The sequence below is a fragment of the Anoplopoma fimbria genome, chromosome 16, assembly GCF_027596085.1.
Source record: "Anoplopoma fimbria isolate UVic2021 breed Golden Eagle Sablefish chromosome 16, Afim_UVic_2022, whole genome shotgun sequence".
NCBI classification, from domain to species: Eukaryota; Metazoa; Chordata; class Actinopteri; order Perciformes; family Anoplopomatidae; genus Anoplopoma; species Anoplopoma fimbria.
The window spans coordinates 5710271-5782359 of record NC_072464.1 but is presented as its reverse complement, the minus strand read 5'-3'; the positions used below and the strand labels follow the sequence as shown (position 1 = coordinate 5782359).

General features: G+C 41.5%; 1 protein-coding gene across 1 annotated transcript; it reads right to left on the bottom strand.

Moving 5' to 3' along the window:
• Positions 1-22768: 22768 nt before the first annotated feature.
• Positions 22769-49339, bottom strand: itgb2 (integrin, beta 2). The gene is made up of 16 exons (XM_054615950.1): positions 49257-49339; positions 47154-47202; positions 46375-46472; positions 45303-45504; positions 44833-45003; positions 42151-42392; positions 38397-38555; positions 34893-34988; positions 34699-34788; positions 34413-34550; positions 32325-32515; positions 30972-31204; positions 27751-27970; positions 27389-27603; positions 26347-26513; positions 22769-23412 (listed from the first exon to the last, which is right to left on the bottom strand). The coding sequence occupies exons 2-16, from the start codon at positions 47197-47199 to the stop codon at positions 23347-23349; spliced, it is 2334 nt and encodes a 777-aa protein (XP_054471925.1). The 5' UTR covers positions 47200-47202; positions 49257-49339; the 3' UTR covers positions 22769-23346.
• Between the last annotated feature and the right edge of the window lie 22750 nt (positions 49340-72089).

The window sequence follows — 72089 nt, the reverse complement described above, 5'->3', positions numbered from 1 at the left end:
TTTGAAAAATATCCTCACTTTTGAAAAATATCCTCACTTTTGAAAAATATCCTCACTTTGAAAAAAAAATATCCTCACTTTTGAAAAATATCCTCACTTTTGAAAAATATCCTCACTTTTGAAAAATATCCTCACTTTTGAAAAATATTTCACTTTTGAAAAATATCCTCACTTTTGAAAAATATCCTCACTTTTGAAAAATATCCTCACTTTTGAAAAATATCCTCACTTTTGAAAAATATCCTCACTTTTGAAAAATATCCTCACTTTTGAAAAAAATATCCTCACTTTTGAAAAATATCCTCACTTTTGAAAAATATCCTCACTTTTGAAAAATATCCTCAATTTTGAAAAATATCCTCACTTTTGAAAAAAAATATCCTCACTTTTGAAAAATATCCTCACTTTTGAAAAATATCCTCACTTTTGAAAAATATCCTCACTTTTTGAAAAATATCCTCACTTTTGAAAAATATCCTCACTTTTGAAAAATATCCTCACTTTTGAAAAATATCCTCACTTTTGAAAAATATCCTCACTTTTTTGAAAAATATCCTCACTTTTGAAAAAATCACTTTTGAAAAATATCCTCACTTTTGAAAAATATCCTCACTTTTGAAAAATATCCTCACTTTTTGAAAAAATATCCTCACTTTTGAAAAATATCCTCACTTTTGAAAAATATCCTCACTTTTGAAAAATATCCTCACTTTTGAAAAATATCCTCACTTTTGAAAAATATCCTCACTTTTGAAAAATATCCTCACTTTTGAAAAAATATCCTCTTTTGAAAAATATTTGAAAAATATCCTCACTTTTGAAAAATATCCTCACTTTTGAAAAATATCCTCACTTTTGAAAAATATCCTCACTTTTGAAAAATATCCTCACTTTTGAAAAATATCCTCACTTTTGAAAAATATCCTCACTTTTGAAAAATATCCTCATATTTTGAAAAAATATCTACTTTTGAAAAATATCCTCACTTTTGAAAAATATCCTCACTTTTGAAAAATATCCTCACTTTTGAAAAATATCCTCACTTTTGAAAAAAAATATCCTCACTTTTATAAAAAAATATCCTCACTTTTTGAAAAATATCCTCACTTTTGAAAAAAAATATCACTTTTGAAAAATATCCTCACTTTTGAAAAATATCCTCACTTTTGAAAAATATCCTCACTTTTGAAAAATATCCTCACTTTTGAAAAATATCCTCACTTTTGAAAAATATCCTCACTTTTGAAAAATATCCTCACTTTTGAAAAAAAATATCTCACTTTTGAAAAATATCCTCACTTTTGAAAAATATCCTCACTTTTGAAAAATATCCTCACTTTTGAAAAATATCCTCACTTTTGAAAAATATCCTCACTTTTGAAAAATATCCTCACTTTTGAAAAATATTCACTTTTGAAAAATATCCTCTTTTTGAAAAAATATCCTCACTTTTGAAAAATATCCTCACTTTTGAAAAATATCCACTTTTGAAAAATATTTTGAAAAATATCCTCACTTTTGAAAAATATCCTCACTTTTGAAAAAATATCCTCACTTTTGAAAAATATCACTTTTGAAAAATATCCTCACTTTTGAAAATATCACTTTTGTAAAATTTTGAAAAATATCCTCACTTTTGAAAAATATCCTCACTTTTGAAAAATATCACTTTTGAAAAATATCACTTTTGAAAAATATCCTGACTTTCTAAAAATATCCTGACTTTCTAAAAATATCCTCACTTTTGAAAAATATCCTCACTTTTGAAAAATATCTACACTTTTGAAAAATATCCTCACTTTTGAAAAATATCCTCACTTTTGAAAAATATCCTCACTTTTGAAAAATATCCTCACTTTTGAAAAATATCCTCACTTTTGAAAAATATCCTCACTTTTGAAAAATATCCTCACTTTTTGAAAAATATCACTTTTGAAAAATTTTGAAAAATATCCTCACTTTTGAAAAATATCCTCACTTTTGAAAAATATCCTCACTTTTGAAAAATATCCTCACTTTGAAAAATATCCTCACTTTTGAAAAATATCCTCACTTTTGAAAAATATCCTCACTTTTGAAAAATATCTCACTTTTGAAAAATATCCTCACTTTTGAAAAATATCCTCACTTTTGAAAAATATCCTCACTTTTTTTGAAAAATATCCTCACTTTTGAAAAAATATCCTCACTTTTGAAAAATATCCTCACTTTTGAAAAATATCCTCACTTTTGAAAAAAATATCCTCACTTTTGAAAAATATCCTCACTTTTGAAAAATATCCTCACTTTTGAAAAATATCCTCACTTTTGAAAAATATCCTCACTTTTGAAAAATATCCTCACTTTTGAAAAATATCCTCACTTTTGAAAAATATCCTCACTTTTGAAAAATATCCTCACTTTTGAAAAATATCCTCACTTTTGAAAAATATCCTCACTTTTGAAAAATATCCTCACTTTTGAAAAAAAATATCCTCACTTTTGAAAAATATCCTCACTTTTTTTGAAAAATATCCTCACTTTTGAAAAATATCCTCACTTTTGAAAAATATCCTCACTTTTGAAAAATATCACTTTTGAAAAATCACTTTTGAAAAATATCCTCACTTTTGAAAAATATCCTCACTTTAAAATATCCTCACTTTTGAAAAATATCCTCACTTTTGAAAAATAAAAATATCCTCAACTTTTGAAAAATATCTCACTTTTGAAAAATATCCTCACTTTTGAAAAATATCTCACTTTTGAAAAATATCCTCACTTTTATTAAAATAAGGTTAGTTGTTGAACTGTTCATTGGTGGAATACAAGAAAATAACAAGTCATGAAATCAGTCGATAGACTGGTGTTGACCCACCTGAAGGACATCACAGCTGCCCACTGCTCTTCTCCCTCTACACTAACGACTGTACTTCAGGAGTCTCATCAACGGTCATGGGCCTCATCAGGGACGGTGATGAGTCTGCGTACAGACGGGAGGTTGAACATCTGGCCCTCTGGTGTGCTCAGAACAACCTGGAGGTGAACAAGCTCAAAACTGTGGAGATGAAAGTGGACTGGTCAGGGAGGGCAATTTTGGGTTCAGGTTTCTGGTATCCACAATATCCCAGGACCTAAAGTGGGCCTCCATCATCGCCACCATCCTGAAAAAGACTCAGCAGAAGATGTACCCTGCAGCAGCTCAGGAAGTTCAACATGCCTCAGGAGCTGCTGACGCAGTTCTACTCCACTTCTCCTGCACTTCCATCACTGTCTGCTTTGGATCGGCCACCAAACAGGACAGGAACAGACTGCAACGGACTGTCAGGTCTGCAGAGAAAATCATTGACCCCAGCCTGCCCTCGAACCAGGATTTGTACTTCTCCAGAGTCAGGAAACATCTCTGCAGACCCGTCACACCCTGGACACAACCAGTTCCAACTCCTCCCCTCTGGTAGGCCCCACAGAGCACTGTACACCAAAACTACCAGACACCAGAACAGCTTCTTTCCACTGGCAGTCTCTATGATGAGAACTTAATCAGTCTTACAGTGTCAGATATATAAATACATATTCCACCTACCTCATGCATATAAAGTATCCTTTGACAATCTTTCCATATTTATTCAAGCGTCTTTGCACTCTGCATCATTGCACTATTTTCTCCATTTCATTGTTTTTCTTGTTGTGTTTTATGTTCATATGAATACATTTGTATATATATTTATATTTAATTTATACATAGCTGTTAAAGGTTTATGCTTAACTTTGTTGTTCTTATTGTTCTTGTTTTTTTTTAATCTATTTCTGTGCATTTATGTTGAGAAACCTGAGTGTGCAGGTTGTGTGGGCATACATGGCCAATAAAGCTGATTCTGATTGTAAAAATACTGCAAATCTTTATTTCACAGACAGGCACATAAAGTAGATATAGGCTATTTGGTCCTGATTGTTTGTTTGTTCCCAGGATATCTAAAAAACATCAGACTTTATCAACATTTGTTGAAAAGTTAGACCATGAAGGGAACAAGTGATTTTTGATGTGATAGCACCACCATGTGGTCATTTATTCTCCACTTTATATTTTGGAGGGTAACTCCTGAAACATGAGGTCTGATATCAAACTATCAAAATAATGAATCTGCCCACATATAGTTTCTGTAATTATAAATAGTTAATATTGTATTGCATCTTTCAAATTATACTGATGGGAACCACTTTCTGATGAGTCATCCTTAATAAGCATGAATGAAATGCCTTTTAATGAATCATTTACTTTTTCTTTAAGGGACAACATTACAGGTGAATAGGGTAGAAAAGACAAACTGACAGATATCACCATGGAGCTTCTCCAGTTGAATATTTACATAAAGACAATATGTTTTTGTATTACAATTTTCCTGAAATGTTTTGTTTATATTTGCAAATTAGGAATAATCTCATTAAATATGTTTCGAATTGTAAAAGTTTCTGGAACACATTTCTGAAATCTGGATGAAGCCAGGTTCAAAACTATTGTTTCATTTTGTTGAGATATTAGAGTCAAGCTCCTTTTTTACATATTGATTTGGGATCTAAATTTGCATCACTATATAAATCAGAAAATACTGTCAACAGCCATAAAAAAAATGTTCGTCCAGGTTTTTAAGAATAAAATATAATATGAATGGATGATATATGAACAAACCCCTCTGTAAAAACCTTCTGAATATAGATAGGAATGAGACGGGGAAGTTTGTTGTACGTTAGAGCTACTGAAGTGGAGATTACTGTCTCAAAGTATGAGAAGAAAAGTTATTTTGAGAAAACAGCCTTTAAAGATATGATTATGAAATGCAATAGGTTAAAACTAGTATATCTAATAGATTTCACCCTGAAACTTCCACAATTGATTACATCCAATAATACAACTATGTTTTGTATTATAAGTTATCAGAAATGCTTAATATGCAAATAAGGCATTATCTAATGAATTTAGGAGAAATCTATGGAAGAAATAAACAAAGTGTTGTAAAATAAACATTTATATGTATATTTGCGATGTTTTTTTCCACTTGAAAAGAAGATTGTGAAAAGTGTGAGGAAAAATATGATATTACACAAATTTACTTGGATCTCTGATATGAATGTATCTGTATTTACGTGAATACCTGGTGACACAAACAAGACTGATCTGATGAGACAATGATTTAATTTAATGAACATCAGTGCAAAGGTTCACACGTACACAATAAGGAGCAAATTCTTTTTTAGGGAGCTTTGGTTTGAGCGTCTCTGATTTCAGATCTCCAGTAACTTGCTTTGGGAGAAACTGATGGTGGGGAACAGAGATAGGGAGGGGCGTTCTCAAATTGGACGGTTAGCAGAAGTTGGTGGTGAATGTGGAGGAAGAATAAACATCTCTGGAACACGGCTCTTGTTGTGGAAGGATTTGTCCAGACGGCCCTCGATCAGCTCCTGGTAGATCTGGATGTGTGAAGTCCAACAGCGTCTGGAGAAACCCACAAAGAAAATGTGTTGTATTAAAACACCATGAATCACCAAAACTCCATTAAAAAAAACATTACATTCAGAGTCAATTTTAGGAGTATCTACATTCAGAATGGAATCAGACTTTCTAACATTTTAGGTCTTTCCTTTCATGAATAGTTTCCACGTCAGATATTGTTTTAAGATGATCACTCAAATATATAACATCCTTGTTTTCACTTAATGACTTCTACAGTCTTGATCATTTCTGAAGTCCACATGAACTTAAAATACATGGCTAGACACTGAGACACTCTTTACATGTTATCTCAAATGTTCTATTTACCAGTGTGTCTCTGGTCCCTTCTGTTCCACTCTTAGGTCTTCACATGGCAACAGGTTGGAGGTGTCCAGGATGATGGAGTAGGCTGTAAGTGGAGGTACAGTTGTCTGGCCGAATCTTCAGGTGGAGGCGGAGGTGCTCGGTGATGTCTTTAGGTGGAGGTTCAGGCTGCAGCTGTCTTCAAGGATCTTCAGGTGGAGGCGGGGGTGCAAGTTGATATCTGTAGGTGGAGGTTCAGTCTACAGCCTTCCGCTAGAATCTGCGGTTGGAGGCGGCAGCTGCAGGTTTTGGCAGAGGCTGTGGGTGGAGGTTTGAATGGCAGCTGTCTGCCACAATCTGCAGGTGGAGGCGGCAGCTGCAAGTAATGGCAGAGGCTGTGGGTGGAGGTCTGAATGGCAGCTGTCTGCCATAAATCTGCAGGTGGAGGCGGCAGCTGCAGGTTATGGCAGAGGCTGTGGGTGGAGGTCTGAATGGCAGCTGTCTGCCACAATCTGCAGGTGGAGGCGGCAGCTGCAGGTTATGGCAGAGGCTGTGGGTGGATGAATGGCAGCTGTCTGCCACAATCTGCAGGTGGAGGCGGCAGCTGCAGGTTATGGCAGAGGCTGTGGGTGGAGGTCTGAATGGCAGCTGTCTGCCATAAATTTGCAGGTGGAGGCGGCAGCTGCAGGTTATGGCAGAGGCTGTGGGTGGAGGTCTGAATGGCAGCTGTCTGCCACAATCTGCAGGTGGAGGCGGCAGCTGCAGGTTATGGCAGAGGCTGTGGGTGGAGGTTTGAATGGCAGCTGTCTGCCACAATCTGCAGGTGGAGGCGGCAGCTGCAAGTTATGGCAGAGGCTGTTGGTGAAGGTTTGGCTGCAGCTGTCTGCCAGAATCTGCAGGTGGAGGCGGCAGCTGCAGGATGCTGGCAGAGGCTGAAGGTGGAGGTTTTAGCGGCAACGGTCTGCCTGAATCTGCAGGTGGAGGCGGCACCTCAGTTTGCTGGCAAAGGCTACAGGTGGAGGCTGGCGGAAGTTGCAGCTGGTGGAGCACGTGGAAAAATGGTCAATGGAAGTTGTTGATGCAGCTTGTTTGGAGCACAAACACTTCAGAGGCTGTAGGTGGAGATCTGTCCCTAGCTACCTTCCAGGATCTGTGGGTGGAGCATGGGGCAGCAGTTGGGTCGAGGCAACAGATGGCTATTGTCGGCTGGAAGCAGAGGTTGGATCTGTGGCAGAGTGAAAGAGGGTGAAGCTGGAGAGGAGTTTATGTTCTCTCAGGTGGATGTCTGGCTGGAGGTTGGATGGTAGCGGTTGTAGGAGGAGGGTGGAGGATCGTACTTAAGATGTTTGTGGGGGCTGTCCTGTCCTGGCAGGTGCTTTTGGTCCCTGTTGAGGCTGAAGCTGGATAACAGAGTTGATTAAAAAAGGCTGCATTTACTGATTAAAAAACTGATAAAACTTTTTAAGAATACTTAACTTAAATCTACAATACTAAAACTTAAAACTACGAAACTTAACTTAAATTACAATACTTAACTTAAAACTACAATCTTTAACTTAAACTTAAGATAGTAAAACTTAAAACTTAAATACTTAACTTAAAACTACAAAACTAAAACGTATACTACGATACTTAACTTAAACTACGATACTTAACTTAAACTACGATACTTAACTTAAACAACAAATCTTAACTCAAGCCTAAAATACTTAAACTTGAAACTGAAATACTAAACTTAACACAATAATACTTAACTTAAACAACGACACTTAACTTAGAACTACAATACTTAACTTAAAACTACTTAATAAAACGTAAAACTACAGTTCTTAAACTTATTTGCAATATTATGTACAGATCTGATCTTAAAGCTAGGGTGGGCGATTTTGGAGAAAACAGCCGTTGAGATTCCGTCGCGTGCTCTCTGGCCTCTCCCTGCCACGCTACCTGCTGTAGCTCCTCCCACCGAACGTCAGTTATGCGCGTTCATGTGAATTCAGTTACATTGATAGGAAGACGAAACACCATGTCCGATTCCGCAGCCAATAAGAACGGAGAATCGGAGCCTCGCTCTGATTGGTCAAAGTGTACATGAGCGGTGGCAATTTTTGGGTGCGGCCCACAGAGGCAGGGGAGAGCAAAGTTATGAGCAGATATTCTCAGAGCACTTCACCTACATATAGCTGACTGGCTATTAGGACAGTTTTGCCAAATATTACAGTAAAGAAATTACCCACCCTAGCTTTAATTGATCATAACAGAGTTCTTAGCTCTTTGGTGGGGTCCCCGGTCTTGGTTCCCCTGAAGTGTCCACCTCGTAAAGAGGAGGATAGACTCCAACCCGGTAGGAGACCTCCACGTTCACCAGTCCGTCTCCGTTGACTGTTTGGGTAAACAGAGGACGGTCCAGTCTCTCCCACAGCTTCTGCTTGAGGATGCGTCCCAGGTCTAGACTGTATGGACGCAGACGGCCGTTCTTGAACCTGTGAGCAGAGGAAGAAATGGAAATTAAATCATAATGTCATATGTGATTTAAATGTTGGTATGTGGACAAATGAACCAATACATTTTGAAGTGAATGTAAAATTAGATAATTATCACAGATTTTTGACACAACGTACCTCAGCATATCATCAACAACCTCGTGGTAGAGCTGCTGGTACCCGTCTACTGAAAGGTTGAGTATCTTCAGAGGGCCGTCGTGGTGCAGTGGAGCAGTGGAGGGCTGGAGGCTGGGGGCCACATTGGAGACTACTGGAAGGTCATCAGGTGGGATGGTGGCTCGAGGCTTCAGGACCAAATCCAAAGACCCTGGAACGTCACGAGCAGGAGTGGAGGGCTGCGGAGTGGGGACACTGTCCAAAACCTCTGGATGTTCAGGCAGGGGACGGGCCACGGAGGTGCGCTTCCTCTTCTGGGGAAGGTCTCCAGTAGCAGCAGAGAGCCGGCGCTTTCTCTTTAGAGTCGGCCCCTGGTCATCAACACATGAGAGGATGTCAGTAAGCTTCTTACGAAACAACATACTTTTACAGTCTCACAAGAGGAAAATCTACATCAGATACACTGCAGAGGACAACTTTGTCAAAATAAAACACCCTTCACAGATTCTGTCCTTGTTACAGGATTCTAAGGTGAAATTTCTTTTACAATGTGGGAATGTCTCACCTGGTCGTCCCTGCAGCATGGACACTGTCTGCAGGCTGAGGGCCTCCTCACGCTCTCTGCCTGGCGAGCAGAGATTCTCCTTCCTGTCTGGTTGTCAGTCAGGAGAACGGGAACTTCACACTGCAACAACACACACTCATGTTAGAATGAGGCTTAACAAGTACAGTAAAAGCAACATCTGGCATTTCTCCATTTTCTCAAAAAGAAAAGAACTGAAATGCTCCCTAAAACAAGTCATGTATTCTCACAAGCATAGTGGGTCTATCAGCCCTATATAATATATATGGCCTTATTACCATACATTTGCTATATAATTCATTATAGATTTATATGAATATAATACTAGCCTCTTATAAAAAAACATTATTGGAAAGTAAAGGAGTGTGGACAGGTTTTCTGTGCTTAAATATTAGCCGACCACAGATTTGCTCTAGTAGCCTGATTAAAATCATTATTTTAGGAATATGCAACATCTAACCACAAAACTGAAAGAGTTTTGGTATTAAAACCTCCTAAAGAAAGGACATCTAGGTCAGGAAACAACACAGTTGATATAGTGCTTTAGTGCTGCACATTATATAGATGTAATAATATGATCACACCTGTTTACGATAAACGATAATTGTTTTGTGATATAATATATTATATATATATATAAGACTATAATGAAAACATTGATGTCCAGTAAAGCAGTGATTTAAATTGATTTATGAGTGAGTTTTGGTCTTTTCTTACTAAACAGATGTATCCTGTACAGTTCAGTACTTTAGTCCAGCAGCCTTCTAACAGTGTAAATCATTACAGTAACAACGACCGTCTCCTCCATTATTCATAACACAGTGTATTATCGTATGTTTCCTGTGTGTGACCCCCGGGGTGGAGGAGTGTTCATGACAGAGACGATGATGAGTTCACTTTGACATATCTGAAAGTCTCGACGGTAAAACACATAGAAAACAATGTCGATTTTCAAAGTGTTCAAATCTCACATTTTCCATGATGGAAGTTAGTTTAGTCGCTCTCGTCAGTCTCTGTGAGTCTTTAGTTCTTGTCAGGAAGGAAGAAGTCTGCAGTAGAAGAGGTAATTTGCAAAAATATTTCGAGTTCAAGTCGAGAAAAAACTTTTGTTGACCGCTTGAGTTGTTGTTTGTGTTTAAATGACGATCGCATATAAACGATGTACCTGAAGAGAAACCATAGCAACCATGGAATCCTCCGCGTCCATTTTGTATCTGTGTCTCCATCACATCTCACCTCAGTAATCTAATGTTTTATCCCACCAGCCTGAGATCAAGTCCATATCTAAATATCTATCTACACATCTGACTGCGTGCTCAGTCTTATTGCTGCTATTAAATGTTGTTTTAGTCTTTATATCATTAGATATTGATTTATTAATGATGCTCTGCTGCATGTCCCTGGAATAATTATATAGAATATAAACGTGAATGTCTTTTTTATTTGTATGCGTCTGAATGATCATATAGTAATTATTACAATGATAATAATATGTCATTTTTGTAATAGAATCAGCCAGAACTCTCCTCCATATGAATGACGTGATGTTGGTTTAGACTGCTGACATTTTTTTAAATTCCTATTTAATCATCACTCTTAAATAACATGGTATACATGTAGTTAAATAACTTCATAACAAAGAGAAGTTTTTTAGTCAGTAGCTTGTATAAGTCCAATGAATCTCTATAAACTCATGAAGGAGAGAGATCTTCATCGCTATTTCTTCATCATATACAAATTATATTTAAAAAATCAATGCAAAATACTTCTGTTGTTATTGTTGATGGGAACGTGGAGGCAGCAGGTATATAAAGATGCACAGAGGGCAGGACGAGGAGGTTAACTTTTTCTCTGGTTTCCTCAACAGGTTAATGTGACCATGACTACATGTGCTTTATACAGATCTATCTCTTCATGGAGCAAAGTGGACATTCAGTCCAAGTGTTCCCTTGTATTTATGATTTCCTATTTTACAATAATGGCCTCTGTTAAGTCTGATCTCTCTTCAATAAGTTTTTAGAAATGTCTATTCACATGATGGTGTATGTTTATGTGTGTGTGTGAAACAACATTGCTTTGAATAAATAGTTTAATTTAGCAGGAGATTTGTGTTTTGTTTTGTTTTGTGTTGTGTGTGCGTTTTTGGATTTGTGTGTAGAGTTCTGAGAGTACGAGGTCTGCTTTCAGAAAATGTCTGTAAACAATTGAGAAAAACTGCAATGACATGTCAGTTATTAAGGAAGGTGTAGCAGCAGTCATCCACCACCCGACGGTGCAAAACACGCCGGAAAGATTTTTAACCTCAGGTTAGTTGTTGAACTGTTCATTGGTGGAATACAAGAAAATAACAAGTCATGAAATCAGTCGATAGACTGGTGTTGACCCACCTGAAGGACATCACAGCTGCCCACTGCTCTTCTCCCTCTACACTAACGACTGTACTTCAGGAGTCTCATCAACGGTCATGGGCCTCATCAGGGACGGTGATGAGTCTGCGTACAGACGGGAGGTTGAACATCTGGCCCTCTGGTGTGCTCAGAACAACCTGGAGGTGAACAAGCTCAAAACTGTGGAGATTAAAGTGGACTGGTCAGGGAGGGCAGTTTGGGGTTCAGGTTTCTGGTATCCACAATATCCCAGGACCTAAAGTGGGCCTCCAACATCGCCACCATCCTGAAAAAGACTCAGCAGAAGATGTACCCTGCAGCAGCTCAGGAAGTTCAACATGCCTCAGGAGCTGCTGACGCAGTTCTACTCCGCTTCTCCTGCACTTCCATCACTGTCTGCTTTGGATCGGCCACCAAACAGGACAGGACAGGAACAGACTGCAACGGACTGTCAGGTCTGCAGAGAAAATCATTGACCCCAGCCTGCCCTCGAACCAGGATTTATACTTCTCCAGAGTCAGGAAACATCTCTGCAGACCCGTCACACCCTGGACACAACCAGTTCCAACTCCTCCCCTCTGGTAGGCCCCACAGAGCACTGGACACCAAAACTACCAGACACCAGAACAGCTTCTTTCCACTGGCAGTCTCTATGATGAGAACTTAATCAGTCTTACAGTGTCAGATATATAAATACATATTCCACCTACCTCATGCATATAAAGTATCCTTTGACAATCTTTCCATATTTATTCAAGCGTCTTTGCACTCTGCATCATTTAACTATTTTCTCCATTTCATTGTTTTTGTTGTTGTGTTTTATGTTTATATGAATACATTTGTATATATATTCATATTTAATTTATATATAGCTGTTAAAGGTTTATGCTTAACTTTGTTGTTCTTATTGTTCTTGGTTTTTTTTTTTAATCTATTTCTGTGCATTTATGTTGAGAAACCTGAGTGTGCAGGTTGTGTGGGCATACATGGCCAATAAAGCTGATTCTGATAGTAAAAATACTGCAAATGTTTATTTCACAGACAGGCACATAAAGTAGATATAGGCTATTTGGTCCTGATTGTTTGTTTGTTACCAGGATATCTAAAAAACATCAGACTTTATCGACATTTGTTGAAAATTTAGACCATGAAGGGAACAAGTGATTTTTGATGTGATAGCACCACCATGTGGTCATTTATTCACCACTTTATATTTTGGATGTTAACTCCTGAAACATGAGGTCTGATATCAAACTGGATTCTTTGGTAAATAATGAATCTGCCCACATATAGTTTCTGTAATTATAAGTAGTTAATATTGTTTTGCATCTTTCAAATTATACTGATGGCTTAAGTTTTTGGGAACCACTTTCTGATGAGTCATCCTTAATAAGCATGAATGAAATGCCTTTTAATGAGTCATTTACTTTTTCTTTAAGGGACAACACTACAGGTGAATAGGGTAGAAAAGACAAACTGACAGATATCACCATGGAGCTTCTCCAGTTGATTATTTACATAAAGACAATATATTTTTCTATTACAATTTTCCTGAAATGTTTTGTTTAGATATGCAAATTAGGAATAAACTTATTAAATATGTTTCGAATTGTAAAGGTTTCTGGAACACATTTCTGAAATCTGGATGAAGCCAGGTTCAAAACTGTTGTTTCATTTTGTTGAGATATTAGAGTCAAGCTCTTTTTTTACATATTGATTTGGGATCTAAATTTGCATCACTATATAAATCAGAAAATACTGTCAACAGCCATAAAAAAAATGTTCGTCCAGGTTTTTAAGAATAAAATATAATATGAATGGATGATATATGAACAAAACCCTCTGTAAAAACCTTCTGAATATAGATAGGAATGAGACGGGGAAGTTTGTTGTACGTTAGAGCTGCTGAAGTGGAGATTACTGTCTCAAAGTATGAGAAGAAAAGTCATTTTGAGAAAACAGCCTTTAAAGATATGATTGTGAAATGCAATAGGTTAAAACTAGTACATCTAATAGATTTCACCCTGAAACTTCCACAATTGATTACTTCCAATAATACAACTATGTTTTGTATTATGAGTTATCGGAAATGCTTAATATGCAAATAAGGCATTATCTAATGAATTTAGGAGAAATCTATGGAAGAAATAAACAAAGTATATATGCGATGTTTTTTTCCTCTTGAAAAGAAGATTGTGAAAAGTGTGAGGAAAAATATGATGTTACACAAATTTACTTGGATCTCTGATATGAATGTATCTGTATTTATGTGAATACCTGGTGACACAAACAAGACTGATCTGATGAGACAATGATTTAATTTAATGAACATCAGTGCAAAGGTTCACACGTACACAATAAGGAGCAAATTCTTTTTTAGGGAGCTTTGGTTGGAGCGTCTCAGCTTTCAGATCTCCATCAACTTGCTTTGGGGGAAACTGGTGGTGGGGAACAGAGATAGGGAGGAGCGTTCTCATTTTGGATGAAGAGCAGGAGTTGGTGGCGAATGTGGAGGAAGAATAAACATCTCTGGAACATGGCTCTTGTCGTAGAAGGATTTGTCCTGACGGCCCTAGATCAGCTCCTGGTAGATCTGGATGTGTGAAGTCCAACAGCGTCTGGAGAAACCCACAAAGAAAATGTGTTGTATTAAAACACCATAAATAACCAAACCTCCATTAAAAAAATATAACAATAAGAGTCAATTTTAGGAGTATCTACATTCAGAATGGAATCAGACTTTCTAACATTTCAGGTCTTTCCTTTCATGAATAGTTTCCACGTCAGATATTGTTTTAAGATGATCACTCAAATATATAACATCCTTGTTTTCACTTCATGACTTCTACAGGTTTGATCATTTCTGAAGTCCACATGAACTTAAAATACATGGCTAGACACTGAGACACTCTTTACATGTTATCTCAAATGTTCTATTTACCAGTGTGTCTCTGGTCCCTTCTGTTCCACTCTTAGGTCTTCACATGGCAACAGGTTGGAGGTGTCCAGGATGATGGAGTTGGCTGTAGGTGGAGGTACAGTTGTCTGGCCGAATCTTCAGGTGGAGGCGGAGGTGCTCGGTGATGTCTTTAGGTGGAGGTTCAGGCTGGAGCTGTCTTTAAGGATCTTCAGGTGGAGGCGGGGGTGCAAGTTGATATCTGTAGGTGGAGGTTCAGTCTACAGCCTTCCGCTAGAATCTGCGGTTGGAGGCGGCATCTGCACGTTTTGGCAGAGGCTGTGGGTGGAGGTTTGAATGGCAGCTGTCTGCCACAATCTGCAGGTGGAGGCGGCAGCTGCAGGTTATGGCAGAGGCTGTGGGTGGAGGTCTGAATGGCAGCTGCCTGCCATAAATCTGCAGGTGGAGGCGGCAGCTGCAGGTTATGGCAGAGGCTGTAGGTGAAGGTTTGGCTGCAGCTGTCTGCCAGAATCTGCAGGTGGAGGCGGCAGCTGCAGGTTATGACAGAGGCTGTGGGTGGAGGTCTGAATGGCAGCTGTCTGCCATAAATCTGCAGGTGGAGGCGGCAGCTGCAGGTTATGGCAGAGGCTGTGGGTGGAGGTCTGAATGGCAGCTGTCTGCCACAATCTGCAGGTGGAGGCGGCAGCTGCATGTTATGGCAGAGGCTGTGGGTGGAGGTTTGAATGGCAGCTGCAGGTTATGGCAGAGGCTGTGGGTGGAGGTTTTAGCAGCAGCGGTGTGCCAGAATCTGCAGGTGGAGGCGGCACCTCAGTTTGCTGGCAAAGGCTACAGGTGGAGGCTGGCGGAAGTTGCAGCTGGTGGAGCAGGTGGAAAAATGGTCAATGGAAGTTGTTGATGCAGCTTGTTTGGAGCACGAACACTTCAGAGGCTGTAGGTGGAGATCTGTCCCTAGCTACCTTCCAGGATCTGTGGGTGGAGCATGGGGCAGCAGTTGGGTCGTCGGACACGATGCTTTCTCTGTGGCAGCTTCGTTGAGAATGAGGCATCGTGGCCGTGAGCTCCCCCTTCCGGCCGCTGCAGGCATGACTAATCAATCCCCCAGTGTCCTCTCTCAAAAAGGCTCAACAAGTCGATCATAGATTAACTACTAAATTTACCCTGTTAACCTTTTTAACCTTTTCTAATAAAATCAATCTATCACACACTCCCCTGCAAAGTTAGATGTCGTCCCGACATCACAACGTTCACGAACCAAGGGTCTTCAACCTGGTATGTTCTAATTGTCTTAACTGTGTCTTGAGGGTGATAGCAATGTAGTGACTATTTTCGGCATAACGATAAATATGGATGTACTGCTTATATCTGACTCCACTAACTCTAGTGATCTTTTGTCTTCAGTCAAACAGTCTCTCTCTGTACTGAACAATCCAATCTATTTTATGCCTGGTATCGCTGCATGAATAAGGGTTGGTAAACTTGGAATGGATTCGTCCACATTGTCACTGGCTGAACTTCTCTATATAACCTGGGCTGATACGGGTAAAGCATTTCATTTGCATGTGCTGCACTATAGCATGCTGGGGTCCCGAGTTGGTCATAGGTGAAGATTTTTGGGGCTCTTCTTTCTCTCCTTGGGAGGTCATGTCCTTGTTCCCTGATATCTTCACCTGAATCTGAATACGGGGATACCGGACTCTCGTCCTGTGCTTCTTCAACAGGTTGTACATTTTCACTCCGATTATCATCTTCCTGCAGCACGTTCTCCTCGTGTGTCTCAAACTCACTTATGTTTGTTATGGGCCTTTCTTCAACCACTGGCCCGTCAGCGCTCAACACTGGTGTCTCTTGGTCACTGTCCCCTTGTGTGTCAGCTAGCTCCATGGTCCTATCCGCAATGGGCACTTGAGGATGTACCAGTGGCTCGTAATAATACCCACATTCCTCTTCGTCATCTTCCTCTTCCTGATTTGCCTTTTCTGCAGCTGTCTCCGTCATCCTTTTCTTTTGCTTGGACGCTGCTTTTGGCTGGATTTCCATGGGCAAGTGATCACACGGTAGCAAAAGGTTACGATGCATGATTCTCGATCTTCCTCGCCCTTGCTCAGGCTTGACTTCATAAACTGGGATGTCTTCTCCAACCTGGCGAATCACAACATGGATATTCTCTTCCCAATGACTACGAAGCTTTCCGGTGCCTCCTCTAGGTGTCAGGTTCCTAACAAGGACACGATCACCAGGGTACAACACTGAGCTTCTCACTTTTCCATCGTAATGTCTTTTACTTCTCTCTGTTGACTTCTTTGCATTCTCTTGTACTATTTCATATGCTTCCTGCATCTCTCTTTTCCATTTCTCCATGTATGTTCGATGGTCTGTTTTCCCTGTCTCAGTGGTGAGACCAAACAGGAGATCAATAGGTAACCTTGGGGACCTCCCGAACAGAAGGTAAAAAGGGGAGAAACCTGTTACCTCGCATCGTGTGCAGTTATATGCATAGATCAGCTTGTTCAAGGATTCCTTCCAGTTTGACTTCTGTTTATCTGTAAGAGTCTTTAGCATTTGCAGCAATGTTCGATTAAAACGCTCGACTTGCCCATTTCCTTGCGGGTGATAGGGTGTCGTTCGCGATCCTAATACACCACAGTTCTTTTTAAGCTGGGCGAAGAGCTGGTTCTCGAATTTGCCGCCTTGATCATGGTGTATTCGTGTCGGCAGTCCAAACTTCAGGGCATAATCGTTGAATATTCGATCAGCAACTGTTCTGGCAGACTTGGAGGTGGTGGCGTAAGCCTGTGCAAAACGTGTGAAGTGAAACGATTACTAGTGTATACTCATATCCGCCACTACATTTGTCCAAGTGGAGAAAATCTATCGACACGAGTTCAAATGGCTGAGTGGTGACAATACTGGTGAGAGGTGCCCGTGTTTCTTTGCAGGGCGTCTTTTGCTTCAGGCAAGTACAAGTCCTTGCCACATAATGTTCAATTTCTTTTTGCATATAAGGCCAAAAGAATCTATCTCTGATCAGTGATGTTGTTCGATCAATGCCTTGATGGCCCATCTCATCATGCAACTCTTTTAGTACAGTGGTCGTATACCTCTCAGGTAATACAAGCTGTGTTCTGTTTGTTGTCTTCCTGCGAAGAATGCCATCTTCATCAATATGAAGACTTTCCCATCCACGCAGTAGACACTTGCTTTGCTTACTGAAGGCATTAAGTTCCTGTCCTGATGGCTTTTTGTCCTTCAGTTTGCACTGCATTACTGGACCAATGTTTTTGTCATCTTCCTGTGCTTGTCGATTCTCAGCAACTGAGAATGGTTTGTGCGTCTCTTCACTGACTGCTGTACATTGTAGAGAGGTAAGTACAGGACAGACCCATGGTGAGATGGAGTCTTGGGTCTCAACAGCTTGGGTTGTCGCTGCCACACAATCTGATGCCAACTCTTTGGTACACTGTCCCATCATCTCCTCGATATTTACAGGCATTCTTGACAGACTGTCAGCATCCACATTTTCTTTACCTGGACGGTATCGGATGGTAAAATGGAAGTCTGCAAGCTCCGCTACCCATCTGTATCCAGTTGCGTTGAGCTTGGCACTTGACAGGACATAAGTAAGCGGATTATTATCACTAAACACAGTGAAAGTAGGTGCATAATACAGGTAATCTCTGAATTTTTCTGTAACTGCCCACTTTAAGGCGAGAAATTCCAATTTTCCTGAGTGGAGATGGTAATTCCGTTCAGAGGCTGTCAGTGTCCGGGAACCGTAGGCTATCACACGGAGTTTATCATCCTGTCGTTGGTATAGGACTGCCCCGAGGCCTTGGTTTGAGGCATCTGTATGGAGGACAAATGGTTGTGAGAAGTCTGGGAACCCAAGGACTGGTGGCTCTACCAGACAGTCTATTAGCAGCTCCAATATGCAATGATGTTCTTCCATCCACACAATTGGTTTGTTTGACAGCACTCCTTTACTCTTCCATGTAACTCGTCTTGTGTTTACCCTGTTTTGTGGCACATTGTTGTCTTCTGTTGTCCCTTTCAGCAAGTTGTAAAGTGGCCCCGCGATACGGGAAAAGTCCTGTATGTAGTTCCTGTAATAACTTAACAAGCCCATAATAGATCGTAGCTCTCCTACATTGCTCGGTCTCTTATCTTTCAAGGCTCTCACAGCGATGGTGTCAGCTGGATCGATCTTGCTACCTTCAGCTGAAACGACTCTTCCCAGATAGCGGACCTCGTGTTTAAATATTTCGCACTTGCTGGGTTTTAGTTTGATCCCGTACTTCCTTAACAGCTGAAGCACATTTCTGACGTGGTTTACATGATCCTCAAACAATTGACTGTACACTAGTGTGTCATCCAGGTAGGGCACACAGATGTTGTCCCGCACGTCTTCCAAACACTCCTCCATACAGCGTTGAAAGGCTGCGGGTGCGTTCATTAGCCCGAATGGAATCCTTATCCATTCGTACAGGCCCCATGGGGTCACAAATGCAGTCAAAGGCCTGCTATCTTCATCAATAAAGCCCTGATGGTAGGCCTTTCCTTGGTCTAACAATGAGAACCACGAGTGGCCACCAAGACTGTCAAGGATATCCTGCACTCGAGGAATCGGTTGTCTATCTGGCTGGGTCTTTTTGTTTAATTCTCGGTAATCTATGCAAAGACATAGGCTGCCATCCTTTTTCCTTACACAGACAACCGGTGAGGCATAAGGTGAGTTGGATTTCTTCACCCATCCCTGCGCAATAAGGTTGTGCAGGTAGTCTTTCATCTCTTTATATAGCGGCTTCGGCACCGACAGGTAAGTGCGTGCTACAGGATCCGTATCCTTCAACGATATGCTCAGCTTCAACTTCTCAATACATCCGATGTCGTCATCTGATTTGGAAAAAGAGGAGCATTCCTCGCGAAGCATGTTCTGCACTGCTTCTCTTTCAGGTTCATTCAGGTGGCTCAGGTCGATTGGTGGGTTCCATGGAAGGTCAGTAACTTGCTCACTCTCTGCATTCACTTGACTCACCGACACTGGAGGGCAATGATTGGGTTTCTCTAAAACAGTAGCTGGATACACAGCCTGGACTTGCTGTAAGGTACCCACAACAGTTCTTCCTGACAACTCAATATCATGATCAGTGGGATTTTGCACATCAAGGACAACGTAAGGTGAAACACCACTTCTGAGCTTCACCAACGTCTCACAAAACTCAAGGCCTTCAGCCCACTGAGGATTTATGTCAGGCTCAAAGAGAAGTGTGGTGTCTTTCTTCAGTGGCCGTGTCTGCACCTTACAGTCAATCTGAACAGAGGTGTGTTTGTATACGATGACTTTCTCTTTTGTCGTTCTCACAACATAGTCACATGACTGTTCAGCAGTCACCAGATTAATAAAGGCTGTAACATTTTCTTTCCCAAGACTAGGGAAAGCCGCTTTTACTGTCTCATGCAACTTCTCTCTTCCCGTAGCGTCACGTTGTTCTGTAGCACTGGTTTTTACTATTTGCTCAATGACATTAAAGCCTAAGATGGGCTGTGAAAGACTTCCGCCTTTCATCACTAGCATGGGGACAACAAGTTCTTTGGGGTGGGCTCCCTCTGCAGCTAACCCAAAAGTGACTTCAATGAAACCTTTATAAGGCATGCTCTGTCCGTTAGCAGCTGTGATTTTCAAATCGTCGGTTGCATCAAGTAACTCAGAGACATCTCTTAACTTCTCGTGTGGCAAATGTCTCCTTTTCCACTTTTCATCAACAATGCAGACTTGCGAGCCTGTATCCCATAATGCTTGAGTTCTACGACCTTGTATGTAGCACTCAACCATACACCGTTTCCCTACCAGAGCAACAAGACAAGAATGGCTGTCCTCTTTCTTGGTGCGGGTGGTACTTGTCCTTGGGTGAGAGCGCTGGTTTACCTGTGGGTGAGGGTGCTGGTTACATCGTTTTCTATGTTTTGGCCAATGCTCAGCCTGACAGATTTTAGAACAGTAAATGTCTTTTTTACAGGATGCACATCTTTTGAGTCTTTCGTTTTTCACAGTGACACCACAGTGGGAGCAGTGCTGTTGGGACATTTCACTGTTGCTGGTTACTCCCTGTCCCGTGGGGGTAACCCTACTCCGTTTAAAGGACCATCCTTGTCTTGTCTGGTTCCTCTCACCCTGCAACCTGCGAGGAAGTGTTCACTGCTACCGCATCTGTAGCAATGGGAGCAATACTCACTTCCACTTTGCTGGCAGCCAATACATTTTCTCAGTCGTGCACGATTCGGGGGAGGGTACTGGTGCTGTGGTGCAAACCCTCGTTGATATTGAGCTGTCTCTCCTCTTTGTCCTGGTCCTGGGGAAGGCCAGCGGCTTTGTGGTGGATACTGGAACTGGGGAGGAGGGATGTATTCCTGTGGTACAGGTGAAGCCAGATACTGTGTCTGTGCTGGGTTAGGCTGTCGAATTGACTCTCTGATTTGTGCAACTTCAGCGCATAGGTTTTTCAATAATGCCATGTCAGAACGCATTTCTTTCAGTTCATTTAGTACATCAGACTGGGTTTTGCTGGTGTGTTCCGAATTTGGGTTTTTCCCTTTTTTATCTGCAGGTGTGTCATTCGACTGGACTGAGTGCACAGTGGTTGGCCGCTGTTGGGTAAGTAGTTTTTTTTTATTTTGTCTCTCTGCTTCGTTTGCACAAGCAATGTTGAGTTTCTCGAGGAGCAGCTCATCACTTGTTGTTGTTCGTTGCAGGTACGGCTGGAGGTCACTTCTAATGCTATCATTTTGCAGGCCTGTCAGAACGGTATGGAGAAACATACTCTGTACAAGGACAGGATCATATCTTAGACCGGATTCTGCTTCCTGTGAAGCAAACAGGATTTTTTGTCTCAAATCTAGGGTGCGGATCAGGAAATTATGTGGGGTTTCCTTACTACTCTGGACCTCTGAAGTGAGTTGTTTGTACAGTTCTGTTGCTCCCTTTTCTTGATAATGGGACCTGAGAATCCTCCTCAAGGTAGGTAAGGTAAGGTTGCTTTTTCCCTCCAGGTAGCTGCGTAATTGTAAGCCTGGTGCTATTGCTCTAATCACTGCATCAACTATTTCTATTTCAGGAAATCCCTTACTGATGCCTTGCTCAATTTGGTGTGCTAGACTGGAGAAGGTAAGTTTGTCTTTTTGTCCTGGCTCACCAATCTGGCCTGATATTTTAAATTCTCTGTTCCACTGTAATGAGAGACGAGGTTGGGGGGTCTGTTGAGCAGAGACATGGTGTTGTTTAGCACTGATACCTTCCCCACTCACTAACTTCTTAGCTCCACCGGTTTGGTCTGGTTTCTCCTGTAGTGATAACGCTAATGCTAATTGTAGAGTCTCTATCTCTTTTTGCAACCGTTCTCTTTCTGAAGGTTGAACGACCTGCTCTGGCACCAAATCTGTCTCTTTGGCATCTGAGGCTACCTGTTCTAGGGCACTATTTTTAGCAGCCTGTTGCAACTCATCAATTTTATCATTCAAAATAAGTACAGTAGTTAGGGCCGGCTCAAGTTTGCCTTGGTCCAGCGCCTAGATATGCTGCTACAGGCCTAGACTGCCGGGGGACTGCCTAGGATACACTGAGCTCCTCTCTCCTCTTCTCTCTCTCCATCTTTATGTATTCATGTCCTATTTATGCACATTACTGACTTTGCTTCTTCCCCAGAGTCCTTGTGCTTTCTCGCCTCGCAGGTTTCCATGAATCGTTGTTGTACCTGTCATGCCTCCTGCCGTGGCCCGGCTGAGACCCACTGCTACTGCAATTATTATTATTAGTCATATTACTATTCCCTATACCTATATTACTTCTCTTATTATAATTCTACTATATTCATTGCTGCTGTTATTTTTAGTAGTCTTCATTTTTTCCTTCATTACTCTTCTTACTACTCTTATTATATGAATCATGTATGTCATATGCATTGAATATTTTGGAACTCTGTTATGTTCATTCTGTAGACATTACATCCATTGCATTTCTGTCCATCCTGGGAGAAGGATCTCTACTCTGTCGCTCTCCCGTGAGTTTCTTCCTTTTTTTCCCCTCTGTTAAAAGGTTTTTTTTCCAGGGGAGTTTTTCCTGTGCCGATGTGAGGGTTCCGGGACAGAGGATGTTGCATGTGTACAGATTGTAAAGCCCTCTGAAGCAAATTTGTGATTTTAAGCTATACAAAATTAATTGAATTGTTGCCATTCACATCCAAAAATCTATAGCTGCTCAGCACCAAACAGCAGATAGTGGTTAACAACTAGCTCTTAGAAGTAGTGGAGCGATCAGGAGGTGAAGAGACAGTTTTCTATTCATTTTTGGTAAAGACCAAAAGGAGAGGGAATATTGGATTTACTGCAGCTTTAAATGTAACTCGGCCTATTGGACATTTAAAGTAACAATCTTTGTCCATTCATTCTACCAGTTCTCAAACTTAAGTTGGATTTCACAGACATACATTTCATAGGATTTATCATCAACGGAGATACGTCTTTCAACGATAAATGTAAATCAACTTTTATTGTCACACAAAATGTTGTACACAGCACAGCACGCAGTGAAATGTAACCCATCCTAACATTGGACGACAACAGTACAGCACCTGGTGCCTTTCTCAAGAGTACCACGGCAGTGCCCAGGAGGCCAACTGGCATCGTCCAGCTACCAGTCTAAAACAAGTTTGCAAACCAAGTCCCATTGGACTGAGCTACTTCCCCCAAAATGATGGATCCAGTGTATGTATGTAATGCCTGATTTCTACAGTTGCCTCGTGGTCACCTAGACCACATCTCTGCAGCTCACTGTGAGCTCCGATGACCATCTATGCAAATCTACGGAAGCAGTGAGCAAGCTTTTTTGCAGAAGTAAAAAATTACATCACACATCATTAAATTCTTCCCAGTCTCTGTCATACTTCCCTACTGTATTATGAGTAACTTATGTAACAATATTTCACATGTAAATATAATAAGCAATGAGCAAAACTATGCATATTTTTGGAATAGTTCATAATCAAATAAAATGAAATTGCAATCGGGAAGAGTAAATGACAGCAGTTCAGCAGTAGACCTCATTCTCCAGTGAAAGTTGGGTTGGTCACGGTGGTGGTGGCATTCTGGAACAGTGGGTTGTCAGCCTGGCAACACAGAAATCACAAAAATGAGTTTATGTTCATCTATGATGTAATTTTGATATAGTCTTCACATGAGATTGAACAAATAAATCACAAAAGCCCATTATCACTGATGCTCTTAGACAGATGTGTTAATCCTCCCTAGAAGGACTATAAATTATCTAATAAAAGCTGGTATTCAAGTAATGGCAGAGTCTTAAATGCCCTCGGCTGATGTCTGGCTCAAGCAAAGGCTGGTCTCTAATAAAGGCAGTTTCAAATAAATGCCTGGTTTAAGTTTTTTGTAGGGTTACACTTCACTTCAAAAGAATCAGCTGTTAAATTGATGTTCTTCTTCTTTCCTTAAGTATTTAACAGAGATACAAAGTGTTATTCTGACACCAAATGTTTTATTTACATTCGAAATGGGATGTTTTACGCTGCTTTTACTGTGAATCTCTTGACACTGAATCAGAAAGCAGTTTAAATGTAAGCTTCCAGTTCTTTTTACCAATGACTGCTGCTTTCTTCACTTTGCAGTCCTTGCTCAGATTACTCTTTTAGAAAACATTCAAAACAATGTCCAAGTCAAGCTTTTTCTTAGTCTGAATGAGATTTAAACTGTGGGCATTAAGTTATCACATGTGTACCTTTACAGGATCTGCATGAAGCTGCAGGACTGCTACTTTGTGGCTGCTATTTGAATGTGCAATGCTGTGCTGTATTTAAAAGTACAGTGCTGTCTTCAATATAATTTGCCATACTGTGCATTCTCGAAGTATAAGGTTGCTTTTTTGGTTGCTGAGGGCCACGCAGATTCAGAAAAAAATAAACTTTTGCAAGTGGTGTTTTGGGCACCACACCCATTTGCAAAAGTTCCACAAGTGAAACCACAGGATCCAAAGAGCCTATGTTCTTTTGTTCGCTGGATTCCAAATAAGCATTCATTAGTGCCCAAGCACCGACAAAGTCGGAGCGGAGGACCTATTGTTCTTTTAATGTTTATTATCAATATACAATGCCTATAAAAAGTATTCACCCCCTTGGATGTTTCACCCTTTTGTTGCTTTTATACATGAAATCATGGTCAATATAATTTGGCTTTTTTGACAAGAATTTGCAAAAATATATACTACAATCACTTGACACACATTTCACTAATGTGACACTGCTGGCATCAACTATCTGTACCTCTGTTGAATTAGGTCAGTCACTTTAAAGGGGGTGAATATTTATGCACTTATTTTACACTATATATTTTTAATTAATTGAAATTAGTTTGTAAAAATCTGTTTTCACTTTAACATGAAAGAAGCTTTTTTTTGCAAATTCTTGTCAAAAAAGCCAAATTATATTGACCATGATTTCATGTATAAAAGCAACAAAAGGGGAAAACATCCAAGGGGGGTGAATACTTTTTATAGGCATTGTATATTACCAATGCTGCTTGCAGCTTTAATTCCATCCTGAGTTTGATCATCCATTTGATCCTCAATGACCACGAGATTCCTGCCTTGCCTCTGTCTCGGTAAATCACCATAGCCTTCTGTCCCCGACCACGAGTCTAGCCTCCGCTTTCTCTGGTGTCTGTCTGCCTGATCCCATGGCTGTTTGGCTTATCCCCGGCTTGACTTCTTGGTGTGAGTTAACTGGTTCCTGGTTTCCTGCTGTTTGTGTCTGTCGCGCTGCTTCTGGGTCCACACCACACCCGTTACACTGTTTGTTTGTGTGTTTGTTTGTGTGTGTGTCCAAATGGTAAATAGACACACACAAAGCAGATTTCCAGTCTTATCTCACACACTGATAGCAGAGGATAACATGCAAAGGAACTGAATATGTTTCTAGAGAGTGAATCATGTAGCTTGCCATTCAAATCTCAAAGGAAGCATGCTTCACAGCACAAAACTTAAGAAAGTGGCAAAACATCAACACCTTTAATGCTGATTAAGCATTCCAACAATTGTTCTTCTAAGCTTTAATCTTCTTCTTCTTATATTTCTTCTGTATGTTTTTTGGCATCTAACTAGTTGTCTTTTTTCAGACCTTTTCTGAGTTTATAATGGGTGTGTATTGCGTAGCTTAGAGCGTGTGATGTCATCGCCAGAGTGGAAGGAGCTCCGGAATCTTGTGAAAAAAATATTTTAAAGTTGCCAGAATCCCCACAATTTTCACTCTTCAGGCATCATTTTTGGTCAGAATGTATATAAACTTGTCCTAGTCACACCCATAACTCTATGGAATCCAACAGACTTACACATTTGGTCACAGCAGCCTGAAAGTGAGAGAAAGTCCAGCTATCTACTCCATAGAGACCCATGTTAATTAAGACTCCAAAAAGATCTTGCACAGTGAATCGTACCCCGTTTCTAAATTGCCACCATAGCCACATTTTTAACACTACAGACGCAATCTTTACATATTCTTGTAAAAAAAGTTGTTCTGCTTCTCATGGTCTATTTAATGAAAACTGAGCTAAGGTTTTAGAAGATTTCAGGAGTAGTTTGAGAGGTGCACCTCAGCTTTAACTCCATTATCACCAGTTATGGCCAACAGTGACTCAGCACTACTACTACCACTACTACTACTACTACTACTACTACTACTACTACTACTACTACTACAGCTTCTAAAACTACTACTCTTGTTATGACTACTTCTTCTACTATTACTACCACCTATACAGTTTAACAGTTCAGCTTCCAGATTTTTATGCATTGTATGAAAAGATGATGCAGTTCAGCTTCCATCTCTGCCAGTTTTACAATTCAACTACCAGGTTTTTCAGCAGTGCAGTTCTTGGCTTTTGGGCTTTTTCAGGAAAGTAATTTGAAACTTCCACATTTTCAGCAATGCTCTGTGACTAATTTCAGCATTCCAACGCATTTTCAGCAGGAAATGCATTTTCTAGTTTTTGTTGGCAGTGATAGTACAAAATTACATTCAAATAAATCATCTCACCTCTGCCCACTTGGATTTCTTCCTTTCATTTTCAAATTTCCTGAGCTCTTTCAGGTCCTTCATGTAGATAAGTAGCTTGATCAGCAACAGCAACAAGATGCCAATGAGAGCCACAGACGCAATGGAGCCTCCGATGATAGCTGAGACGCTGGGTGGTTCTGGACAGTCTGGAATAAGAGGGATGAAAACAAAAAGTTTTACTCCTATCCAAAATGCTTAGTTATAAAAAATACAAAAAAATATAAATGTGTATGTTTGAAGTGTATGTAGGCTTGTGGTGCGGCTCTCGCAATGGCGATTTTGGTCTGCCTGTTGATCCGCCGGTCTACCTATCCTCAACAAAGACAAGTTGCCGTGCAAGTTTAAACATTAATTTCCCTTCAGGATGAGCGATTCTCTGATCTGTCATCTAGCGCCATCATCAGGTCAACATTCTACTGTGTCCAATATTTCCCATCAGCCTCAGCTGTACTTTGTGTTTAGTGCTAATTAGTCATAGAATAAATATAAAAAAGGGAACATAGTCACTGTAACATCTTCCATAGGTTTGTGGACTGCTGTTTTGAAGCCTTGACTTTAACGTTTTGGCTGTCGCAATCTTGGCTTTTTGCAACCATTGCACCTTAGAGAGCAAATTTGGACTGTGGAAGAGTGAAGTAGAGACGCTGTACACAACTCTGGTAGCAACCTGTCAATCACAATGTTGACGAAATAAACTACTGTTTACAAAGTGTACTGATGTAATAAATCAAGTTAATAGTACAGTCTTTTTTTTAATATAGACTTGTATACAACCAGAGGAGAGAGAGAATGCAGCTTCACTTTTTAGAACCAGAGGCTGCCGCCTGTAATTAGAAATGTTAGCGCAGGAACATGATCAACATCACACCTGCTTGTAGCCTACAGCTCTAACAAGTCTTAGTCCTGTTTAATGTTTCCAAATAGCGGAACCACTGAAAACTGCATTGAAACATAAATATTGTTCATAAATGTAAGAGTTTCACAGCTCTGAATAGTTTTCTGTATTTCAAAAGCAGCTTACCTCTCTGTTTCAGAATTTCAGCTTTATAGTTATCCTCTCCGACCAACTGGTCCAGATTAAATTTGATCCAGCAGCCTTCCGAGTCCTTTTGCTGGCACTTCTTGCTTTGTATGGTGGACTGATCTACCATCTCATGATAAATGCTCTTGCTGCAAGCGACACTGCAGTTTTTTTTAAAAGGCCCCGATTCAAAGCCGAGGCATTCAATGCAGTTCCTGGGAAAAAAAAGTTAAAAGCAACAGTTAAGACAGGTCAGTGGTGGAGCAATTTAGTTGATTTTTGAGTCCTTTTTCTAATTTGGTAAGTCAAACCTTCAGTAATAATGTGACATTAAAAGTTAAGTAGAAGTTTGGACTCCTTACAGTTTAGTCTGGCAAGGGTCAGGGCAGCCAAGGCATGTCTGGCATCGTGGATGCTGGTATCCCTTCTTACACTCACAGCGGTTACACTTGCAGGTCCCTCTGCCATAGCACACGGTGTCGTTCAGGGTACGACAGCCCTCATCAGACACGCGACACTGACAGGCTGAGCCCTCATAGTCTTCATTGCATTTACATTTGCCACAGTTGCATTTACCATTCCCTACAAGTTGTGAGGAACAGAGAGGAGAGTTAAAGTACTATACTTGCTTCAAACCACAGATTTGTGTGTAGCACATATCCTGCATTCCCTCTGAACAGTGGACGTAAATAATCTCAGGAATTAATGAGAAGAGTCTGAAAAAACACAACAAGGACAGAAAGCTTGGAAGATGAACTAAATAGTTATTTATCTGTTCAATTCAATTCAATTTTATATGAATAACTAAATATTTCAAATTCACCTCTGGGGGCTTTACAATCCGTACAGCATACGACTTCCCCTGTCCCAAGACCCTCACATCAGAAAAGGAAAAATACCCCCCAAAAAACTTTAAGGAGAGCAACAGAGGAGGGGCCCGTCTCCCAGGATGGACAAAAGTTCAATTGATGTCATGTGTACAGAATTACAGTGGGTACGGAAAGTATTCAGACCCCTTTAAATTTTTCACTCTTTGTTTCATTGCAGCCATTTGCTAAAATCGAAAAAGTTCATTTTTTTTTCGCATTAATGTACACTCAGCAACCCATCTTGACAGAAAAAAACAGAAATGTAGAAATTTTTTCAAATTTATTAAAAAAGAAAAACTGAAATATCACATGGTCATAAGTATTCAGACCCTTTGCTGTGACACTCATATTTAACTCACATGCTGTCCATTTCCTCCTTGAGATGGTTCTACTCCTTCATTGGACTTGATTAGGAAAGGCACACACCTGTCTATATAAGACCTTACAGCTCACAGTGCATGTCAGAACAAATGAGAATCATGAGGTCGAAGGAACTGCCCAAGGAGCTCAGAGACAGAATTGTGGCAAGGCACAGATCTGGCCAAGGTTACAAAAGAATGTCTGCAGCACTCAAGGTTCCTAAGAGCACAGTGGCCTCCATAATCCTTAAATGGAAGAAGTATGGGATGACCAGAACTCTTCCTAGACCTGGCCGTCCAGCCAAACTGAGCAATCGTGGGAGAAGAGCCTTGGTGAGAGAGGTAAAGAAGAACCCAAAGATCACTGTGGCTGAGCTCCAGAGATGCAGTAGGGAGATGGGAGAAAGTTCCACAAAGTCAACTATCACTGCAGCCCTCCACCAGTCGGGGCTTTATGGCAGAGTGGCCCGACGGAAGCCTCTCCTCAGTGCAAGACATATGAAAGCCCGCATAGAGTTTGCCAAAAAACACATGGAGGACTCCCAAACTATGAGAAATAAGATTCTCTGGTCTGATGAGACCAAGATTGAACTTTTTGGCGTTAATTCTAAGCGGTATGTGTGGAGAAAACCAGGCACTGCTCATCACCTGCCCAATACAATCCCAACAGTGAAACATGGTGGTGGCAGCATCATGCTATGGGGGTGTTTTTCAGCTGCAGGGACAGGACGACTGGTTGCAATTGAAGGAAAGATGAATGCGGCCAAGTACAGAGATATCCTGGAAGAAAACCTCCTCCAGAGTGCTATCAGGACCTCAGACTGGGCCGAAGGTTCACCTTCCAACAAGACAATGACCCGAAGCACACAGCTAAAATAACAAAGGAGTGGCTTCGGAACAAGTCTGTGACCATTCTTGACTGGCCCAGCCAGAGCCCTGACCTAAACCCAATTGAGCATCTCTGGAGAGACCTGAAAATGGCTGTCCACCAACGTTCACCATCCAACCTGACAGAACTGGAGAGGATCTGCAAGGAAGAATGGCAGAGGATCTCCAAATCCAGGTGTGAGAAACTTGTTGCATCATTCCCAAGAAGACTCATGGCTGTACTAGCTCAAAAGGGTGCTTCTACTCAATACTGAGCAAAGGGTCTGAATACTTATGACCATGTGATATTTCAGTTTTTCTTTTTTAATAAATTTGCAAACATTTCTACATTTCTGTTTTTTTCTGTCAAGATGGGTTGCTGAGTGTACATTAATGTGAAAAAAAATGAACTTTTTCGATTTTAGCAAATGGCTGCAATGAAACAAAGGGTGAAAAATTTAAAGTGGTCTGAATACTTTCCGTACCCACTGTAATAACATTCCATTTTATTACACATAACTTAATTTCTTAACTTATTTGTTCTGTTTTCTTTGTATGTATGGATGACTTGGGTTGTTACCGACATCTGGTGAAAATTTCATGTCAATAGCACCTTTAGAAATATATTTACTGAGAAAAATGGTGACGTGTTCAATACTTATTTTACCCGCTGTAGCTTATGTGTTGACCCTCAAAAATATACCCAAAGAGACTGTTCTGTAATGATTACAGCAGGACAGTGTAGCGCACGTACAAGCAGGTTCTGGATCATACTGAGAGAGATAGAGATCCTTGTCAAGCATTGTTAATTGAACAACATAACTTAAGCCAAATAAAGACTTATCACAAATGATACAACAGTCTAGTGAAATCCAACTATAAACCCAAACCTATGCCATAGTTTCTACAAACCTCTTGCATCAAGCATAAATCCAGTTTAGACAGCAACCTCCCCTGGAAGATGTGAGCAAATGAGTCTGCTGTAAAGCCAAATGCAATTTACTACCGCTTCCACTCTTTACTGTCCATACATGTAAAATAACGGGCTCCAAATAAATAACTATGATGGATTCCTTTTTCCACCTCTTCCATTTGGCAGTTCATTTATTAAAACGTTGCCTGTCTATCTCTCACAGCCTCCACTCATGTTCTATCAGAAGCAGTGTGTGTAGGTTATGCGTTTAGTTTATAACAAATATTGGGGCATCCTCATGGCACTGGGACGAAAGACACAGACCATGTATTTCCCCATCATTTTTTTTGCACGTGACCCATCTTTTTCTTCCCTCATCTTCTGTCCTTTACAATCTACTCATCGCGCCCTACCCCCCTTGTTATATAGCAATCAACTGCCTTTAACCTGTATGTTAGGTTTTAAGAATGCAGAAACTGTTTTGGATCTGTATTTGTTAAACTATAATGGAAAAAGTTGTTTTTTGTCTGTAACACTTCAAAATATAGATCATTTGAAAATAACTTAAACTCTACCTCCACATAGTTTATTCAGGAACTTCTCACAGTGTTCATCGTCGCATTCGCAGAAGTCCCCGTAGTAACTGCTTCCTCTCTCTGTGGTGTGACACTTGCACCTGCCGCACACACAGTCTCCTCTACCCTCACACTGTGTGCCATTCTGCCTCTGACAGGAAGCTCGCAGGGTATGCTCGTCTTTATCGCCAATGGAGCACTCGCAGAACTGACCGATGGAGCCTTCACTGCAGCTGCATAAGGACACGTTAGAAAGATCAATAAAACCTTAAATTGAAAAATGTAAATCATAACAAAAACACATTAAAGAAAGATGCATTTAATGATAGAAATGTCCTTCACCCTTTTCTTATCTGTCACCTTAATATATTTTTCCACTTTCCATTGCATTCTTTCAGTAACAGAATCACAATTAATTGTTTTTATATTTTTATTTGTGTACGGTATTGGTGTTGGTATATCTTTTTACTTTAAGAGCCAGGCTACAATTTTAAAATAATTTTATTGAAGCTGGTCTCTTTTTTAGACCTTTTTGTAATAATTATTCTTAACTAACACTCTTTAAACACATTTTTTATCTGTGTGCAAGCTGGAGCTTCTAGACTGGGTGGCGTAGTTGGTTTCAGTCATTCTAAAATGAATTATTAATTGTATTATTTTTATTACATTTTTTGAATATATCCCATCACTTCATGGGCCATGCTGAAATTTCCTTTAAGTATCGGGGACTACTTCGTTAATGTTATGAAAAGATCATGGGCATAGTTAACAGAAACCAACCGACTGTTTGCAGGACATTGGTTCGGGATTGCAGTCTGTCAAAGTCAACAATTCACCCAAACACTATCAAATGCCCTACACACATATGCTAGAAAACTAGCCTCTATGCCTCTCACAGGACAATGTTTGTTATGTGGAAGATGACAACTTTCTGAACACTGGTGCCTTTTATATCTATTTTCACCCCTGCCCCTCAGACAGCCTGAATCCACCATTGGAATAGAGTAACCATTGATCAATTCCATTGGCTTTTCCCCCATTTGTTGAAGTGCTTACATAGTATAGTTTGAGTAGAAAACAACTGTTGCCAACGTTCCCTGAGAGAATCAAACAAGGGTGATTGGTTGTCTCTGGACTGTCCCGCCTGTGCATCCGAGGATGGTTTGCACAAAGCTACAACATCAAGCTACGCAAAGCTTCTTTGCGCCTGACAGGGTTTGCTTATCAGAAAAACATACCTGATGATCACTTTTTTTTGTGAAGGCCAAATACTGTACTTTTTTATGAAATCAAAAGAACTTCCAGTGCATGCCAACTCACTGACAGTCATTGTGTAATGGGTGTAAATCTTACCTACATATACCACAGCTGACTCGTCCCGTGCCATTGCAGTGTGGATGGCTACTGCTCTGTGGGTCTTCACATTGACACTCACAATTTGTAGATAAGGTCACTGTCAATGTGTCTTTAATGCCCAGTGGTCTAATAGTGAAAGACTTGTCCTCCATGCATGAGTATGCGGTCACTGTGACATCAAAAGAAATCTGGAGAGGGCAGTTAGGGTTGAAGAGTCAGAGGTGTTACATTTATTTCAACATTTTAAAAATATAGAAAATCCCACTCAAAGTTAGATATTCACAGTCTTGATCCCCTAGTGTATTAATTTTAAAGTGCATTGGACCTCTCCAATGCACCATTTTCCCACCATCTCTGCATTGTTGTTCCCTGTGAGCCTGAACAATGAATGGGATGCCCTGATAGTTTCAGAACACCCTCTGATCCCTTTAAAAGAAAATGAGAACCACCCCTCTGGCCTGCACACACATTGTCATCAACCTCCATGCGACATTGAAGAGACATGTTTGCCATGACAGTCAAACAATGTCAAGAGACTTCAACGTCTCCAACCCTGATGCCTTGCCTTTGAGTTTTTGGACTTCCTAAGAGACCTCTACCAATTGTCGAACCTCAGATTCAGGAGAAGTAATACATGTCCCTTCCTGATTGTGGAAAGGTGTAACAACTTGCAATTGCAAGGACACTGAGTAGGTGAGTGCGGGGCAATGGTGTGCCATTGCCATAACTATGGCCCATTTGGTTCTAATAAAGAATCAGTAAGAGCTGTGTCTGCTTTTTTGGCAGGAAGTCAAGCTCATCTTTGGGCATTGGTGCTGGGCTTTGCCAGAATTTTGCTTTGTCACTTATTCTGCCAAGGTGAACAGTGTGCATCCCTGCTTGTTTTAGAATATGATTTTTGCATGGCATCCAATGGCTTGGATAACAATCAGTGCCTCCAAGTCTGAGGCCATGGTACTCAGCTGAAAAAGTGAATTGGTCGAAAAGGTCAACCTTTGGAATGGTTAACTACCTCAGCTAAAGTAGTTCAAGTATCTTAGGGTTTTGTTCAGGAGTCAGGATAGAGTCAGAATAAGATGGACATGAACAGATTGGTTGATGCCTCATTTGTATTAGAACAGGAAAAATCTGATGGCTAAAGACTTGATTTAGTCATTCCAACCCTGACTCATGGTCTTGAGTTTTAGGTAATGACCAAAAGAATCCGGTAAATTCAAATGGCTGACATGAGTTTCCTTCACAGCATTGCTGGGCTCATTGATCTAGAGAGAGCATTTGACATGGTGCAAAGATGATGTTTTTTCAAGCTGGCTTGGAAGACCTGGAAGAAGAGGCCAGGGAGAAGGATGTCTGGTCTACCTTACTTGGTCTGGTTCCACTAGGACCTTGATGGATGGATGACTTTTTACTTGACGTGCCGTATATGTAAAATAAATCAAAGGGGTCATATCAAATTCAAAACGATTCTTCAGCAGCCCAAATGTGAAGTAGAGACCATTGAGTAATCAATTCAGAGATGTCAGGGTAATTCTCCCATATAGACATGCCGCCTGTTCTTGGAGGTTTTGTGTAAAGGTTTAAGATTACTTGTAAATGTTAAAGATACAAAATGTATTGTTAATGTAAGAGGTGGCAGTCAGAAATTATTATTATGTTTACAGACACAGAGGAGGATGTTGGAAAAGAGTAGAGAAGAGGAACAATGATATGCCAACAAAGACAACACGGAAAAAGAAGCTGTGCCACAGGCTCAACCCCAGAGCAGTTTGCCTGGGTCCAGAACTTGGAACCTGCCCACTCCGCTGAGTTTGAGTTGACTAAACAGCCACAATAGCGGCATCAATGTTGTTTTTAGCGGTACTGTTGTAGTTCTTACTCCTCTGTCCCACAGAGCACAGCTGACAGCGCTTTTTAACAGCTTGTCAACAGCTTTAGTCCCCCCCCTTACACAATCACTTTTTTTATTGAGAAACAAACGAGTCGACTGGAACTAGGTGCAGTAGGCGGATTCAAAGGTTTTTACTAGGCAATGAAATTGATGGTATATGAACATCCCCATGAAAAGTACATGAAAAAAGAACTGACCTCCTTTCCAACTCGTACATTGTCACAAACCCCCTCACTCTCCCCTGGTCGTCCTGCATGATCGCACTTAGGGGTGTAGACAACTCTTACATTATCCGGCAGATCATCATGGGTCAGAGTTACTTTGGAGGACAACCTCTGTCATGTATTACACATTTGGAAATGTTGTGAGATACAGACAAAAATATAAAATTACAAATAAAAAAACAAATTGGTCACAAGGGACATTTACACAAACAAAAGGGAGGAAGGTAGCAGAATGTGTCATTGGCAATTGAAAACTTACATTGTAGGCGCTCTCAATCAATTGAACTACATTTTTAGAATCTGATGACAGAACTCCCACCTCTGATTTTGGAATCATTTTAGAAAGTTGCTGGGATAAAACACAAGGTCAAATGGAAAATCTATCAGAGTAAGAATATAACATGTGCTTTATGAATAAATAAAGCAATGTACAGAAATAAAAGGTTAATTTACCTTGTACACCGTCTCCACTTTTTTTGTGACTGCAAATATTGGCTGAATATTGTTTTTCTCCAACTGTATAGCTAGTTCTCCAACAGATGGGTAGTCCTAAACACAACATCAGAGAAATCCGTGAAATGTTGTACACCTAATGTCCATGTTAAACTTCTTGCATGCTTACCTCTATATAAAAAAGTCATTTTTTGTTCAAGAAAAACATTGGCTGTTTCTCAATCAGTGAACTTCTCTGTACTTGTGTCCTCCTGAACTTGTGAAACGTCATCTAGCGCGGCCCAAGTACTGTTCCAAAACACAAGTTCGCATTCAGCCAAGTACAGTCCAAATGCCCGGAAGTGTTCTTGCTCCGCCCATTATATCGGGGATGCATCGGAGGAGACTTGTGTGGACTTTGGACAGCCAAGTATCCCAGAATGCATTTCACCAGCAAACAAGAGACAACAATGGCGGAGACAACTCACAACTGTAAGTTATCATTGTCTAAATACTGCTGTTGTTGTGTAACGGAATTTAGTTTTAAGATGTAGTTGTTAAGACTTAAAATATGCGGTCGATTTTTTTTTAAGCGAGAATGTAGTTGTTAAGACTTAAAATATGCGGTCGATTTATCAAGATAGAGCCTGATGGAAAATAGCGCCGACGTTTGTCGGAGATATGAGAGGTCCAGAGAGGAGACCGGGCGGTGATGCTCATGTACCCCGCTGACAGCAGCCTTATCTCGGCAAGGCCTCTCCAGATGTGCCGCTGGCTCTGGTGTCTCTGTAGTGGTTAAACATGAGATATAACTCGTTTGGGGGATATCTAACGCGCAATCTTTGCTCTCTGATTTTACATCTATTATTAGTTCCCGTGCAAACTGGTTTGGCAGAGGGCAAAGTTAAGTTTTATAACTTTACATATATATTGTTCAACTTTAACTTTGCACCAAGTTAGAGCCCTGCCTTTGTACTTTTGACCAATTTGTTTTGCTTGTCTTTATTCCCTATTATACACACTTGTTATAATTGCTATTATTGTGCAATCAAACTAACATTAAAGCAATATTTAATTCAAGGGACAACTGAGGAAACCCAGGCCCTCATTGCCTGTATGACTGGGTAAGGGATGGAGACAGGTTTGTGCTGTCTCCATCCATAATGATTAATATCTTATTGAAGAGGCAGTGTGTCACTCTGTGTCACTCTTTGTTTATGTTTTTTTCCAGGGACTTTGTAACCACTTCTGACCTGGAAATAACTGCCAAACAGGCCAAAAAGAAGTAGAACAACAACAAGTTTGCTGCAACAACCAGGGGCGGACTAATGGAGTGCAGCATCCATCTGACTGTACCACTGCCAGGTGGTACAGTCGGTCTATTATGTATTATATTTATTGCTTATTTATGTGTTTTTACTATTTGATATTTATTAAACTGTTTTATAAATATGAATTGTCTATCAATTGTTGAACCAGAATAAAGTTTCCCTCTAACCTCTGACCTGTTTGATCCGGTGCTTACTGTTATTAATGTAATCTATTTATTTCATTGCTTGATAGGCAGTGTAAGAGCACACCTATCTTCCCAGGTTCTGAGTCAAAAAGTTACAGTAGCCTACATGATTACTGTATTATAGACATGAAATGTCCTGTTTCTGTTGATGTCTGTCCTGGTTAATGACTAATGATGTGCGTGGCACAGATAGTACAGGTAGGCTACTTTTGCATTGATGTATTGTGATGTTTGTGCACCTAACTGTACAAGGCCTGTCAGACTGAGTATCAGCCTCTTTATGTTGAGTACCAAGAAGACAAATGGCAGGTATGTATGTGGAATGTATGCTAATCCATTCCAATATTAAACTTAAGTATCAAACCTCCCCTGTACTGGCCAGTTTATCAGGTAGGCCTAGATAAAGCTAATGTAGTCTAATATAACAGTCCTGTATATACATGTTAACTTCAGCAAGGTTATAATGTTACTTTTTTAATGCAAATTGTTTTTCAGAGGTGTTGGTCCATCCCATGTATATGAAGGGTAGACTAAATATTAGAAACACCTCTCAGTATAACGTTACAGTTCAACAGCACCACAAACCAAGCTGACACAAAAAATAAATCACCACCTCTCTAAAACATTAAATAAAGACTTTATATAATATTAAACTGCATTAGTTTTTAACCTAGGTGTGCCAAGTAAACTGTCAAGTCTACATATAAATGATAGTAGACAGGTTAAAAAGCATAGGATGATTAGACAAACGTACAAAGCTAGAGAGACAGGCTAATATGGCCCGTCCTCTTCAGCTTCTCTATAAAGCACACCGACAGCAAAGGCAACCAGCCTCTGATTCATTTTGATGTCCTAATAATTTTTTATATTATAATTATATCATTATATATTATATTATATCATTTTCGTTTCATTATATTATATCATTATATATTATATATTATATCATTTTCGTTTTATTGTCAATATATATTACAGTGAAGATAACCGGAGTAGACAGGAGCCATGGCTCTGGACAGGACGAGCTGAGTTGGTGACGTCATCAAGTTCGCTGCTGTTCCGATTGCAAAATGACCGTACTGCGTCCTCGCGAGTTTGTACTCCCGAGTCGAACTATCCAAGTCTGAACTAGCAAGTTTGCAAGTCCACACTTGACAATACTTATTGTCTTTTGAAATCAATGAGGCAATAATAAATGATAATGGATAGTTGCAATTTATTATCTCGGCTATGAAAATCATGCAATCACTTGCATATTTGTGTGTGTGTGTCTACGTACAGGCGTGCGTCCATGAGTGAATGTGCACCTCGGTGTCTAGCCACATCTCACATTCTATTGCAGCAAACTGCACAATATTTGTGGTGGCCACTTATGGCTGCACAATCACTACTGCCTGCTGAACCCTTCCTTAAAACTCTTAAGAAGCCATCGCTGACCCCCAGCCGCTGCTCGGTGCCAAGAGACACAGTAAGGGAAAACCATAGACTGTTCGTCTATGGGGAAAACAGATTGCTCACTTTCATTGTTTTGGATGGTGTGTTTAGCTAACAGCTTATGGAACTACACACACAGCTGACTGCATCATCCCTGCTACCTAGCTGTTCAGCGGCCAGAGACGCAGTTATTCTGTTTCTCTTTATTGGGCATCAACCTCCGGTTTCCATGCGTATTGTCCAAAAAATAGACTTGAAGCCTAAAAAAGCGCTTCAAGTAGAGGTAACGACCATAAGCAGAGCTGATTGCAGGTCGGTACAAAGCCTGGGCAGACATCTTCATAGATTACAATGAGAGCGTATTGGTTGTGTGAGATGTGCGTTTGAAAACACAATTTCATTCATAGACGTGGGGGGGTTAGACAATTTTGGTTTGAATTCATTCAATCAAATATTACAGTGGTCGTTGAAGACACACATGGCTGAGGTTTGCACCATTGTAGTTAAAACTATTATGATAACATGGAAATGCAACCCTTTTGATTGATGATTCCTTAATGTTATTACATACATACCATATCATTGCTCCTGGTGTAAAGGTTGTTTTCCATGTGACACTGTTCATCATTAGGTTCCAGTATGCCAGCTAATTTTCCATCCCCGGCCATGTGGAATCCAGCATCAGTGGTCAGCACAATCAGCCGAGTGCTGCTGTTCCTCCAACCTATTTTGTCCTAAACAACGATATGTCTTAGGGATCTTTTAAGAAAACTTCAAAGGCACATAAACAAAAACTGAAAAATTATGTTCATTATGTAATAATACACACTTTGTATATATTACAGACATATTCTAAAATGAATTAATTGAATTTAATCAATATGATTCATGCTGGAATGCATATAATAACCGTTTTTATATTTTCATACCAATTTTTATGAATGAAGAAATTTATCTTAGCTCGTTATGACATAAAGCTTTTATTGTGACATTTTCATGAAAAAGTGCAACTTCCACATCTTGCAATAACCACTGCAACATGTTGTAAATTATTACAAAATGTGGGGAAATTTGGGCTGTTTATTACAAAATATTGCAGATTAGTATGAAAAGCAGGTTTTATGTGTTCATTGATGCCCATTTAAAGGAACTTTTAATTTGTTGGTTAAAATAACGTGATCACCATTCAAGCAGATCTTGGAACCTCTTGCTTGTTATTTTGGCGTTCATGTTAACAGGTTCAATGTATAATCATACAATAGATTGTGTCAATATCTGCTTGTTACATGAATACAGCCTTTGAAAAAAATAAAATTCCCTCCTCACAGGAAACAACTTAGTTAGGTTAAGGCAACAAAACTACTTAGTAAGGTTTAGAAAAGATCATCGTTTGGGTTTTAATAACCGAAGTTACTGAAGTATGCAAGTTAGCTGGTAATAAGTCATTGTTGCCTTCTCGTTTCACATGAGGAGAGCGGGAACTCTGTTTGTTGGACCCATACACCAACTCTATGTCAGCTTCTGTGGTCTTTAAACTTCCTTGTTCACGATAACAGGAAATTATTTTGTATGATCCCTACAAACACCGGTGCATTATTTTTCTTAGATATAGCAGTCAGGCTGCCAGGCTGTGAGGCTGGTCTCATCAAGCATTAACAATGCTTGATGAGACCAGCCTGACAGGTAAGAGCAGCACTGCTCCTGCGTAAGCTGTGCATCTACAGTGCGGCTGTTCAGTGTGTCAGCTGCATCTCTTTCAGAGATTTCAGGTCTCACCTGTTTTTTCTGGGTTCACAGCAAAAATATAGTCAAAATCATCCTTTGACCGTATATTGAAATTATACCAGCAACATTTTATTCACCTTATATATGCTGCCTTTAGGGAATATTATCAGAAAACACTCAATAAACTTTCATTGTTATGCAGATGATACCCAGTTATATCTATCGATTAAGCCAGACGAAACTAACCAGTTCTCTAAACTTCAAGCATGTCTTAAGGACATAAATACCTGGATGACCTGCAACTTCTTGATGTTAAACTCTGACAAAACTGAAGTTATTCTACCAGGCCCAGATCACCTTCGAAATCAATTATCTAACGATATAGTTTCCCTAGATGGCATTGCTCTGGCATCTAGCACTACCGTTAAGAACCTCAGAGTTATCTTTGATCAGGATCTTTCTTTTTACTCTTATATAAAACAGATCTCAAGGACAGCCTTTTTTCATTTACGTAACATTTCGAAAATCAGGCAAAACCTGTCACAAAGCGATGCAGAAAAACTAGTTCATGCATTTGTTACCTCTAGTAAGTCTTGTGTACTAACAAAAAAAGAAAAGAGATCACATTACTCCGGTAATAGCTTCTCTGCACTAGCTCCCTGTTAAATCAAGAATAGAATTTAAATTCTTCTACTCACCTACAAAGCTCTAACTGGCCAGGCACCGTCTTATCTTAAGAAACTTATAGTTCCATATTACCCAACTAGAGAGCTGCGCTCCATCAATGCAGGGTTACTTGTGGTTCCTAGAGTATATAAAAGCAGGATGGGAGCCAGAGCCTTCAGTTATCAGGCTCCTCTTCTGTGGAACCAGGTTCCAGTTTCAGTCCGGGGGGCAGACCACTTTTAAGAGCAGGCTTAAGACCTTCCTTTTTGATAGCGCTTATAGTTAGGGCTGGTTCAGGTTCGCCTTGGTCCAGCCCCTAGATATGCTGCTATATGCCTAGACAGCTGGGGGACTACCTAGGATACACTGAGCTCCTCTATCCTCTTCTCACCCTCCATATTTATGTATTAATCTCCTATTTATGCACATTACTGATTTTGCTTCTTCCCCGGAGTCCTTGTGCTTTCTCGCCTCGCAGGTTAACATGAATCAGGGTTATATCTGGACTGTCATCATGCCTCCTGCTGTGACCCTACTGACACCCACTGCTACTACCACTATTATTATTAGTCACATTACTATTATTATTCCCTGTACTATTACACTTATTGGCTTTGCTTCTACCCTGGAGTCTTTGTGCTTTCTCGCCTCGCAGGTTTCCATGAATCATGGCTGTACCTGGACTGTGGTCGTGCCTCCTGCTGTGGCCCTGCTGACACCCACTGCTACTACCATTATTATTATTAGTCACATTACTATTACTATTCCCTGTACCATTACGCATTTTGGCTTTGCTTCCACCCTGAAGCCCTTTTTGTTTTCTCGCCTCGCAGGTTTCCACAAATCGTTGTGGTACCTGGACCGTGGTCGTGCCTCCTGCTGTGACCCAGCTGACAACCACTGCTACTTCGATTATTATTATTAGTCACATTACTAATATTATTCCCTATGTCATTATTGTAATTCTACTATAGTCATTGCTGCTTTTATAAGTAGTCTTAATTTGTTCCTTCGTTACTCTGCTTACTACTGCGATTATATGAATAATTTATGTCATATACATTGAATGTGTTGTAACTCTGTTATGCTGTTCATTCTGTACACATGACATCTATTGCATTCTGTCCATCCTGGGAGAAGGATCCCTCCTCTGTCGCTCTCCCATAGGTTTCTTCCTTTTTTCTCCCTGTTAAAGGTTTGTTTTAGGGGAGTTTTTCCTGTGTCGATGTGAGGTCGACAGTGGATGTCGCATGTGTACAGATTGTAAAGCCCTCTTAGGCAAATGTTTAATTTGCGATTTTGGGCTATACAAAATAAACTGAATTGAACATTACTACAGTCTGTATTTGTAGAATATGTCTGTATGAGCAAGCAGGCATTGTGGCGCGGGTTGTGTTTAGGTTACCAGAACAATTAGTTAAGGCTAAGGAAAGATAGTGTTTTTAGTATGAATAGTACGGAAGTCGAGAATGGTTGGGAAAATGAGCTTTGTTATCACAAGATTAACAAGTAAACAAACTGCACCACCAAGGTAGACCCTTCTTTTCAGGCGGTTTGGTCCATTTGTTCGGTATGAGTATGATTGAGAGCCTCCACACCATGCAGCCCAAACGTACCAGAGTTCATTTGAACAGAACCAAGCACCTCATTCTGACATCAGAAAATTGAATGATCCATATAATCACATAGTGTCAGACCACAGAAAAAATATTGTTTAGTCTTGACAATGAAATTTGCTGGCCCAGTTTCTGTCCTACAGAAGTTAGTTGCATCTGTGGTTCTGTGGCCTTAAAGCTTTTACAACCCGTTAAAAGGCATAGTCTGTGTGATATTTGTCACTGTGGTTCTGCTACTTGAATGGGCCCGAACAGAAAGATTAATTTGTTCTCTGATAATAAAAAGTACATACTGTAGTTATCTATTTGGTTGAATGCTTACCCCACATACGGCAGCCTGCATCATGGCATCAAGACTGCCTTCTGGAGAGTCCAAGTTCCCAGAAATAAACTGCTTGGTCACTTTGCTTTTGAACTCATCTTCGCTTGGTGTCATCCTAAGCACATGTCTGTAGCCAAAGGCAGCCTGGCACTCCTGGTCATTCTCATCACATGGCTTCAGCAGTTTCTCCTTGTTGGTGTTAGTGTAAGGAAGGACGGTCTTATCAACAAAGGCACCAAACCCTATAGTTAAAGAAATAACTATTATTATTTTTTCTTATAAGGTAGCACAGGTTTAACAAACATTTCAGACCATTGAAATGCATTAAGAAAATGACACTTAAATAAAGGGCAGCCCATTATAATACAATCTTTACATTTGTGCTAATAGTTTGTGCAAATGGGATACCAACAAAATACAAACTGATAAGTAGAAGAGAGGGAGTAAAGGGAATATGCTGCAATTCTAGCCGATATGTTTGTTTGTGTGTGTCTGGAGAGTCTCAGGCACATGTCTTCTCCCAGCTCCTCTATCTTTATCTCTTTATCCATCAGGTCTATTTTTGCCGGAGCAGCTTGTGTCTGAATCGCAATTCACTTGTGGATGTATGCAAATTCCTGTATTTATTGACAACCGACTTTATTTGTTTCTGACTGTACGACAACTTGTTTATAGTTCTTGAAAGAGAGAAGAAGAAAAGCGAGGGAGTCCCCTCCTGCTCTCCGTGATCACCCATACTGTGTTTCCTTTTGTCAGATAACTGAATTAAAATGAAATTAGATTGTGGCTCGTAAATACTTAATTGACCAGCAGTCACTACTAAGCTAAAATCATTATTTTACTATCACAAAAATGTCAGACAAAATAAAACAAAACTACAGGTTAATAACTGATATCGAGAAAGTCAGAAGCGAAGCGGTAGCCTCCAGTGCTGAAAAATGAAGCCAAAGAGGAAGTACCAAAAACTGCATTTCCATAAATGGCCACTTGAGGCTGGTTCCAAAAGTGAGTCAATGCCCATAGACCCATTGTTAAAATACCCAACTTTACAGCAGAAATAAACATGTTTACAGCCTGGTAGTAAAACAATTTTGGTCTCCTGTAAAAGGGGTACATTTTCTATAACTCACCCGCTTAAATTATATTTAGGCTTTAAGGCTCTTCAGGAACCTATGGGTAATGTTATTTTATACAGCCTTTATACAAGATCAAAGTAAAGGGCTGCTGACCTTGTTGTAACATACCTGCACTATTCAAAATTATTCTCTGTCGTGACACTGCAGGCAACCAAGACACCACTTCTGCCTCACGTGCGGATAACAATGCATCAGTTAACCGAAAATATTGACCTACTGTCAAGAAATTTAGAAACTGGAGGTTGCAGGCTATACCACAAAACTGCCTCTGAAGCAGTCAATTCCAATGCTGAGTTGTGGTCGATCTTAATGGTAAAGCAAGTCTCGTCTTCAACTGCCCATAATAATATGCTGGACAAACTCTCACCAGCCAACTACTGCCAGGTTCAGTTCCTTGACCTTCGCTTCTCTGGGTCCTCCTCCATTACGAGAGCTAACACTGGCTTATAAGTGGTGACAGAGGATAAGCCCTGGCTCCATCTTGATCAATGAGGAGAGAGGAGTTGCAAGCGTATAGGAGTGTCATTTGGAACGGCACAAAAAACTCATTGCTCTGTTGAAATTGCCTCACAGAAGGATTTGGATATAAACTTCAACCGGTGGAATATTCACAGCCAACCCTTAGAAACATCAATAAGGATATTGGAATCACAATATGACATTGGAAGGCCACATTCAACCCAAGAGTTTACTGGATGAAGACAGTCGGAGGAGTTGGTGGAATTACCTAAAGGGGGAGATGCTAGAAAGTTATGTCCCACAAAGCGCAGACACACCAACTGTGTCAAAAGGGAGGCCCACAATTTTAACCCTAACCCTGAAACCCTAGAAAGGGCCTACGGTGCAGTCGCTTACTTACAGACACAAGATCTCCATAGCAACAATCACAAGACATTTGCGATGGCAAGTTCAAGAGTCAGCCCTCACAGACAGATCTCCAAATATGTCTGCTGCACATTTCCCTGCTGTGGGACTAATAAAGGATCCTGGCCAACACTGCCAACAGAGGAAGCCCAGGAAGAGAACAAGGATGAGTTTAGGATGGCTGCATTCTGTGGCATTACCACCATGTGTGTCTCTAATATTGACGGTTGGGGTGAACTTGGGAAGGCCACCCACCAGTCCATCCAAGGGACAGCAAATCGTAAAAGTCTGCACTGTCTGAGAAAGGCTTAGAATGACAATTTCCAAAGGGAAGTAATGCTGCTCTCTACTGGCAAACCTACACTACTGGCGCCTCTCATAAACTAAGCTTTACTGTGCAGAGTGGAGGGTCTAGATCGAGCCATGTACCCTGTAATTCTGGATCCTCAACATTGAATGAACTCTTAATAAAAAGAGTATGATGACAAGCTTCAACACTTCCTTAACATATGTTTGTGGAGATAAATAGGAAGTATTGGTAATCACTGCTTCATCTGATCAAGGAACCATTTTGTCTACTGTATATAATTACATTGTGGCTTTATTATAAATTGTTTTAAAATATTAGGTATTAGTATTTTAGATGATTCAAGTTGTCAGACTTAGATTATAATCACATTACCTATTTGAGCATATTCTGTGATTTTTTTCAGAGCTGCAAAAAGATCTTTTCCCAATTCTTTGACATTTTGCAAGTCATCTTTCATGGAGTAAGATAGGTCCATCAGGTAGTAGAGATCGACTGGATAACCCTCAGCTCTTTTAAAAGAAACACTGAATGTTGTAGGAAGCCCTGTAAAAACAGAGAAGAGAAAAGAAAACAACAAATACAGCCATGCTCATGTATCCATATTTAAAATTCAGTGACAGTAAGTTTATACAATTCTCAAATGTAATGTGATGGTAGATGATATTGGAACACAAAGAAAAACAAGCTTTTAGAATTTCTGACTTTTTGTGTTTGTTTTTATTTGCTCAGCAAAGTTCTGCACAGATCCAGATAATCACCCTAGAGCTCAGGTATCTGCTCTGATTTGACTCCAAACAATGCATTGCTTCCGTCAAAGTTGAGCATTAACTGATTTCACTAACCAGGTCGCAGTCTGAGATTTATCTTCTGTGGACTTAGCTGGACAGGCTCCTGTTGATTGAATGACAGGGACAGAGGATCTTCCTTGACAATGCTTAGTTTGTTCTCTGGGGAGATGATTTCTTCCCTCTTGCAGCCTCTCCTTATCAGCTGAGCTTGGGTATCACAGCGTACTGCATCCTGCTCACCTGCTTTGGTGAAATTCTGTTCAAAGGGAATGCACAAAAAAGACAAAAATTATCTTCTATACTTAAGGTTTACTAAATTCACTCATCTGTGTCTGCATATAATGTTGTTACATATATTGTTTGCGAAAGAAGATTCATTTGAAAGCTGCTGCATAATAACAATTCTCAAGTAAAAGCCATATTGAACTAACGCCAGTTTCTCAACTATTATCTGCCAGAGTGTCCTGCATGGGGTGGGAGGTGTTCATCAGGGATGATAGCTTCTCCCTTACATCAGTATGAACATGTCAGCAGCTTGTTCTATTCATAATGCAACTTCTGTTTTTTTCATTTCCACAGCAGTGTACTGTAGGGTAATTGTTCACCTGGTCACTAACATTATATCATTATGTATATATTCAGCTGTCAAACCTGTGCTTGTATTTAGTGTGCCAAATACTAGGTGGCAATCAGGGGGTCTCCCTGGGAATGATTGGCCATCTGTTCGTTCAGAGGTGGTACCTTAGTTCTAACCAAGTTATTATTGGTGCAGTTTTGTCTTAAATAGCAAAACAGTGTACTGCCAAGCCAGCAAAAAAATCTGAATAAGAATAAGATTTTTGTCTGATTTGGTATGTCTGGAGTATGGAAGTTTTGATGTGTATAGTACCACTCTGTCGTGTTGTGATTGGTAAATCTATTTATATTTTCAATTACATCACAGGGATGTAAGAAATAGTAAGATACTGTAATGTTAGTGTTTAAAGTAGACAGAAATGGTAGATTAATGATAGTCCGACATGTGTGTGTGCACATACTTCAGTCCCACTTGGGCCAACTGGGTCTAAAGTCTGGACACACCACTGATGTAAACTCCTATGTAGGTTACATAGACACTCTGTCTCACCAGCTGCTGGCACCACACACAGTGTGGCCCGGATTTGATACAGTCACCACAGGAGTTTATCATAGACTTCGAGCAAACTTCCTCTTGTTGACACAATCCTGCAAAGAAAAACATAAAATAAAATTGTCTCAAGAGACTGCAAAATCAGCACAAACTCACAGACTTGTTTTGGTTTGTTTAGTTATTTAGATAAATTAATAGTGTGTTTCACCTTATCATAATGTAAAAAATGTGTGAAATAGTCATGCTGGTCCATTTAATGTTGTCTGACTATCTCTGCTGTCAAGAACTCAAAAATCCTTTAATCTTAACTAGATCTTCATGTGTTGATTATTAGTTATAGTTATTAATTTAATTATTAATCAGAGTTCCAAATTGACAGTAAAGTATACTTTATGAAACCATTTTATGAGACTATATTAAATGGCTATACTTTTTTCCTTTTATGAAGAAAGGTGGTGCCCCTGGATGACTCAATTGAATTGATCATATTATTTTATATAATTATGAATTATTATTATTACAACTAATAATTACTTTTGATCACCAATCAAATGCCTTTTTTGAGCTACTGGACCTACATAGTTTTTGTATCCTGTTATCATCAATGTCCATTGATAACTTTATTAATAGAAATGTAATTGATATGAATAATTATCTTTAATATTAATATTTTTGACTGTATGTTAATGTTTGTATGTTAATATAAAACATATTCATTAGCAGGGCCCCTAAAGATTTTTAAATAAATAATGTTACCTTAACTTTTCAAAACTTACCATTTCTTCCCATCAGCAGGAGAAGTAGAAACAGGAACCGATCCATTTCCTGATGACAAAAAAATACACATATCAATTTCTCTTTTTTTAGATTTTTTTGTATTTCTAAATTTGTATTCTTATATAACCTTAACTTAGTTAAGGTGCCTTGGTCTTTATAATTGTTTATAGGCGCAATGTGTAAGATCTGGCCACCTGCTCCAAACCAATAGGGGTGAGCCTTTTATCTCTACTACTGGGTCCATACAGTCAATATTACAGTCGTCACTTATTTAGAAAAAAACCCCACTTACTAACAGCAGGGCAAGAATACACAAAACTCAACCAAACTGCTGAAACTCCAAGAGTTGGTCATAATAACACGTAAACCTTATATCCTTTATTTAAAGTTGACGTTAGCCATCTGTGTGTTTACTGTGTCAATAACCGGGACTTTTTGGTTCAAGTACAGTGTGATAGTTTCTTTATTGGATTAAATCCAAAAAGGTGCCAATCAGCAGCAGAAATGAGAAAAAACTTGTCAATGTACATTTGCATGAAAGCCATTTGAAAATCAAGCACCCTGCTTATTAAGCACCCACCCTGGACATATGTGTTCACTTGAATAGAGGGAAACCCAGGCCAACACTGCACAGGAAGATCCATCTGAACTGACCTTGTAATTACTGATACTGTAAGAAGCATACTGTAAAAACAAGTCTAAACAAGGTCACTTACTGTGGCCATATGTACATAGATTCGGATAAACTAAAACTCTAACCTGCAAAAATAGACTTGGGAATTTGCTGAGTTGGTTATGATTTAAAAATGTTGAGAAGTTGGTTCACATTGACAATTGACAACACAATGGCTTAATCCAAAAAATACCGTATGTTTTGTTATGTTATGTAAAAAAAAAAAAAAAAAAGTCCTTCAAGAATGATATGTGTCCACCCACTGTCGGAGCTACTGCCACTTTAACAACTTGTTTCCTGTGTGCAAAAGGCTTGGGTTAAACTCTGTGTCGACTGTCGACACCATTTAAGGTAAAAGGGAACCAAGCGTTGTGTCATGAGTACATTTCTGCTTTGTGACCTATCAGAAGGCAGAATAAATGTATCTTCTATGTATGGACATTTGTGTCTTTGTTAATTACACTGCTGCTGTTTCCTTCTGTTAAAATGACAAGTTGACACTGAGTAAAGTGCACAATACGAGCTCAAAGGACACATTTTTCAATGAGATTACAGGACATGGTGTAGTCCTATACAACACTGCTAACTATTGCCTCAGAAATGAGCATAGCTTTGGATTTAACACATCGACACAGTTCCGTAACTGTGTTCAGCCATGAATACAATGTACACTTTTCTTACAACTCCTCACAATAAATTATCTGCAGACTGATACCACCTGAAATAAAGCTGTATCTTAATGGAATAATAAAGATTTGACACAAGGACTCTCCTTAAGACCTGAGGATTCATAAAACATAAAACATGCTTAAGTAGTGCTTTTCCCAAAACAATTGTTCAATGAACTGCTGACAAACCAGTTGAACCACAGCAAACCTGGAGCATGGGCAGTTAGCAGGATAATGCATTCTTGCTTAAGACAGAACCAGACATGCTGAAGCTGCACACAAATGAAACCGACCTCAATGCCGATCTTAGATTCACTGTGACTTTAGACACTTTTTTTATCTAAATGAAAAGTTTTGCTGTTCTATTTCTGAGAGGAAAGACCAGCTTTGAGATTCAGAAATCAGGTTGAAAATATTTTTCTTGGTTCTAGACAAAAAGTGTCCATCATTGGGTGATTCACTTCCTCTGAGAAAACAAGAAGCTTGTCCTTCTTGTGTAGTTAGAACTGCAAATCAGTGGTGTTGCTTTATCGATTTTTTTTCATTTTATAGCAGACTCTGTCTTGATATGACACTATGATATAAAATATAGTTTTTCACAACACGTTTGATGATGTAAAATTATGTAAAATGCTGTTTACTTTGATTTTCAGAGGCTTGTTTGAAACACATCACCAGTTTTTCATCGAAGAATATTAAAAAGAAAACGTGAGGAGGGTTATAAGAGTCAAAAAACAAAATTGTTATAAAAGTGAACTTACCAGTAACAGGAAGATGTGTGTGGTTGACAGTTATGTTGAACAATGTCTGGATGGAGAGACTACGCCCACATGACAGGAAGTGTGAAGCAACCAACGAATGTGTTCAAGAGAACAGGGAGTGGTGTGTCAGTAGTAGGCCATACATCCTGATGTTAAAAATAAATTGCACATTACATTGCCAGCCAGAAGGCCTCAGTCACATTTAAATCACTAAAATAAGAACTATAGACTTGTCCTGCTTGGAGGCTTGACTTTCTTGCGACTTCACTCCTAAAGACTTGACCAGAGTTTTGAAAGCAAAAAAATTATCTCAGCTTCTCAATTCTGTGGAAACTTATTGCCTCAAAGCATTTAAGTTTTTACAGATGGAGGAACTAAACAGGTAAAGTTGTGTTAACATAGAACCTTAAATGGATGCAGGAGACATATCTACATTAGTAATCTTTACTCAAAATCATTAGTTCACTTAAATTATTTATTTTCTTTAGTCTAAGTTGAATTAAATAATAATTTAAGTTAATTATACATGTACCCTGCCTTCGCCCATTGACAGCTGGGATCGGCTCCAGCACCCCCGCGACCCTTAACTGGATAAGCGGTTACGGAAGATGGATGGATGGATGGATATATAACAAATCACAAATTTGATTGCTACTTAAGATCAATAGTTCATTTAAGTAATGGCTTTACTTTAAAATAATTAATTATACTATTTGATTTTGAGATTAAATGCATTGTTTAAACAAAATTGTATGTTTGTCCAATGTGTGTTATTGTTGCAAAACATTGCAATGTAACACTTGCAATGTTTTACTGCAGCAATAAAGGAAAACCTTGTTAACCAAAAGAATAAGTTAAAACAGGCATTAAAACTTCTTGTTTAAAATTCAAACTTGTCTAGAGAAGGAATATGAACATACAGCATATCACAAGGTGCAGCTACTGTGATATGCTGTATGTTCATATTCCTTCTCTAGACAAGTTCGACTGATCACATACAAACATGCCTTAAAACTGGATACAACGCTCTAAAATCTCAACTTGACTGGATAAGGATAGATGAACTGGGTGAACCATGTCAAAACGACACTTAAACTCTCTGCACTGTAAAACGCAAGTAGTAGAACATTCCTGCTCCTCATTTGACAAAGTACTCCTCCGAGGCCACAGAGTCTGGATCTTCAGTCGGGTGGGTGGAGGGGGTCTGGAGGAAGAGTTCCTCGGGCCCGGACGACGAGGCATCACTCGGGAGCCTCTTGAGTGTCTCTGGCAGGGGTCTTTCTCCTGGAGGGCTGGTCCGGGTGCTGTCGATGAAAAGAAACAATGAGTCGAGGATCACAGATGTGACGAGCTGGAACCCACGACCTCTCCTCAGGACCGTATCCCTCCCAGTCCACCAGGTATTGGATACCCTGACCCCAGCGGCGAGAGCGAAGCAGGCGATGGATGGTGTAGACAGGTCCTCCTTCGATGAGGCGAGGAGGCGGTGGAGGAGGAGCCGCCAGCATCAAGGGGCTCACCCGGACTGGTTTCACCCTGGAGACATGGAACGTGGGATGGATGCGCATGGACCTGGGGAGCTTGAGCCTCACTGCCGCTGGGTTGATGACCTTCTCGACCTCGAAGGGACCGATGAACTTGGGCCCCAGCTTCTTGGATTCTACCCGCAGTGGTAGGTCCCAGGCCGACAGCCACACCTTATCCCCCACTTGGTAGACGGGGGCTGGAGTGCGGTGTCGGTTGGCAGCATTCGAGTAGCGGTCGGCGGACCGAAGCAGGGCTGTTCGGGCTTTCGTCCAGGTCTGACGGCAGCAGCGGATGAAGGTCTGGACTGAGGGGCAGGAAACCTCCTTCTCCAGTGCGGGGAACAGAGGAGGTTGGAAGCCATAGGCGCACTGAAAAGGAGACAGGCCGGTGGCGGAGCTGGTCAGGGTGTTGTGCGCGTACTCCACCCACATCAGCTGGCGGGACCAGGAGGCAGGATTCCGGGAGACCAGACATCGGAGGGCGGTCTCCATCTCCTGGTTCTTCCTCTCTGTTTGGCCATTGGACTGCGGATGGAACCCAGAGGACAGGCTTACGGTGGCCCCCAACAGTGTGCAGAACTCCCTCCAGAAGATGGAGGTGAACTGGGGACCCCGGTCAGAGACGATGTCGACCGGAATCCCATGTATCCCAGGGATATGTGTGACCATGGACGATGGGGTACCGGAAGAGGATGCAGGAGGCCCGCCGGAGCCTGATGAGAGGGCTTGTGTTGGTTGCAGGTCGGGCAGGCGTTGACAAACTCCCTGGAGTGAGCCCAATGGAGAACGTTGGACCTAAGAGTTTGAGGGACGAACAGGCGGTTCGGGGGACAGGCGCTGGGACCGGGTTGACCCTCAGTCGCGGCCCTCACTGATTCCTCGATCTCCCAGGTGAGGACCGCGACTTGATAGGAGTCCGGAAGGATGGGGAGAGGACCCGGGAATGGCTCCTCCACCTCCTGGAACTGGGCATCGGGCTTGATGTTGCGAGAACCGGGGCGATAGGATAGAGTGAAGTGGAACCTCGTGAAAAAGAGACACAACCTGGCCTGTCGGGAGTTCAGTCTCTTGGCGGTGCGGATATATTCTAGGTTTTTATGATCGGTCCACACCAAGAATGGAAGTTTGGTTCCCTCCAGCCAGTGGCGCCACTCCCCTAGGGCGAGCTTCACCGCTAGTAACTCTCGGTTCCCAATGTGGTAGTTTCTCTCGGCGGGGGAAAGCCGACGGGAGAAAAAAGCGCAGGGATGGAGCTTCTGGTTGGTAGCCGAGCGCTGAGACAGGACGCCCCCAACTCCTACGTCGGCGGCATCTACCTCCACCACGAACTGTCGGTCTGGGTCAGGAACTTGGAGGATGGGTGCCGAGGTGAACCTGGTCTTGAGTGTTTGGAAAGCTTCTTTGGCTGCAGGATTCCAGTGAAAAGGGATCTGGGATGTGAGGGCGATGACAGAGGAGGCGACCGAGCTGTAATTCCGGATGAACCTCCGGTAGAAGTTGGCAAACCCGAGGAAGCGTTGTAGCTGTTTGCGGGAATCAGGAGAAGACCAGGACGTGACAGCGGCAACCTTGGTGGGGTCCATCTTGATGTTACCACCGGACACAATGTAACCCAGGAAAGAAACGGTGGACACGTGGAACTCGCATTTCTCAGCCTTAACAAATAGAGAGTTCTCCAGGAGACATTGCAGGACAGACTGGACGTGGTGAATATGTTCCTCCTTGGTTTTGGAGAAGATAAGGATGTCGTCCAGGTACACAAAGACATGTCGGTCCAACATGTCCCGGAGAATGTCATTGACCAAGGGCTGGAAGACGGTGGGGGCATTAGTCAAACCGAAGGGCATCGCTAGGTATTCGGTGTGTTGAAGGTTGTCTTCCATTCATCTCCTTCTCGGATCCGAACCAGGTGATAGGCGTTGCGGAGGTCAAGCTTAGAGAATATGGTGGCGCCTTGGAGGAGCTTGAATGCAGTATTGAGAGGTAAAGGGTAGCGGTTCTTAATGGTGATTTCATTCAGGCCACGGTAGTCTATGCATGGTCTGAGGGTCTTGTCCTTCTTCCCCACGAAGAAGAACCCTGCCCCTGCAGGAGATGATGAGGGACGGATAAGTCCAGCTGCAAGAGAGTCGTTTATATATTTATCCATCGCCTCCCTTTCAGGTGTGTACAGGGAGAATAGACGACCTTTGGGAGGAAAAGTGCCTGGATGAAGGTCGATGGTGCAGTCATATGGACGGTGAGGGGTCACGTAAAATGGCAGCCACGCCACTGCTACGCCATTCCACCAAATGTAAAGCTTTTGATAACTTTTAATCACAAAGGTCTTTAGATTGGACTGACCAAATTTAAAGTGGATCGGATGATTTCTCTAGGAGGAGTTCATTAAAGTATATTGCTTAGAAATGGCTAAAAAAGAAGAAAGAAATTTACAGAAATTTAAAAATGGTCGTCTTCCGGTTGATTTTAGAGCATGGTCCCAATATACCTTGTTCAAGTCTCCATGTGATACATGTGCCTACCAAAATTTCCAACATGTAGGTGAACATAGCACCGGGGCTGCTTTTTTAAAGTTTAAAGGTGGCGCTATTGAGGCAAATATTTATTTTTATCCCCTTAAACATATTTGGGAAGTTCCTTGAGTTTTTGAGCATGCCAAGCCACAGAAAAATCTGCTTTTCTTTTTCATGGCAAACAATACATTGCCACAGCAAAAGGGTTCTACGAAAACTCACAATATTCAGGATGAAGCATCATCAATATCTTAAGGCTTGCAAAATTAGAGGTCGATCTCGTCAACTAGCTAGGAGGAGTACATAAAAGTGAAAAAAAAACCTTTTGCAAGTAAGTGGCGATATGACTTCGTGAAAATGTAGTCATGGAATTGTGTTCAGGCCTGGACCAGCATCATGCCTAAAACATTTTTGGACAATGTACCTTGGAGTTACAACAACTGGTTGTTTCATGGAGATCATGGAGAATGGCAGGAAATGGGCGCCACGCCACAGCAAGGTCGTTCCATGAAACGGATTATTTTGGTGCGCGATGATAGGCCCAATAGTTTGAAAGGTATGGGGATAATTGTACAAGGCCACGGCCCTTATAAGTTGATTGGTCCATTTCTTCTAAATGCAATAAGCTACCAACAAGTTTTATTATAACTTTTAATAGGATTTATTGAATAATGATCCACAGCTAATTTGGAAGCAATCTGACGCAGCGTTTAGGAGAGTTTGCAAAAATGTGTGGATATGGTTGTTTATAGAGCTGATCAAACCGGATTTGTGTGTCAAATTTAAAGTAAATCGGACATGTGGGGTGAGGGGTGTGGCCTGTGTAACTTTACGGGGCGCTATAGAGCATTGCTGAGCATGGGACCCATAAAATATCCAATTTTTCAATGATCCTAAAAAGCGTACCAAATTTGGTAAATTTTCCAGTATGATAAGGCCCTCAAAAATGAGATTCCATGGGAGAAATAAAAATAATAATTCCCTGGATTACAATAAGGCCCAACACCGCCGGCTAGGGCCCTAATAATAAACATTAGAATAACAATAGGTCAATGTTGGTGCTTGGGCCCTAATTAGGATGAAAAAATAATTAAGACTACCAATAATAAAAGCTTTCCGATATACTTCAATACAATCTGACTTCTTTTGCAACCAGAGGAGTGCCCTTTGTACCTTTGTATTAAGAATGACTCTCTGTGTTATACTGTTTTTATGGCCTGGCATGACCGGCTCCCTTATCCGCTTGAACTATATTTGAACCCCTGATGTCTGGCTTTCTTTCCTTTTTGAACTGTACTTGCTTTTAATGAACTGTCCTTGTTAATACAATGCCTGATCTGTATACCACACTCATTGAGTGTCAAATGATGGAAGGTTGAAATATAGCCTAGCCTGCACATTAACCGTTTCATGTGTATCTGAGACAAGAGTGTGCCTTCATTTGGGAAATTTCCTGTTCTTTATTAAGCGATGTCTCTTTGTTCTATATTAAGTATGTCTATCCCTTCATTGAATGTAACTATTGACTCTTTGTTCTTATGCATATAAAACCCTGCTGAAGATGTACTCAGTACCGATTCCTCGGCAGTCAGTAGCTGACTGTCACTTTGTTGGTTTCGGTCCTTTTGCGCAAAAGCTTTATAAAATATATGATATAAGATATATAAGATATATATAAGATAAATTTCTCTTTGTTGGTCTCCCTTATTCGGTCAAACTCCCACCACATTTATGTTATGCAAAAACTCAGTGAATCGTTAACATACTCTCTGTTTTATGTTTTTCTCGTTAGGTACCTTTGTGAGAAATGATTGTCAGGAAATGAAGAAAAAAGGATTAATTGTGAGGAAATAAGTAATCTTTATATATCCATGTGATATACTTACGAAAGTGATCATATTAATGGTATATTGATTCGTGTAGGAGCTGTCCCCATGTTACCATGAGTAGTATTAAGGGGGTGGGTCTGCACGTGCATGAGTGTGCATGTGCGTGCGCAAGGATGTGTGCCACATTTAGTTAAATCCCTACTTATGGGTGTACTTGTTGGTTTTTATAGTATATATGTATATGTCATAAGTTGTTGTGGCTTTTACCATTTCAACTCTCACCTACAGCACATTTAAGATATTTAAGACAATTCTTGGAACTTTTTATTTTGAGTCGGTGTAGCAATGGTTCTTAAGCATGGTGAGTACTTCTTATTTTTTTTATTGATTTATGTATTTTGTTGACACCTTTGTGTTTTACTTAAAATAAGTGTTGTTCCTAAAGTTTCAGTTGTGGCACGGTTCGATACATTTTAACTACAGAAGTAGAAATGCCAGAGACTTTGTACTTGATTTTAAAATATTTGTATTTATTAAAACTAACATCATGAAGTATGTTCTTTTCTACTTTGAAAAATGATTCATTTGTGTACAGGAAGCTGCAGCAACACGGCTTTTCATCTCCCATTCAGCAGTGAGGTAATGTGCCGTTAGAATCAGGTAACTTTATGTTCCCCTTTACGTCTGTTGTCAGAGCAACAGCGGGTGATCCGATCATTTGATTCTCTATTTGGGCTTTTGTTTTCTTGTGCATAGCAGGAATTACGTTCTGGCTGAAATGGACTCCTGAAGAAGTAGTGTAACGGGGCTCAATCACATTAAGCATGTTCGTAAAGCCTGCGTTTTCCATTTCAGAGTAGGGTCTCATATCCGCGGCTATAAATATAACAATCTCCGCCCAATCTGAATCAGTATGGAAAAGCTCCCTAAACGCTGCGGGGATCGTTTGTAGCATGTGTGCTGCTCTTGGTTTTCCCGGTGAGCTAGCAAACACATTGTAGCCGACTCTCGACTACCGTAGGTTCTCCCCAACACATATACGGCTTCAGCAGGTAAGTTCCACAAGGGTATATTTATTTCTTTCAAAATACAACACAAAATGCGGACCGTCGTGCGCTCCGCTTCGCTGCCCGGCTTCTCGGGCGCACTCGGTCCAACGTTCCCGGAACGCCACCACTCTGATGGCTTTACGCTCTCGTCTCAGTCCTTGTTCCGCGTGTGTAACTGTTCTTTCCCAGAACTCCAGTCTGCTCCTGCTTAAGTAGATTTGGCATAATTATCACCACATTACAGCTGTGTTGATTGAACTCACCACGGCACTGTTCCCATGAACCACTCCCACACCTCTCTCCCCTGCAGCTGAGCGCAGACCACGCCCACTGCCACACACATATATTCTCCACACATTACAAACATGTTTGAGGCACGAGAATATACCGCCACAACCATTCCCTGTGTATCCAAAACAATCTGACCATTTGGAATTGGATGACCTCTATGATTTCTGTAGCAAACTTGATAAGATACCTGGGAACACCTGTACCAATAAGCTCCGTAGTAGAACATGCTGTCAATCAGAGTGTCGATGGTCAGATCGGGTTGACAAATAGTCGATATGGCAAGCTGAGAAGCAAAATAAATTAACTGTGCTGTTTCAACCAAGCATATATAATAGACTAAGTGACGGATCTGTGTAAATCAAATGCTGTTATTAGACAGACACAGGACATGATCACTCTTTACCTTCAACAAAACATCGCAGCTCTAAATTAACATCCTTAACAGGCTCACAAGTCGGACTCAGTTATAAAAAGAGGTATTATCCTAGGTTTTGGTGTTTTGAAGGGTTTGTTATGCTGTCTCTCTAACAGCAGGCCACTCCAAAACATTTTAAAACATAGTAAAGTGTCTAGCTGCGATATCGATAATGATGATAATAATAAGGGGTGGGAACTTAGTGATAATGATGGGCTGTCTACTCCCAATAATAATAACAATTAAAGCTGCAAGCAGCGATGATCGGGCCCTCGCACTGCGCGTGCGTTGGGGTACCGGCGGGACGCTGGCTCAAGAGGCCGCGAACGCCTGCGACAATCGGACACGTCCAATAGTTAGATGCCTAAAAATACGGAAATTGACCAAATTACTGTAGCGGCCCCTATTGGATGAATGGAATGAAAATGTCAGGGTTTGTTACAGGATGCGATGCCGACATATTCTGCAAGTTTCGTGATGATAGGCCAAACTGTTTTCAATAGAATTGTGTTGTTGTACAAAGCCATGCCCCTATTACGTTCACTGCTCCATATCTTGTAAACGCAATGAGATATCAACAAGCTTTTTATAACTATTGATGATATTGATTGTGTGATAACACAGAGAAGCAATAGGAGTTGGCATTCAGGAGGAGTATGCAAAAATGTGTTTTTAACAAAATTCGAAATGGCGGAAAATCTAGGAGGCAGAGCCTAAAAGTTAGAGTGCGTGGTTTGTAGAGCAGATGGAACTGGATATGTGTGTAAAATTTCAAGTCAATCGGACATACAGGCGGAGGGCCGTAGCCTTTCAAAATCGAAATTTAGTAGGGGGCGCTATCGAGTCGACTTTTCACTCTGATGCATTAACATCATATCAGGCAACTACATTTTGGACGTTTAATGTGTGTGCCAAGTGTGGGTATGTTTCAAGCATTTTTAGACCTTTAAAAACACCTTCGTTTTCATAGCGAACAATGCGTCGCCACGGTCAGTGCTCGGGCCCTAATAATAATAATAAACATTACAGTTTCAAGAGGGCTTTCGCGGCCCGACGTTGTCGGTGCTCAGGCCCTAATAATTGAAGTCCTTGCGTGATGCGGGAAAGTCCTTGCATGATGCGGGAATAATTGTTTGAAATGTCTGTGTAAATATGGCAGATATTTGGAGTACACACCAAAGAGGTGTGTGTAAGTATTGTTTTAATGGTTTGAAATGTCTGTGTAAATATGGCAGATATTTGGAGTACACACCAAAGACGTGTGTGCAAGTATTGTTTTAATGGTTTGAAATGTCTGTGTAAATATGGCAGATATTTGAGTACACACTAAAGAGGTGTGTAAAGTCTGTTTGGTATAAACAGATATTTTGATTGCATACGAGAGGTGTATGTTAAGGTCTGTCAAGAGACAGATAAGTGTTTAAAGCTGAATATGCTGATATTTGATTTAGCAAAGAAGCAATACTACTTGCTGTGACAGAGGTTGCAGTGAAGAGTCCACTTTGGGACTTGCATTGCTTGTGTACTGGTGCCATTAAGTGGCTGATCGATTTGTAAATGTTTGGATTATTGAAGCCACTTTGTCAGTACTAACGTATACTAGTTGAGTTAGTTTAACTGACTGTTCAATGTGTGTTTGTTCATACAGTTGTTTGGTTTTATAGCTTTTGTATTCTACACACTAAGAAATAAACGTAAAGTCACATATATAAAAATACATAAAAAACACTATTAAGGATATCCTTTTTCTTCCTAATACTGTCTTTCAAAAAGCGCTACTCGGTCGTCTTAGTAGGTTGGCACATACAGCGCAGTGTAAAGTCTCCTTTTTTACTCTTCTCTGCTGTGTGTGTAATGTTGGGTAGAGGTCGTGCACCCCTGGAACAGAGGAGTGGTTGAAACCTGAGATCGACATACGATACTCTGTCTAAGAGCAAACACAGGCATGGGAGTGAGAGGACGCTCTCTGCTTTGAGTGCTGACTGAAAACGAGGCCGAGGAAAAAGTTGTCTTTTGGTTAAAATAATATGAGCTGTCATCTGAAAGGCAGACATTAAGTTCTCTTTTTTCCAACTTCCTTTCTTCTCTCTGGTTTATACCCAATATAGAGTTAGACGCCTCCTAATGAGACGTTCAAGTCACTTCATAAGGCCTGATGTCAATAAAGGAGTATATTTAAAGTGTAAACAGTAAAGCATTTTATTGTAAAAGACAGTCGTCCTAATGAGACATTCAAGTCACTTCATAAGACCTGATGTCAATAGAGGAGTATATTTAAACTGTAAACAGTGAAGCATTTTATTGTAAAAGACAGTACACATAGCCTAATAGGAAGTGTTGAATAAAAAACCTCTCTGATCTGTTGCAAGCACCATTTTCCCTTGAACAGCTGGATGCATGAGATGGAGACAAACATCAAGAGAAGCCCCAAAGGAGAAAAAAAGTGAACGGGGTCGGGTGGTCAACAAAAGGTGTGGGGCCAATTTTGGCCACTTTTTCGCTTCTCTCTCTCTTTCTCTCCCTTTCTCTCTCTCTCTCTCTACAACGCATACACATTCTCTCTCTCTCTCTCCCTCCCTTTCTCTCTCTCTCTCTCTCTCTCTACAACACATAAACATTCTCTCTCTCTCTCTCTCTTTCTATTTGATTGCCGGTTAATTGTTGATTATTGTAAATGACTGTCATTGATCACTGCTTAAAGATTATTATAGGACTGGTTTATTGCTGGTTTACTGTTGATTATTGTTGAATGATTACTAGATATTAATTACTAGTTTATAAAAGGAGATTTGATGAGTGATTCTCTACAGCTGAGATAATTGTTGGTTGATTATTGAATTGACTGATTACTTGGGCATTAATGATAGATTGCTTGGTTAGTTGATTGATCTTTGGATGATTAATTGATTGATTGTTGATCGATTTAATTGGTTGTTGATTGTCATTGATTATTTTGTTGATTATTTGCAATTGATTGATTGATTGTTGATCGATCATTAAGAAATTAGTCATAAAATCGAAAAAAGGAAAAACTTAATAGTACAGAAAGAGTAAGCAATTTAGACACCGGAAATGGCAAAAATGGGATTGGCTAAAGCAGGGGGTAGTAAAGCTAAAGCAACTATCCCTGTGGGAATCGTTGAGAGGAACAACCCACTGATAAAAGGAGTCGGTGAAATATCAAAAAAATGGAATAAGGGATGGGCTGAGATTGAACAGCCTTGGCCAGAAGATGGCACCTTTGACCCGGAAGTGATTAAAAAGCTGCAAGTGCTCATAAGCACCTACAAGGCAGAACAGAAGAAAGGCAAAAAAGGACGACAAAGAAAAGAAAAAAGGGACTTAGAGATAGTACTCCTAGAACTATTCAACAGAGAAGGACAGAAGTTGTTGAACGCGGTAAAGGCTAGTAGGGAGAAAAATGTGGATAAGAGCATAGAAGAGGCTGAGAGACTGATGAAGAAAGTAAACCCCCTTTTCCCACATGGCTCCAGTTGTGCCGACTCCACCACCCTATGAGGGAGGAGGTGATCCCACCGGAGGATATCCCATGCTACCACTTCTCACCACTGAGGGCAGATATGCCATTGAGGGAGACAACTGCAAACTAACTGAGACTGGAAAAATCACATCATCCATGCGATGGAACCTGATTGCAGTGTAAAAAGAAGAAGACATCTGTTCCCAGTGAAATGAGTTTCCCGGAGGAAAAAAGGGATAAAAAGAAAATGAAGAAAACTCCAAAGGACAGCAGTGAGAGTTCTAGTGAAGAAGGACTAGGCATCGGAGGATATGACCCTCGAGTTAAGAAAGTACTGGAGATGGCTGAAAGAAAAGGGAAGAAAACAAGTCGAAATGAACGCAGTGGAAGCGAGGGGGACAGTGAAGAATTGGAATTTGAGAAGACCATTGATTGGTCACAAGACTTGAGAAAGAGAAGAGACCGAGAAAGAAGAGAACAGGTGGAGCTGCAGGAAAAAGAGATGAGAAGAATGGACCGACTGGACAAAAAAAGAAAAGAGGTGGACAGAAACCGGAGAAGGTTAAACCAGGCAAAGGCTGAGGTAATGGAGCACATGAGGTTAGCCCGCAGTCATACCGAATGGCAAGATCTGGAACAAACACAGAAAGAAATCAGGCAACTGGAAGAAGAACTACAAGAAGAGAAAGATGAGGTGGAAGAGGCACTGGAAGAAGGCCTCCGGGAAGGCGCAGAGGGACACAACTATGAACTACGTAGTAGAAAACTTCTCCCGGTGGTGGTCAGAGGACATCATTTCGATTACAAGCCATGGCCAAATACCGACATGTCTGACATCTTGGAAAAACTACCCCTACTCCAGGACGGAGCCTACCCATGGACCTCAAAGCTAGATGAGGCCCTGGTGGGAACTCAGCCAGGAATGGGGGATATCAAGAGACTTCTAGCTAATCTCCTGGGAGTACCTGCTATGGAAGAAATTCTGGAGAAAGCAGGACTTCAAAGGTATGTCAGAACAGCAGTCAATGACCCGGAACTTTTCTCTGCCAATAGAGGTCGTCTGTGGAAAGCATTAAAGGAGACATACCCCACTAATATGCATCCAGACAACATCATCATTGAACCATTGGGGACAACGGAGAACCCAAGAGTCTACGTGGCAAGAGCTCAGCCACAGTGGAGGAATGTCACAGGAGAAGACCCAGATAATAATAAAATGGAACAATCCATCGTAAGAAAGAAGATTCAGTAGGGGTTGCCCCAACAGGTGAGGACTAAGTTGGCAGAGGTAGTGGGACTCGGAAGCATGTCCAAGAACGTCTATACAGACCATATAGCTCATCAGGTGGAGCTGCATCGCAAGAAGGAACACACTCTGGAAGAACAAGACCAGGAGACACTGAGAAAACTCAATCAGGTCCAACTGACCGAGGAAAAGAAAGACAAAGAGAGGAAACAAGTTCCAGTTCTGCAAAGCCCACTTCAACCTCCACAGCCACCGCCAGTGGGGCAGAACACCCCTCAGCCTCCACAACCACAACCTGCCCAAGGACAATTCCAGGGAGAAAGAGGGAGAGGCAGAGGAGGCAATAATCAAGGGCTCCAGACAGGAGCATGTTTCACATGTGGACGAACTTGGCATCTCGCCAGAAATTGCTTCAAGGGGGCCGTAGGGGTGACAGAGGCTACAGCAGGGGAGGATATGCAAATCAGGGATACGCTCCCCAAGGCCAACGGTGGCAACAACAGCAGCCACCGCAGATGTGGCAACAACAGCAGCCACCGCAGACGTGGCAACAACAGCAGACACCCCAGACGTGGCAGCAGCAGCAGCCACCCCAGGGACCGGTAAACCCCTACAGGGGCCCGGAATGTGAGTTCTAGGGATGCCCAGAAAATCTGAAAGGGGGGTGTCAGCTGGTGGTGTCTAAGCCGGAAGACGATCCGACAATGTGGGTGAAGATAAACAATCGCCCAATGAAAATGCTGGTGGACAGTGGTGCCAGCTATACCTGTGTCCAGCCTCAAGGAGCCATACACCTCCTGTGAGGACTATCGGATTCGAGGGAATAAAACAGCTGATACCCACCACTCAACCAGTGGAGCTTCGATATAAGAATCAGACGACCATTTTGCCTATTCTTGTATCACAACATACACCTATTGGACTTCTCGGAAGAGATGCACTATGTCGATTAAACTGCACCATAAAATGTACGCCTGACGGCTGTCAGGTGGAGATGCCTTACAAAAACCACCATCAGATGTCTATGATGATGGGCACTGAAACATCTATGGTGTATTGGATTGGAAATCTCAGCCTCATGGAACCAGCAAGACTGTGGGAGAAGTTTCTTTTTGCAAACATGCCTGGTGCTCGAACACCAGAATATCCGCCCCATTGCACGCTCCAGTATTTAAAGAAGCTATCAAATCTAACCCAGATGAATGGCTGAAACATCAAGCTAAGCGACTCCAGCTCAGCTCGAGCTGTATAATACTGGGACCACAGGGAGCTGCCATGAAGATAAACAGAGATGAGTATCTTGACAAATAACACAAGATTGAAGGTAGCATCCCTTATGTGACGCTGAAGATCGATGAAGACTACGACCAGAAACATATAGGGGCAATGATGGTAGAATCGGAAGACGCCATCTTTGTACCAATGAAAGAAAACCCTATGATCTGGGTAAGTGAAGATCAGCATTTCATCAAAATCATGATCTCTGCCGAAAGAGTTGGCGAACCACAGACTGTGCAAATGACAAGCAAACCAATGTTCCCAGTCAACTCTGATCAGGACCTCAAGACCAAAATGCTGCGTGAAGTACCGGGAAATTTGTGGGCTAAACACAGTACTGACATTGGTCTTGTAAAATCAGCCCAGCCAATCAAGGTGGACCTTCGCCCAGGAACATCACCCCCATGGAAGATGCAATACCTGTTGAAAGAAGAAGCAATCCAAGGCATAGAGCCCCAAATAAGAGGGTTAGTGGAAGCAGGGGTTTTGAAGACGACTCAAAACCCGATGGGCAATACACCCCTGCTACCAGTGAAGAAACCTGATGGTTCCTATCGCTTGGTGCATGATTTACGAGCGGTCAACGAGGTAGTCGTCAACTACCCAGCGGAAGTTCCAGATCCACACGTGTTATCCAAAATCCTCTCGGACGCTACGTTTTTCACGGTAATAGATCTGTGTGGAGCATTCTTCAGTGTGCCCCTTAGCTTAGAGAGTCAGGGTTTATTTGCCTTCACATATAAAGGTCAGGCTTATGAGTATAATAGGTTGCCTCAGGGTTTCAAACACTCACCACATTTGTTCAATCAGGTTTTGAAAGAGGACTTAGTAGGGCTAGGAGAATCGATTAGCAGCACTGTAATCCAGTATGTATATGACATCATTCTCTGTTCCCCAGATGAACAGACATGTCACAGGGACTCGATTACCCTGCTGCAGATATTGGCAGAGAGGGGACACAAAGCCTCCCAGAAAAAGTTACAATATTGCCAGGAACGTGTAGTTTATTTCGGGCAATCTATAACACAGGGACATCGCCAGATCTCTGATGACCATTTAGAAGCCATTAGAAAGGCTCCAAAACCTAGAACAGTTAGGGAAATGATGACGTTCCTGGGCATCACAGGGTATAGCTCAGAATGGGTAGAGAATTACACTGAAATCACGGGACCTTTAAGGGCCATGATTAAGGAAACAGGAAGTGACCACTTGCACCATAATCTCACCTGGACAAGGGAGGGCCACCTTGCTTTTGAGACAATTAAACACCGACTCCAAGAAGCACCAGCGTTGGTGCTGCCTGATTATTCAAAAAACTTTTGTACGTCTTCTAGTCCGCCGGGGGGAAACATGGTTAATCCAGCTAGTACCCTACCAACCTCCGATGACGGAGAGGCACACGATTGTGTGCGAGAAGCAGAAAAATACTCCAGACTCAGATCAGACTTACAAGCTCTCCCCCTTCGGGAAGCGGATCTGGAGTACTGGACTGACGGATCCTGTTACCGAATAGGTGAGAATCTGAGTGCAGGATATGCAGTTGTCAGGGCACAGGGAACCGAGTTTGTAGTTGAAAAGGCTGAAGTAGTTCCACAGCCATGTTCAGCCCAGCTAACCGAGTTGATTGCTCTCACGGAAGCGTGTCTTATGGCAGAAGATAAAAGAGTAACGATATACACAGATTCGGCCTATGCTCACAATGTGTGTCACCTTTTTGGAGCAATATGGAGCGGCCGTGGGTTTAAGAAAGCCGATGGCTCTCCCATACAGCATCATGCACAAATCATGAAGCTGATAGGAGCTATGATGAAACCAAGAGAAATAGCAATAGCTAAATGCGCAGCCCATAAATCAGAGTCATCAAGAGTTAGACGAGGAAACAAGGCAGCTGACGAAGCTGCTAAAGCAGTTCTAGGAGCGAACAGACCAGGGAAAGTTATTTTAGTAACACATGAGGTGGAGCTAGAGGACAACATCACACTCAGAGACATAGTTTTGATACAAGAAGAAGCAAATGTCTTAGAGAGAAACTTGTGGCTTGCTAGAGGAGCAAGTACAGATGCTACAGGTTTATGGCGAAACCATGAGGGGTTGATAGTGGCGCCATCTAACCTACTAGGTCTGTTGATCCAGGAGGCTCATGGGTAAGCCCATGTAGCCAGGGGGGAGGTAAGGAGGAAGATTATAAAGGAGAATGGATTTTGGGCTCCGCAGTTGTTGGAACAAATTGACTACGTCATAGGGAGATGCGTGGTTTGTTTGAAAAACAGCATCAGGAGAGGAATACCAACTCTTCCAGGGCACATTCCAACACCACAGGGACCAATGAAAGAGCTCGTCATAGACTATGTGGACATGATTCGTCCTGTTGGAGGCAAGAGATACATGTTAGTTGTGGTTGACCGATTCAGTAGATGGGTAGAGGAATGCCCCACTAAGAGACCACTAATGACTCCACATGAACTGGTTACGGGTCGACCCATGCCTTCTCCTTGCTTACGCACCAGTGGGAAAGGTCCAAGCCTATCCCTCCTGGAAGACGAGATGAACGCCTATGTGAAGTATATGACTAACCTCCATAGGAGTATATCTGATTATGTCATCCAGAAACAGGCACAGGAGGAGAAGGAGGAGTCGAGGGTGAGAACAGGAGATACCATACAACCAGGGGACAAGGTGTTCGTGAAAGTATACAGGAGGAAATGGTTCAACGCCCGTAGAGAAGGACTGTTTGAAATCGTCCGCAGTACCGGAACAGCAGTCCAGGTTAAAGGATCTCCAACCTGGTACCACCTCAGCCACTGTGTCCGGGCGCCAAGGGAAGGAGAAGAAGAGGAGGAACCACCTCCACGCAGCCGAGATGTCGAGGAATCCAGAGTGGACATGCAGGAGCCGAAAGAGAGCTCAGAGAACAAAGACAAGACTGGTGAATGTAATAGGTTCACGTTATAGTATCATTAACATATACATTTGGTTTAATTTTTGTAAATGTTTGTTGTATTATGCACGCTCAGTCATTAATGCGAGGCTTTTTTTTTTTTTTTTTTTTTTTTAAATGGCGCCGCGCGAGTGGCTGCCTCTTACAGCAGCTCCTGCTCACCTGTGAGCTTTTTCCTTTAAATTGTGTTTTTTTTGTTACTTTCTGTTACTTCTTTTACTTATTTGATTTTTGTAAACATTTTTGCACTATGGCAGCGAGACACGTAGAGTTTCACGTGGTCTACCTGCAGTTCTTTGCACTTTCCACCTCCGTGCCCGGAGTCTCAGCCCGCAGCCATGGCCCCCATTGTTTACAGCAGGGGTCAGCTGTTAGCGTTCACGGCGCTGCTGCTGCCGGAGGAGAGACCCGAGGTTCCCCGTGAGCTGAGGAGGAGGAGGAGACGGGGATGCCGTGCTGGGGCAGAACGTCGCGCCAGGAGGAGACGTTTTAAACCCGTCCTCCCCTCCATCATCATGGGAAACGTACGGTCTCTCCCCAACAAGATGGACGAGCTATCAGCACTGACTCGCCATCAGAGGGAATACCGGGAGTGTAGCGTCATGGTGTTCACGGAGACATGGCTCACGGAGCTGACTCCGGACACCAACGCTGCACTGGACGGGTTCCGCATCATCCGGGCAGACAGGACAGCGGAGAGCGGTAAGAGGAAGGGAGGAGGCCTGGCAGTGTTTGTGAATGATAGATGGTGTAACTCTGGGCACATCACTGTTAAGGAGCAGACCTGTACAGAGGACATTGAGCTGTTGGCCGTTAGCATGAGGCCGGTATATTTACCGAGGGAATTCTCGCACGTTATCACAATAGCTGCGTATGTTCCCCCCTCTGCTAACGGAGAAGCGGCCTGTGACGTCATACACTCGGCGATAAGCAGGCTGCTGACACAACATCCCAATGCCCTCCTCCTCCTCTCTGGTGACTTTAACCATGCCCCTCCGTCCTCCACTCTGCCCACCTTCACCCAGTACATCACCTGCCCCACCAGAGACAACAGAACCCAGGACCTGCTGTATGCCAACACCAAGGAGGCATACACATCATCACCCCCCTCCCAAAGACCCCGGGGGCCAAGGACTTCAGCAGCTTCAGGCCGGTGGCTCTAACATCCCACCTGATGAAGACCCTGGAGCGGCTGGTCCTTGTGCACCTCCGCCCCCTGGTGATCTCATCTTTGGACCCTCTTCAGTTCGCCTACCAATCTGGCATCGGGGTGGATGACGCTGTCATCTACCTGCTACAAAGATGCCTTTCTCACCTGGAAAAGGCTGGAAGCACTGTGAGAGTCATGTTCTTCGACTTCTCCAGTGCCTTCAACACCATCCAGCCTTTGCTTCTGAGGGACAAGCTGGAGCAGACCGGGGTGGACCACCACCTCACTGCGTGGATACTGGACTACCTCACTGGAGCAGACCGGGGTGGACCACCACCTCACTGCGTGGATACTGGACTACCTCACCAACCGTCCACAGTATGTGAGGATAGGGGAGTGTGAGTCAGATCGGGTGTCCTGCAGCACGGGGGCCCCACAAGGAACCGTTCTGGCTCCATTCCTCTTCTCCATCTACACATCAGACTTCAAATATAACTCTGCTACCTGCCACCTGCAAAAGTTCTCTGACGACTCTGCAATCGTCGGCCTCATCTCCGCCGGCGATGAGAGGGAATACAGAGAACTGAACCAGGACTTCATAGGATGGTGCCGGCGGAACCGCCTCCAGATCAACTCTGGTAAAACCAAAGAGCTGGTGGTGGACTTCCGCCGGGGAAAACACTGTCCTCCGGAACCAGTGAACATCCAGGGACAGGACATTGAGATTGTGCAATCTTATAAGTACCTGGGTGTTCACTTGAACAATAAACTGGACTGGACTAATCATTCAAAGGCACTTTACAAAAAGGGTCAGAGCAGACTGTATCTGCTGAGGAGACTGAGGTCCTTTGGAGTGCAGGGAGCACTCCTGAAGACCTTTTTCAACTCTGTGGTGGCATCAGCCATCTTTTATGCAGTGGTCTGCTGGAGCAGCAGCATCTCAGCAGCAGACAAGAAGAGACTCAACAAGCTTGTCAGGAAGGCCAGCAGTGTGCTGGGGTGTCCACTGGATACGGTGGAGGTGGTGGGAGACAGGAGGGTGATGGCCAAGCTGTCATCCCTGATGAACAACACCTCTCACCCCATGCAGGACACCCTGGCAGCTCTGTGCAGCTCCTTCACACACCGGCTGCTTCACCCCCGGTGTGTGAAGGAGAGGTACCGCAGGTCCTTCCTTCCTGCTGCTGTCAGGTTGCACAACCAACTCTGCTCCCAGCAGACCACATGACAATAATAACATGACAATAAAAACCTGTGCAATACATTACACATTACACTGTGCAATAATAGTTAAAAAAGTTAAAAATAGTTAAAATAGTTGTTGTTTTTTTCTCTGTCTGTAAATATAATATTTCAGTTATTGTTGTTTTTTCTACTGTTTTTTTTTATTGCTTATTTATAATACTTGTTTTTTTTTATTTTTAATCTTGTCTTCTTCTACTATGTCTCTTGTGTGCACTTTACTCTACGCTGTTGTAAGCCTGCAAATTTCCCTGCTGCGGGACTAATAAAGGATTATCTTATCTTATCTTGACCTAGTATATGCGTAAGCTCCAGCTATAGCAGGGCGATATTTGTTTTTGAATATTCATAACTGTGATGGTGCAACTTTAGGTATATATGAATATATGTACAATGTCTTATACCTAGTTCGCCATGCGTCTCGCTAGAACTAGTTGGAAAGGGATTTCCTTACCCCGTTACCCTATGACAGCTAATCCGTGACATAGACTGCTGTATCTATTCCGTTATGTGATGTGTGATACATGATGTGCTTTCAGTTATTATTTCATTTAGTTATTCATTCACCCGTTGAATTGCTGTTGATTTGGTCATATTTCCCTGTTATGTGTGCTTTTACCGTGGGTAATTAGGCGGAAGGCTGCACAGTGTTTTATTTTGAAAAATGACCGGATGCTCTATCCATTTTCGGTGTCTGACTTCCTGTCTGAGTCGATCTGCTTAACGCGACTTCAGCGCGGGTCCGTCTAAAATATACTCTGCGCATATCTTTAGCGGAGTGGAAGGTCGCTTCTGGGACGCTTCTGTTGGAAACACAAGCATTGGGTACATCCCAAGTCTCTTATTTGTCGTTTCCTCGCTCCTCGCTTGAACCGGAAATCGTCCTGCGCCGCCATATTGACGGCCGTCCCAAAGCTCTTTCGGCTCTGAGGAGCGAGGAGCGAGGAGGGATCTCCGAGGAGCCATGAGCGAGGATGCACGAGAGCTTCCTTCCAGGAAGTGTTGTGAGGGCCGACACGTCCCCTCATCGTTCATCTGTTATCTGATTGGACGCTGCAGCCGATCGTACTGATCTGATATAGCTCATCATCACTGAAGTTTTTATACTAGAGTGATGACAGATCACAGATTGAAAAGTCAGAAAGAGAGTTAAAGAGTTGGAGAGTCTGTCTGTATGTCAGTAGAAACACTTTTACATAATTTATCTTAATTTCCATTCATTCATATGAGGCTAAAGTGTCGGTTTGATGAGTTATGTAATTCCAATTTACCCCGAAACATTGAGCCTAATAAATTAATTCCAGTGTTTAGGAGAAACCATAATCATATTCTGGATTATTTAATAATGACTTCACAATCCGAATTTCAAAACATACAGACGTTAATAATTCATAAATAAGACAAACGTATTCCGCCGGTAGAAATCGGTGCGCTGCGCTTATGAGCAGGACACAGAACACAGTATAAATACTCAGAACACAGTATAAATACACAGAACATGGTATAAATACACAGAACATAGTATAAATACTCAGAACACAGTATAAATACTCAGTGCAGTTTGTTAAACAGGTAACAGGCTGCAGAGATAAAATACATTTCTACTCTGGCAGTGATGATGACCTAGCTTCATTATTAATATTAGTACAGTGATGATTACTTTGTGTCATTATTAATATTAGTACAGTGATGATTACTTTGTTTCATTATTAATATTAGTACAGTGATCATGTGTGCAGACATAAAATCAAAGTCTCTCCAGCTGTTAACGCCGACTGACAGCTGATCAGCTGTGATCAGCGGCCGCCGTCATCAGAAACAGCTTCACGTGACGCTTCAGAGGAAAGGACGTCTCATGTCTCTTAAAACACATTTCCTCGTTTCCTCTCTCCTCGATTGGTTTCCTTGCGTCTTAGTCCCACCCAACAGGGATGTCAACAGGGATGCATGGAATGCAATTTAAGAGACTTGGGATGTACCCTGTCACGCGCGGTCGCTCCCGGTGCTTCCGTCGCGTTCTAAAGTTTTCGCAGAGACTCCTCGGAAGGGCGCGCTTTTATGGCGCCTCAACCAATTACACCTCGTAAACCTCCGCTTTGAGAGAAAAAACCTTTGAGGGTAGTCAAGCCTGCCAAAAGATCTCTATGGCATAAACATAACCGGAACAGCTCATTGTCGCCGTACTCGGATTGGGGAATCCCCCTCTTGGTCTCTCTCTTAATGTGAATGTATGTGATTTTTATAAATCAGTTGTGTTGCCATAGTGCGGATATCCTGCAACTCACCTCAGGGGCTGGTCCCCTCCTGAGAGGAAAAACCCTCTGTTCGGATTCTGCTTATTCCGTCAAAAAGGAAGAAATGAAGAATAAAAAGGTATAGATCCAATCGATTTTATTAAATCCCAATCAGAAATTATTCCTTTTAATTCCAATCCAGAGAAAAAGGGTAATCCACAGAAAATTTCAAAAACGAGAAAAGGAATAAAAAACCCTTAATCCAATGAGCAGGTGTTATATCCAAAAGTGCGGAGATTTTGATAAATCCAAAAATGAATCCCAACTACTGCTAAAAATGACAAGGACTACGACTAAGACAAAGACTAAGACTTCGAGGTCCAAAAATCAAGGGTTTTTATAGCCAGCTCCGCAAAACCAGAGAAGGTCCAGCCCCCACAGAAGTGGGCACTTTACCCCCCTTTGGCATGCCATCGAGGGACTTCCCGGCTTGGGCCAAGACACCTGGCTAACCCCGGCTTCCTTTAAACAATGAACTTGATGAACCCACTGAACTTAGTGAGCGTCGACTCTACATCGACCTCTACCGACACTTAAGAAATATGGCACACTTGCTCATGGTTTTTGATCGCAACACGCAGTATATCAAGGATACATCGTGTGTTCTCAACGGGATACATTGGTACATGATATATATCACAAATATAGAAAACATAGTATCAAAATACACATTTTGCCCAGCATAAGTAAATCTCTGCGTAAACTTCGATATATGTACTCTTTGGCAAAGCAAAACTTATAAAACATAAAAACAAGAAAACCCACTTCTTAACAGCGACCTGTGTCTGTGAACAGAGCCTGTGTGAAGGGTTGGAATGTGTGTGCACTGATAGTGGTTCATCCTAAGGTCTTATGACAAAAGTGAATTAATGCTTTGGAACCATAAATCAGGCGTACGTGCAATACATTGTGTACAGCGGCTAGTTAGAAACCCCCTAACACCCCCGCGTGTGTGTGTATGTGTGTATGGGCATGTGGGTGTGTGTCGAACTGCAGTCTGTGCAGCCGGTTCATACATATCATAGCCTCAGCGGCATGAGTTACATTTATTATTTGTTTTTGGTCTTTTAGTTCATTGTTTTCTCAATAAAGTGCGTATCTATGGCACCTAACGACCCGGGCATTGCGTCCTATGAGATATTCGCATATCCTACGGCCCTTCCAACAACCCATTGACTAGAGTGGCAGCGATCAGCTCCGGCGGCCGCGTCACTTCTGGATCGCGTACGCGTCCAGTGGAAACAAGCAAGAACGTCAAATTTATAGCGGCTCAAAGGAGCGCATTTCCTCTGCACCCTCCGTGTTTACTTTGCCATCGCAATTCCACAATTCATACTCATTCAATACAAATAAAAATAGGCTATATAGCCTACTGCAGTGTATGCATGGTCTTACCTTTACTTGTAAATTAAGTCCATTCGTCTATCCTTCTGGACAAAAATCTCCGGGACTTTGTTGTAAAAGTCCTCCTTATCTTCTTTTAGTTTTAAAAGTCTCTCCATCTCAATGGAGATTTTTGCCAGGGATGAAAGTCGTCCTTGGTCAGTCCGATTCCGACTGTATGTTTTGAGCCTTTTCAAA

Coding starts and splice junctions, on each gene's coding strand:
- itgb2 (XM_054615950.1), bottom strand. CDS start 47,199: ATGGATCGGTTCCTGTTTCTACTTCTCCTGCTGATGGGAAGAAATG. Junction 27,971..30,971: donor CCTGAATAAACTATGTGGAG/GTAGAGTTTAAG, acceptor CACAACTTGTAG/GGAATGGTAAATGCAACTGT. Junction 26,514..27,388: donor TGAAATTCTGAAACAGAGAG/GTAAGCTGCTTT, acceptor CTCTTATTCCAG/ACTGTCCAGAACCACCCAGC.